This window comes from Grampus griseus (assembly GCF_964374135.1).
Source record: "Grampus griseus genome assembly, chromosome: 13".
NCBI classification, from domain to species: Eukaryota; Metazoa; Chordata; class Mammalia; order Artiodactyla; family Delphinidae; genus Grampus; species Grampus griseus.
Window position 1 is genome coordinate 62,590,842 of NC_139007.1, and position 72,089 is coordinate 62,662,930.

The 72,089-nt window shown below is 39.5% G+C and overlaps 1 protein-coding gene across 1 annotated transcript; it reads right to left on the reverse strand.

The window, feature by feature from the left end:
• Positions 1-248: 248 nt before the first annotated feature.
• IFNGR1 (interferon gamma receptor 1) lies at positions 249-20,409 on the reverse strand (the record flags this gene model as incomplete). Its single annotated transcript, XM_082669228.1, is given in 8 exon segments — positions 249-1,364; positions 3,457-3,584; positions 6,065-6,254; positions 8,187-8,359; positions 9,552-9,715; positions 10,407-10,521; positions 20,227-20,382; positions 20,385-20,409. Coding segments are annotated over 8 exon segments (1,506 nt in total). The 3' UTR covers positions 249-809.
• Between the last annotated feature and the right edge of the window lie 51,680 nt (positions 20,410-72,089).

The window sequence follows — 72,089 nt, forward strand, 5'->3', positions numbered from 1 at the left end:
CTCTACAGCTAAATCTCTGCTTCTCCCCCCAAACAGCTTGGGACACACAGCTTGTGTGTTCTGCACACTGATTGCTAAATATTAAGATACAGATATAAAAGGACCATTTTTAAAGACTAGGCTATTTTTAGGACTATTTTAAAGATCAGAGATGAATAATTAGAAAATGATTCTGTAACATTAATGGATGGAAACAAGCAAATGAATAAAAAATATTCTAGTTAACCCTGAATAAATGAATACCAAAATGAACTTTGAAGTTACTTTATTATAAAAAAATCCTTAAATGCAATGTTCCATAAAAAATATATACATGTTTTTATTTACACACTCTATTAACACTACTGATTTCAATTCAATTTTAAGGACAATTTTGAAAAGCATTCATGTTTTTTCTGAAAGTATTAGGAAAGACTATATACATAAACTTCCAAAAACAAATACCATGCTGAGGCACAGAAAGGAAAAAATCCATTTTATCTCTTGAAGTGGTTACAAAAGACCCTGGGCATAACACCTACCATTATAGGAAGCAGGGTTATTAGAGACCGTTCACTGTTACTGTTCACAAATCTAGATGGAAAGGTTCACATGTGACAGTGGTTTTTGTTTTTTATTAAAGACTCTGCAGTTTTCTGACCAAAAGTGACAGTGTCAAACAGGCTCTTTACACTTTTATCTAAACCATGACACTCCACTTGATTAATACCAAGAAGACACAATTTCTGAAATCATGATCTTTTCATGAAATCAAAGCAGAAAAACTTCAGGAAAAGCAGATCCTTCCAAGTTGGTGACCTTGGTTGATCTTATGAAAACTCTCTGGAATCTGCTGTAGGCCTATAACCAATCAAGGACTCTTTACCACCTTCATCTACAAGCAGATCCACTAACACATGGGGTTTGTCATAACCAAAGGAGGTGGTGGTGTTTCTCAGCGTTATGGACTCTCGTCCTTCTGTCTTTATTTCAGTTTTATTACTTGGGGGAAATTCTGAGTCAGAGCAGTTTTCTGATACCACAAGGCCACCATCAGAACCATTTCTGGAGTGATACACATTTAAAGTGATGTTGCAGGTTTCAGACTGGTTACTGCTTGCATGCATAGAATTTTCTCCCTTTACTGGGGTCAGAGAGCTACCAGGGGCCAAGTCAGAAATATTTTCTTCAGTCATCACCACTTCTGTTTCACTAGAAAGGTCTTCTCCATGCTCTGCTTTTCCTGGACTGTCCTCAGTATGCACGCTTGAAATTGTCCCTGGAGAGAGCTGCTCACTTCCTGCGGCAATTGGTTGGTAGGTGATGGGCGATATATATTTTGATTCAGATTTTGTCTCTGAAGAGGCACTTTTTACCACAGACAGCTAGGGGAAGAGAAATCAGTGATTAAAAATAATAAATTATTAAACTTAAGTGCTCATCCTCAAAAGAAAAATGGTCTAATGGTAATGGTTAACTAAATATACAACTGAATGGCATATTTAGGATAACAGTGTAATAGAATCTGATAGTTGCCTTTTCTTTCTTTTTAATGGAAATATATTAAGATCAAAAACAATATTTTAGAATTTTTAGAAAGTCACTATCTCACCAACCTATGTTGCTTTTTGTGTACTACCTTCGACACGTATGCATGTTACATTTGTAATAGGAGTACAGCTACTTATTTTATGTAGTATTTCATCATTTGTCTTCATAATTCTAATCTTCATGGGCTCAGTAATTTTACACTGATGGTTAAATAATTTCTCTAATACTAAGTATTAAGGTGTTCCAATTTTCACCATTTATAGAACATGCTGAAGTGAATATTTCTATACATCTTTATTATTTATGAAATTATCTTTTAAGAATTCTTAAGAGAGGAATTACTAAATCTAAGAGTGTGGCATGTTTAGGATGCTACTACTCTGTACACCCACTGTATGCTTACCCTCCCCTCAGGGCTATAATTACTTTTTGCCAGCATATACCAGTTTTATTACAAGGTACTAATGGATATTCAGGTTTATTTTTCCTTCTCTAGCGGGTGTAAAATAGCACGCTGCAAGGTTGGTTCGTGCTTAACTACTAGTAGTAAGAACATTATAATTCATAGGTGAATTGTCTACTAACTGTTGACAGTTCTTAACCCCGCTACTTAAAGATAATGTTTCCATAACACATTTAAATATGCCCTTTGCATATCACAGATATTTTGCCTGTCATATTTGATTTAAATAGTTATCATTCTGATACTTTTAAATGTTCTTTTCATCAGACAAAGACTTTTTTTTTTTTTTTTTTTTTTGCGGTACGCGGGCTTCTCACTGTTGTGGCCTCTCCCATTGTGGAGCACAGGCTCCGGACGCGCAGGCTCAGCGGCCATGGCTCACGGGCCCAGCCGCTCCATGGCATGTGGGATCTTCCCGGCGGCATGTGGGATCTTCCCGGATCGGGGCACGAACCCGTATCCCCTGCATCGGCAGGCAGATTCTCAACCACTGCGCCACCAGGGAAGCCCCAGACAAAGACTTTTAAATGTTAGGCATTAAAATGTCACACTTCTCGTTTAGACTCACTGTTGGGTCATCTTTCCTTCTACCCTCTAACCACCATGAAGAGTTTCTGTATTTACAGATTTTCAAAAGCCACGCTTTCCTGACACTGGGCCTTAGCACACACTGTCCCTTAGTACCTGGGTAAACTCCTATCTGTCCCTCAAGACTGTTCAGGCATCACTGTCTCTGGAAAAGCCATGACTAACCCTACCCTGCAGAAGTACAAGAAAAGAAGTCCTCACTGGCATGTACATAAACGTCTGTCTTTGAACCTATCACACTGGACAACCACTGAATACTTATCATTTTTCCCACTGGACTTTAAGCTCCTTAGCACTGTCTCACTGTGCCTTTGCCCCATGCATAAAAAAGCATAGTGCATAGTAAAAAATATGTGGCTTTGGATGTGTGGAAGACTCAGTTATTTATGATAGGTGACATGGTGAACATCATTCTACTTTAAAAAACAAATTTTAAGAATTATCGAAAATTTCAAATTAACATTTTAGTGTACATTTGACCCTTGAGCAATACAAGGGTTAAGGGCACTGAGCGCCTCTGGAGTCAAAAAATCCACATATGACTTTTGACTCTCCAAAAACTTTACTAATAGCCTGCTGTTGGCCAGAAGCCTTACCAATAACATAAATGGTCAATTCACACATATTCTGCATCTTATATTTATATCTACATCTATTTTATACATTCATAACATACCTAACTTTTTCTTAATTTTTTCAGTATTTCTCAACTACGTGGTTTGTCTGAGAGTTTTTTCAAATTCTCACAAATCTCAAAAAATTTCCAGCATATTCATTGAAAAAAATTCAAGTATAAGTGGACCCACACAGTTCAAATCTGTGTTGTTCAAGGGCCAACTGTATACAATTAAAGAAAAAATATTTAAATATATTACCAAGGACTTGGGTAACATGATGTTTTCTCTCTTAAATGGATTCATCTTCTTAACAAGACAACATACAACTACCAGGGCAAGTACTAGAAAGAGCAGTAAAGCAGCAACAATTGGAATCCAAACAGGATCTAAGAAAAGGGAAAAACCACAGATTAGAATTACAATGGAACACTGCTATATCCATCAGACAGTTATAGTCTTAGTGCTATTCTTCAACAGATTTACATAGCAGGTAATTAATATGGTCACAGTTTTAAAGAACACTGACACAGAAGTCAGGAGAGATGAGTAAAAAATTACATACCTGTCCTAGATATCAACATGATTCTTCCCAGCTTTGAGATCCTAAACTTTCTGCGACTACACTGTCATGATATGATGTGGCTAAAATAACTTTTTCATAACAATTTCCTTACAGCCCCAAATACAGAGTGTTTCTAGAGTTACGCTTTTCTCTCAGTTGAAGAGGCAAAAGAAAAAAATTTTAAATATATCTCTTTAGAAATAAATTCTGGCAATGTCTCTAACTCTTAAAATAATGTCGTCCCACCCTTCTGAATTCTTAAATTGTTATTCATTTAAAGATTACAAAAACTTATAAAAATACACAGGTGTGTACACACACACACACACACACACACACACACACACAGGAAAGTTGAACAGGAATAAAGTCCCCCGAATGAAAACCAGATACAACGAATAATATAAAATTGGGAAGATCTGTTTCAGAGCACAAACATCTATAATCACGGTTGTATATTTTTCTCTAATGCTGCTTTTTATTTTCACAGCACAATCTTCAAGATTTTTTTCCCCATAGTCTTCTCTTCCAAATTAACAGTACTTGGGACTTCCCTGGCGGTCCAGTGGTTAAGACTCCGCACTTCCACTGCAGAGGCGTGAGGCACGGGTTCGATCCCTGGTCGGGGAACTAAGATCCTATATGCCGTGTGGTACAGCCAAAAAAAAAAAAAACAACAAACAAACAAATCCAAAACCAAACAAACAAACCAAACAAACAAATTAACAGTACTCTACATATTGTGGTGGTGTTTGCCCTCCTTCATAGCATTTTATTACCTTTAATTTCTATTCTAATAATGACTCTGGAAGTCACTCAAATAAATGCCTCTATCAATCACACCTGTTACAGGAGGTGAAAAAAATTATTACAATAGGAAAAGATAAAATAACTCCATAAGAAACACTGGCACGTTGCTTAGAAGCACTGAGCAGGCAGGTAGGGGATGCTGCTTATGAGCCACGATGGTGCCATCGTGTGGACACAGTATCAGCCCAGTTTGTAACTCAGGATTTTTTTTTTTAAATAAATCTAGGGCATTTATATTATTTCAAATTTTATGCATTGATGAGGATTTTCTTCCTCCAAATAGTATAACACAAACTGGTATTAAATGCACTGCATTATTTTAAGTCACCTATTTGAAACCCTCATATAATGGCCTAAAAGTTTTTAGTATTAATTTTAGGTGTTTGGTCTGATTCTTCAGCCTAGATTTCCATTCTTCAAAAAGAAATTTGTACTGTGTCATTTTTTGTACACTTTTTTAACCTAGAAGGTATGTTCTAAAAACATCTGAACAATCAAAACAATTATATATACACCCAAAGACAATCACCAAAGCATGATTTATCAGCGAAAAATCTACAAGTAATCAAAAGTCCAAAAATTGAGGAACATTAAATAAATATGATCTTCATAATAAAATGTTCTAGAGATATTAAAAATAATATTAATAAAGTATGTAAAATAACATGGAAAAATATTTATAGCATATGCTTAGGGCAGTATACAAAGTTACATATACTACATAATATGATCAAGGTTACATAGCAAAAGAAAAAACAGGATGGAAAAAAACCACCAAACTGTGAGTAACTGAGTGTTTGTAACTTAGAACTACAGATAATTTTGTTTCCTTATAAATTATCTATAATGAACATTTAAATTTTGTACCATGAAAAAAAAGTCTAAATTTTTGTTAGGTACCTGCCAAATAAGAATGCCAGTTCTGAAGTTCTATCATATGCATCCCTCTCACACACACAGGAAATAATAAAATAAAAATAATGATTTTAAAATGTGTTATAAAATTGACGTACAATCCATCATTTAAACCAATCTACATTTATTTTTGGATGTTCATTTCCAATGCTTGTCCAGTTCACATATCACACAATTTTAGTCAATGAACATTGCGGCTTTTAGTTTTTAAACTTACTGTCCCCATAAAGAACATTTTAATGGATATATAACATCTTGTTATATTGGAGTAATAAACTAACTTATATTATTATGCATGATCCTGAAATGCAGACATTTATGCACATGGCTTTATGTTTTTGTTATATTTTTTCTTTCCTGGGTCAAAAGGTCATCACATGGCTTTCTAAATTGGTTGCTTTGTATCTCTTAATGCCTGAAAAATGGCCTTATTTTTAATTTAGAACTTCTCTGAAGAACGGAACTACTGAGTATTTTTTAAAAGAGCAGAGGTTTATTGAAATTACAAATTGCCTCTTTTTACATTACCCTATTTTAGTGATCACTCACTACATTTAGGAAAAAATGGCAAGAACTTACCTTCTGTGCTGTTATTATCAGAAACGGTAATACAAAGTTCTTCCGACTTCTCAGTTGTAACAGCCCACGTTTCTGAGACTCCTTCTGCTGAAACGCAGTACTCAGAATTCAGCGAGGACACAGGAATACTTAAGAAGCACTGAGTCTCATTACAATCATCTTCCTTCTTTATGTACATTTTATTTGTGGTCTGGAAAGAGGGAAAAAAACAATGAAAATGCATGACTCCTTTTAATTTGAAAAGAAAATATCATTCAATATGATGAATGTTGGGAACATGTCTGAAAATAGTGTTGATATCAAACAATAAGTCAATTTTTTACTTCAACATGGCATGGTGCTATATATCCATTAAAATGTTCTTTATAGAGATAATAAATTTAAAAATTAAAATAGAGATTATGAATTTAAAACTCAAATAGCAGTAATGTTCACTCTTAGTTGTCAAACCAACAAATGTTCATTAGTCCTATTCCTCTAGTGCTAGAAACTTAGCTGGTGAGAGAGAAAAGCATCTATCTCATGGTAAGAATAACACAGGTATTATACAAAGGCTGTAGGATCTCTTGGCAGTGACACAGAAGGGATTGAAGCAATCTCTGGGAGTTGATCATTCATTCAACCAGCCACACTGCATGGATCACTGTGCTAGGGCCTGAGAACACAAAGGTAGGGCAGTGGTGTCTGACCTCAAATAACTTATGATAGAGTGTGGAAGAGAGATAAGAAAGAAATGTAAGAGAGTCACAAGTACTCCTAGGGGACCACTCTATGGAACAAGGAACAACCAGACCACAGAAGAGGAAACAGTCCAGCTTGTCAGAAAAGATTTCGAAGGAGAGATGATATGCCAGCTGAATACTGAAGAACGGGCAGAAATTTTCCAAAGTAGAAAAGGTGGAGAAGGGCATTCTGTGAAAGAGCAGTGTACCTTCAGGCAACTAAGAACAGGAAGCAGTTCACCAAAGCACAAACGAAAATGAATTGGAAGGAACGGGAGACAGGTAGCTGGAAATGATGCAAGAGGCCAAATCATGAAGGCCTTGCAGGCCGTGCCATGGAAGAGGATCTAGATATTATTTTGTAGCCGATGGGGATTTGTTAAAGAGTTTTAAGCAGTGAAGTAATATGGTCAGATCTGCACTTTAGAAAGACAACTCAGCTAGCAACCAAAGTGATGTTTTAAAACCTAAATCAGATGTCATTTTTCTGCTTAAATCTTTCCAGAGGCACAATGTCTCACTGAGAATAAGAGTCCAATCCCTCCAAAGCCCTTAGAGAAGTGGCCCCCAGTGAACTCTCTGACCTCATCTGCCCCCACGCTCTAGCCAGCCTTGCTGCTCCCTTCACATGCCTGGTGCTATTGCCAGGCTCTGCCTGACACACTCTTCCCACATACATCCACAGAGTTCACCTCCTAACCTCCTCCAGCCCTGGCTCCAGTTAACACTTCCCAGTGAGGCCTGGCCGGCCTGCTGAAAACCACTACTGCCCAGCGCTCTTCTCTGCTGTGTTGTTCTCCACAGTACTTATCACTGGAGTTCTTTTGTCTGTACTGTTCACGGCTATCTCCTGGTGCCTAGAAGGCACCAGGCGTGTGCTTAACAAATATTGTTAAATAAAGGAATGGCAGTGCTGTGGAGAATGGATGGAACAGAAAAAGTCTAGTCAAAGTGTGGTCTGCACAGCAGTGCTAGAATGTAACCATGTCACACAGTAGTACTGCTGGTGTTTTCTTTCAAAAACAAAGATTCCAATTAGAGCTTCGTATTATTTCATATCACTACAAAACTACCAATGAGGAGGAAAAGATTAAAATTATCCTCATCTTACCAGTGGAGAAATGGAAAAACACACGTTAATATCCTAGATTAGGACCATGCTATTAAAAGAGGCAAAGAAAAACTTAAAATGTTTTCACATGGCCAGTGTTAAAGATCAATGCCAGTACTGATTCCCTGCAGCAGCATTCATATATTCCTTTTTTCTTAGTAAAACTTACGATCCATGAGTCTTGCCTGAATATTCATGAACATTCCACTTTCATTACACCACATATGGAAACAACTTATGCCAGCAACAGAAAAATTTCCATTTTGAAAAAGATGAAATAGAAACATACCTCACTTCCATTTATTCTCACAAACACATTGTACGTGAATGTATAACAAGTATTTTCATCATCGTATATGGCTTCGGGTTCGTTTTCATTTACAGTAATTAGAGGGTGAAATATATCAACAATGATTTGGTCTTCCTTCTTTGTGATAACCAGTTTAGGTGGTCCAATTTTCCCTGAGGGGACAAAAAAGAAGTAGAATTTGTACCAGCCTTGGAACTTCACAGTGTATTACATGTCACTACCAAAACTCAATCAACCTACTCTTTTTGTTCTTGTTGTTCTAAAGCAGGACCACATTTAAATCATTCCACAGATACCTAGAAGATATTTTAACTGTCCTTAGTGAATCTTGGTAAAAAGCCTTGACATAGTAGAAGCTCTATGAAGTTAGTTTTCCTTCATCTTTGCTTCTGTAGATTAAAAAACATTAAACAGAAAACAGAAAATGTTCTCTAAAAATCGTTTCAGAAAAGGCGTTTTAGTTATCTTTGAATCCTCACTGAAACTCTTTGTATTTCCAATGCCTATGGATACCTGGAATGAGGCTCTATAAAAGTTTGCTAAATACATTCAATTTTTATTATGAAAATCAGAACTAGATATTCACTGATTCCACAAATATTTACTATATGTCTTTGACGTCTGGAACCTTGTAGGTGAACCATTTACCTATTCTTCACGTATTTATTGCACACCTACTGTGCGCCAGGCAGGTCTGTCTTTACTCACCAATGTATCCTCAGGAACTAGCATACTTTCTGGCACATAGTATGCCCTTGAAAAATCTGTGTGGGAAAAGTCTGACATACAGATGGTATAATTGTCAGGTGACAAAAGCATGGACTCTGGGGAATAAAACTACTTCAAGGGCAAGTAGAGGAGGGGCCTGTAGAAGAGAAAAAAGTAGGCATGATCCAAAAAAGAAGGAGCAGAACCAAGGTGGGGGCTGAAGCTGAACTAGGATGAAGGCGATTATGGAACTCTAAAATTTTTAATGTATTAAATTGGTATTAAAATTCCCAAAGGCCTTGAGGAGTTAAGGTAGAGGGGAAGACAGAGAGCAGCTCTCACAGTCCTAGTGAACGCGACTAAGGGAGGAGTGACAGAGGACAGAGAGAGGAAGGGGTGCAGAGTCCAGACCCACACTTGCATGGGATGGAAGTGTCACAGCTTAGAAGGGGCAAAGTGAGGGGAGCCTCTTAACCCTATTTTGTGGGGCTTGGGAGAAGAGAAGACAGGAACTCCCTAAATTCCTCCAAATGTTTCTGGGGCATTCTGATAATTTTTAGCAACTGCTTATAAAAGCAAATATATACAGAAGACATGCATAAGATTGAAATTTAGACATGTATACATTCCACTCACCTTCTTTGCATAAAATAAATTCTCTTGACTGTGCATAGACTGATTCCTCTTGTCCAAGCCTGGCTTTAACTCTAGCCCAGAGAGGACTTGATGGGTCATCAATTATGGAAAAGATATTACAAGAATGATGGGAGGTATTGCAGGCATCAATCCATTGCCCATCCCTAAAATGAAGAAAAAGAAACACAAAGGTAATTTTTATTGTTAATACATAAACTTGAACCATCTCTGTCTGTGCTTTGCTTTCCATTCATAGCATGGAGCTGGTAGAAAGAGTTGAGTAAGAATAGGGTGGAGAAGCTAGACAAAGTAGGAAACCTTTACTCTTTGGTTAGAAGGTCTATAGTAAATTCATTTACAATAAAGAGGCTCAATTCAAAATAAGACCTGTACAAACCACATTCCACATGTAATTTTTAAAAATCTGTTCTTTAAACAAATCGATTTCATTGAGTCATTACTTAATTACAGAATCCAACATATTACAATCACTCCTAACACTTGTCAAAAAAATTTTTTAAATTTTTCTTTCTATTCAACAGTACATACACTATAGGAAGTAAGAGGACTTCACTGTTTTTAATACAGAACTGTCACCTTTATTTGTCATGCCATAAAATGTCAGAAGTTAGGGATACTCCTCTACTTCAATTCTGACAGGAAGAAGAACTAAATGGCAGGAAGTATTCTGAAAAGAACTAATTTGCATCCTTAATTTGCATTACTTCTGGAAGTCTATAAGCCGTTCAGGAAGTTGTGCCACATGGGAAGGAACAATGATGGAAGGAAACAGTCATGAAACGTGCAAGGACCTAGGCAAAAACAGAATGAAAAAGATAAAAGAGTGACACTCACCTATAGGTCATCACCTGTACAGTAAACACAGGGCTCCGTGGCATAACTGGGTAATCCCAAAACAGAACAGTATTCAAGTTATAGGCCTCAATTGTAAGATTGGTTGGTGTTGGCACTGTAAGATGGATGGATGTCAGAAACTAACATTAACATTAGAGAACCTCAATATAAGAAGCCAAATTAGCCAAATATGTACTTGAAGAAAAGAATTCACCAGAACAGATAATAAATGTATTTAAATTAAGGTATTTCTAAAAATTAATTTTATTAAAAAATGTATAGAAGTGTTTGAATTCATTTTAAATTACTGAAACAACATTGTAATGCAAGGGGAACACAAATATAGTATGAGCAATAAATTCCTAGAATGTTTGAGGAGTTTTTATAAATAACTGCACTGCCTGTTGCAATAATAATCCTCAACTCATTTAATCACTAGAATTTTCTATATTTGATACCACAGACTGTATTCAATGTCTAGAGAAGAACTGGCTACAAGAGGGATGGTCAATTTCACTCTAAAATACTACCTGGGCTCTCAACCCTCCACCCAGGACTATTACACACTTTTACTACCTTTTCTCTAGCACAGGAATAGATGCCTAACGATTGCTTGACGGAGCCATCAAGCATTCCAGTTTCATCAACATTTTGCTCTCTGAGGTGTGCATGGCTTTTTTCAAAACATAACCTATATTTCTTCCTGCTTTTGCTCTTCTAAACCAATTAAGAAAACGTTTGTTGAGAAGACATGAAAGTGTCACACAAGAGAACAGGCAGAAGTCATTTTACCATCTTATAATCAAACACTACCATGACCATAATCTAGTTACTAAAAGCAGCTATTTTTTCCCCTGCTCAGTGTAAAAGGTTATTGTCCAGCACCCCTTAAAAAATTGAACACACACACATCTCCTCCCTTCCTCTCTCTCTCCCTCTTTCTTTCCCTCCTTTCCTTCCCTTCTTCACGAATGAACATGAAGGTATAGACAGAGTTCGCAATATGACCTGGAATTTAAGCTTATTCAATTCGATCTATCTGGAAAACGCCACTAAACATGATGTGCTTATACAAATAAAATAAATAAATGAATAGCAATGTGGTCAGGTACAGTGGCTTCCAAACATAACTTATCATCCTAAAAAATTCAAAGAGAGCCAAAAGTTTATACTTTTTTAAAGTATCCCAGATGATAATGATGATCACTTATGTTTACACTTAGTAGACTGCTCTAATAAGAAAAATATTCCCTGGGTTGGCTATTAAGAAATCTGGGTTCTTTCCTTGCTATACTACTAAAGAGTTACTTCAGAATTCCTCACCTGTCACGTGAGGTGTTAATTTCACACACATAGGCTATTTGCTTACTGTTGAAGAAAACACCTACTATGTTTTTCCCAAAGTAAAAATTCCAATATTTGAACCCGAACTGGTACATTGTCTTAATTTACAACTATTTAGCACCTGTATTATCGTTTCAAAGCAGAACATGTATCAAGAGTTATATGGACTAAAGGACAATTCGATTCTACTACCATTTTTTTCCTTTTTTCTGATTATTTTTTCCTTTCTATCAGTGGTTCTCCACAAGGGGTGATTTTGTCCCCCATGGACATCTGGCACTGTTGGAGACATTTCTGGTTCTCCTAACTGGGTGTTAGTGGTGGGGTGCTACTGGCACCTAAAGGATAGAGACTAGGGATCCTGCTGATATCGGATAATGCACAGGATAGCTTTCCACATTCTGGCAGTCCAAAATGCCACGAGTGCCAAACACTGAGAAACGCTGCTTTATTATAATTTTAGGAATCTTTTTTATTTAGGAGGAAAAACTAATTTAAAAACAGAATGCAATAAGAAATCATCTCACACCAGTCAGAATGGCCATCACCAAAAAATCTACAAACAATAAATGCTGGAGAGGGTGTGGAGAAAGGGGAAGCTTCTTGCACTGTTGGTGGAAATGTAAATGGGTGCAGCCACTGTGGAGAACAGTAAGAAGATTCCTCAAAAAACTAAAAACAGAGCTACCATATGATCCAACAATTCCACTCCTTGGTATATATCTGAAGAAAATGAAAACACTAACTTGAAAAGATACATGCACCCCAATGTTCATAGCATCATTATTTACAATAGCCAAGATATGGAAGTAACTCATGTGCCCATCAGTGGATAAATGGATAAAGAAGATATGGTGTATATATACACAATGGAATACTACTCAGTCATAAAAAGAACGAATGAAATCTTGCCATTTGCAATAACATGGATGGACCTAGACGGTATTATACTTAGTGAAATGAGTCAGAGAAAGACAAATACTGTATGTTATCACTTATATGTGCAATCTAAAAACAAATGGCAGACTATAACAAAACAGAAACAGGCTCGTAGATATAGAGAACAAACCAGTGATTACCAGCGGGGGCGGGGGGAGGGGCAAGATAGGAGTAGGGGATTAAGAGGCATAAACTATGTCTAAAATAAGTAAGCTACAAGAATATACTGTACAACACAAGGAAGATAGCCAATATTCTATAATAACTTTAAATGGAGTAAAATCTATAAAAATACTGAATCACTATGTTATACACTTGACGCTAATATATTGTAAATTATACTCCAATAAAATAAATAAATAAATAGATAAATAAAACAGAATTTTTTTGATAAACCAGTACATTTTATGTTTCCCGCTCAGCGAATAGCTTTGGTTACTGTTGAAATGTCTAACTTCCGTATGACTCACCAAAGCAGCAAAACAATTTTTGCCTAAAGGTTGAGATTATGAAGTTGGAAGGATGTCTCAGATTCAAGTACTCAGTAAGCACAACATGCCCTTTGATCTGCAGCCAGTGATCAGATATCTACCATTTTCCTACTTACTCTTTCTTTCTGGAATACTGTTGATGGTTGCTGGTACTTATCATCTTTGGTTCTCTAAGCAATTTCCTTGCAGGTGAGTCAGGAAGCACTGGTCTTGCCAGATTCAGCCCTGGTTTTGGTGGAGTTCCCATGGTCATACACAGCAGGGTAGACTAAGGTCTCCCTAACAGGGTTCCTTTTTCTATGGTGTGTTCACACCTCAACTTCAGAACAACCATCTCAAACAGCTTACATTCTATGGTTGAGGAGGAAATTAAGGCACCCCTCTCCAGGTTCAATTCAACATTGATATCAAATAATAATCACACATACAAATATAATTTTGCAACAAGATAAGAAAGAGAGGTACCTGATGTTAAGCAAACTCATAATGAATCAGAACTTCCCTCAGAAGCCATTTCTTAATTTTAGCATCTTTTGCTTCTCTCATGGCTGAGAATTTACAAACCATCAGGCCCTGGTTTCTTTTTGTTTAACAGTCCTTCCCTCGATTACTCTCTCTAATCTTATATTTTACAAGAAACAAGAAGAAACCACGTGGCACCTGCAATCTGCTTGGAAACCTCCTTCACTAGGCCACTGGGCTCACCAGGTACATTTCCTACTTTCCCTGCTACTGAAGGTGATGGTGTTGCTAAGCTTCCTGCCACTGTGTAACAAGGATCCTCTTTCTCATTTCCAGTGAAGTTCTTCACTTCCTTTTAAGCCTCCTTTAAAAAAATTATTCCCAATAGGAATGACATTTTAACTGTATGTACTCAATCTGAGATTAATTTCTGCATTTGAGGAAAAGGCATATAGAAATCAATCTGTATTCTAGAATATCAAATAAAGTGCATTTAAATTTAAGAGGTTACTGAATCATACATTATAAAATACAAACAGCAATAGACTTGTGCTACATTAGATTAGTTTTTCGTGTGAGTCAGGTGATATTTCCCATAATTTAAGTAAAAGCTTGACATGGTTAGACTAGGATAAGGACTTAAACCATAGCTTCCAAAGCAATCAAGACAGGTGGTAGGAGAAGAGGTTTCAACGGAACTAGCAAACAGAAATTACTACTAGATTATAGGAGAAACTTTTGAATATTGACACCAAAGGATGTAACCTGTGGTTTTAACGCTACCAGAAGAGAAACCATGCGGTTATTAGACATCTGCCTTTGTCATCTTTGCTAAAATCTCATGATAAATTGACATGAGTAACTCGTTTTCTTAAGTTTCAGAATTTTATAACCTAAAGTTTACATGGCTTCATATTCAGATAAATAATTGAGGCTTACAGCAAACTTCTATTCATAAAAAATTTACCCTATGTCAATAAAAATATATGTAGAAATAGAGTGTGGGGTTAAAGGAAAGAGTCTACTAGAGGATTTCATTAAGTAGAATAATCTTGCAGATTTCCCTAGCTCTTAAAATGCCGACAGTTTTCTGTAACACGTGTTGTTTTTGGAAATGGTTCAGAGTTATTTGGAGCATTGTATCTGCATCCTATCCAGAGTGAACTTTAGCTCTTTTAAGATCTGCTTCCCAGAACTCCTCTAGGAACTAGCAGCTGAGGATTAAACAAAACCAAACAAAGGAGAGAAGAATCACTTTTCACAACATTCTAAGTACAATGCAGACAAAAAGGAGAGTTCTGGTTACAACTAACTGTTTCCTGGTGATAAATATGAAAAAAGACCAAGGCAGAGAACAGAAAAGACATATGAAGATCAGCAAGTGGTGAAGCAGTGCCGCTAGATGCGGCAGTGGAGATGTCACGGAAGCCCCCGAACCAGCAGCCAGAACAGCTCTGTAGTAATTACTGGGGAAGGCAGCAGAAGGGGAAGCAAACAGCTACAGACATCTCCAGGTTTCCTCTGCATGGACGGTGACAGAAGCATGGGCTGCCTCCTGTGCTCCATCCCATAATCACCAAAAGTATCTGTGCCTCTACTGGAAGAGGCACAGTCTCAGTAGTTCACCGATTTTTACATAATAGCATTCGAAGACTAAATAAAAGATGCATGCATCTAAGGCCAAACAGAGCTCTGTACTCTGTAGACACCATGTGACTATGTGCTCACCAACCTCTCTATGGGAAGGACAAACTGAGAAGCATGAAGAAGTAAGGATACACGGGCCAGTAATTAAATCGTTTTGGAGGATTCTAGGTCATCTGACACTACAACTCAAAAACAAACACTCTAAATTAAAGCACCCAGACCCTTTACTGAATGAACAACTCTCAGAGAAAAGAGCTAACAACTTCCTCATGTTAAAGATGAGGGGCCATGGACGTTTTCACAAAGGTCTCTTCTTATACTGCAAAATGAGAAATGGCATGAGAAATCCAGGCAGAAAAAGTGAAAAACATCAAATCCGGACTTTGGCATCTTTTTCAGATATATTTAGGATTATGATCTATCTACTGAATGGTTTTATAGTGCTGATAAAATAACTTTTTCTTAATGCTTTCCAACTTTTTCTCTTAGCAAGTAGCAGCGTCCTCTAGATTTAAGATGAATAAAGACATTTAAGAATTCTTGCACATGGTGTTTCAAGCATTCATAGAAGTTTTAAAACTGAAACATATCAATATTTGGGGGCTTTGAAATGAATCATATCCATCACTTTGTGAAACTAATGGAAAAACGGTCCTTTTTCTACTTCCTTCTGTTATTTCCTTGTACCTTCAGAAAAAGAGTACCAGAACTAAGGGTTCATGTGAGGACATCTAAAATATTTCAGGACCATTTCACCTTCCATATGATAGCTCCTTAGCCGGGTCAAGACCCCTAGTATCCCTGCAGTCTTCTCTTCCTCCTGTCTGTCTTCACGTTTTACCATTCACTCTCTCTTTCTTAAATGTGGGCCCAGAAGTAATGCACCTGATGTGAATGAAATACTTTTCCTCCTTTTTTTTTTTGAAGAGATGGGCATATCAAAGAGTGGCTTACGCTGAACCCGTAATTAACTAAAATCCCCCCAGATCTTTCACTCAAATCACCAAGTTAGGGCTTACCCAAAAAACTTCTCCCCAGCCACTTTCCTGATCTGAAATGCAGGGTTCTATTATTGTTCCTGTTTATTCAATTTCATCTAGTTGGGTTGCTTGGCATGCCAATAAATTCTAATTGAACCAGATCCACCCAGTCCCTGAGAGAAGTCATTTCTCAAGACTAACTCCCTTTTGGACTAATTCATTCTAAGTTGAGAAATAGTTTAGGAACTGAAAAAACTAAAGAGGCCTTTTCAGTCTATGAAGAACAGGAAATAGGTGGAAGGAGTCAGCTGCTGAGCTTACTTTAAATTTTTCATATTGATCTGGATGAGTTTTTTTTTTTTTTTGCGGTATGCGGGCCTCTCACTGTTGTGGCCTCTCCCGTTGTGGAGCACAGGCTCCGGACGCGCAGGCTCAGCAGCCATGGCTCACGGGCCGTGGGATCTTCCCAGACTGGGGCACAAACCCGTGTCCCCTGCATCGGCAGGCGGACTCTCAACCACTGCGCCACCAGGGAAGCCCTGGATGAGTTTTTTTAAAAGCTGACACAATTTCTCATTCATAACTAAATCAATTTAATATTTAAAAATATATTTGTGAAAATAATGATGCACATAATTGAACAATAGTCACCAACATATATTAAACATTTACTACATGACAAGCTACGAGCTCAACTTTGTTACGCATTATCTCAGTTAAGCACCAAAACCATCCTAGGAGGGAGGTAATATTTATCAAAAAGAGAAAAAAGGCTTAGAGAAGCTACTTAAAGACTTGACAGTGTGTAAAGTTTTGTTGTTTTTAATTAACAAAAGCTGCTTAAGCATCATTTCTATGATAGTTTAATAAAAGATGGGGAAAATAATCTCCATATATAAATAGGAACTGGAGATAACTGTTTCCTGATGACATCACAAGCATTTGCTTCAAGTAATTTTGCCTGATTTATCATACCATCACATCACATGACAGCACTGCAAAATCTGAACAATGTATTAAATTAAATTATTTATTTAGAATGGACATGATTGAAATGGATATCTATTGAATAGTATTGGGATAATCTGAAATACACTCCCTTAATAAGAAAATTACAAGTAAACTCATTCCTTCTTGTCAGGAACTCTCTTAATTCTGGTACGTCTTTCATTCTGATTCTTTGTCCAATTAAAATGGAAACATAAATTATCCATTTAGCTTATACAAAAATTGCGCTATTACTGTCAAATTGTATAAGACAGCTCTTTAAAGGGGTTATTTTTGTCTTCAATTCTTTAGGGTTTCTTTTATATAGAAGCAAAAGGTGGATCTTTCAAAAATCCATACAAACCATGAATCAGAATAAAATGAAAAAACTATTATTAATACCCTCTTCAATAAATATAATTGAAATGCACAGATTTAAGTATTTTGAATCTCTGAAAAACATACAGATTCCAAAGAAAATAATGAAAAATTTCAACACACCCAGAGCATTACCTAAAGTTAGAGAATGAAGAGTTGATAAGCAAGTGGAGAAGGCAAGTTAAGAGCCCCACTGCTGTGCTAAACCAGTATGCTCTTCAGATGATACCCAGAGTGGAAAAACAAACGGGAAGAAGGTGGCTGACACCTGTGTTTATAAAATGCTGAAGTACAGAAGCCACAGAAGATCTTCCTGTGGGGGGAAAGCAGGCAATCCTACTCCCAGGGCCGGCTTCAAGGACATACGAATTGTGTAGTCACGAGGGGCCCCATGCTCAGGAGGGCTCTGTACTCAGAAGGAAGGGCCGTGCACTTGGTTTAATGCTCTGCCCTAGCCAGGAACTTCGGTCACCCTCTTCCTCTCTTCCCACATCCAGTGAATCACCAAGTTATGCTGAGTCTGTCTTCTAATTTCTTCTTCTCCATTTAAACTGCCTCCTCCCAGACTTGAGCAGCAGTCTCCTAAGTGACCTCCCTCCTTTGAGTCTACCGCCAAACTATTTTGTAAGATGAATGGTCTTTCTAAGTGGCCTATCTGATCCTGCATGAAACCATTTATCTCCTTAAAATAACCCCACGGCTGTCCACTGACTTGAGCAAGGGAGAGCGAGCCTATTATTTTGTTGGCTCAGCACCTGTACTTCCTTCAGGAACATTATTGCTCTTCTTCTGGGAAGTCTCCTACTGTCACCACCTGTAACAATATCCTTCCCATGCAAGCTGGCGTCTGACCCAAGCTAGGCAAATCAGAGCCTTCTTCCAGGATCCTGTTATGGTGGAGGAAGCTGCAAGATGTCAAAACCCAAGAGTTGTCAACATCCATGATTTCTGCCAAATCGAGAAGACTGCCAACACTGAGTCAGCAGTAAGAAATGGAGGGTCTGGGCACTTTTGAGTTCCAGGTTCAACTTCCTGAGGCCCAGCTGGCATCTGTACCTTTCTGTTCAACTCTCACTTGGATTCTCTGAGCCAATAAATTCCTTTTTTTGTCTGTGAGAGCCAAAGCTGTGTTTCTGTCCTTTGCTGTTACACATGACAAGGCACTTCATTAACTGGTTCCTACCTCTCCACATATCCTTTCTCCCCTTATATCCTCACACACGTACTGTACAATAAAATGCTTAAATTATTCCACTAGTTCAACCTGCTGTTTCACAGCCCTTCCTCTGCACACACAAGTCTCTCTCCACCTCCAGTTCCAACTCTGGGGTCATCTTCTTTGTGAAGTCTTTCCTGATTCCCCTGCTCAGAGGCAGACACCCATATCTTGCTTTCCAGTAACCTATGTGTAAGTTCAATATCTTATCACAAAGGATTGCAACTGCCCTTGTGGATGACTAATGCCCTAGGTAATGGCAGAGTGCAGAGTCAAGAACTTGGACTCTGGAACCCAACTGCCAAGCCCCCCAGTGAATAGCAGCAACTTGGCTAGACCTCTCTGTGCCTCAGTTTCTCATCCATATTTGGAGATACAACAGCACCTACTTTATAGGACTTGTGGGAAATGGTGTGATAAGAACTTAAAATAGTGCCTGATAACTGTTAGCTATAAAATCACGATCCTTGAAGGCAGAAACTAAATAATTCCCATTTTTGTATTCCCAACACCTGGCACAATTTCTTTTTCAAGGAATGATATTTGTTTGCTTGAGTTCTAAACAGCAAGCCAAAGGAGAGCTGGATATGAATGGAGCACATCTAACAAGTTTCACTGAGGAAGTCATAACACAGAGGTGCAGACCCAGAGTTTGCCAAGGGTAAAGGAGGCTGGGTCTCCCTGACCCCTTCCAGGCAGCTGCTACCTGCCTGCACAGAGGAGACACTCAAGACTGTCCGGTTTTCTGAAAATCTAGGTTTATCCCTTTTGCAGAAAAACTACTGATTTCACTGGAGCTCTTAATTATCATTATACCTAGCTTTAGAAAAAACATGTTCTTATCATGTTTCCTGGGAAACATCAAAAAGCAGGCGGAGATAAACGAGGAACTAGGCTATGCGAGGAGACCTTACTGTCTGACAAATGGGCTCATGAGTGCACGCACTGGACCACCTCCAGACTTACACGTAAGAGGCGGTTACTGCCTTTTCACAATTCTCAGCTGGCGAAAGAACTTCTAAGGATTCGGGGCCTACCTTACGAATATGTAAGTCATGAGCTGTGGCCACAGTGTACAACTGCTGACCAGGGAACTCACTTATTTAAAAATTAAGAGAACGTGTTTTGTTGTTTTGGTAACCACGGAAGGGGCCGGAGAAAGCGAAGGGAAGGCTGCAAACCGCGGAAACCCTGCGTCGCCTTCCCGGTGGCCGCCCCCTTAGGACCCGAAGCCACCGGGCATCAAAGACAAATGCGAGAGTCGAGGACAAATGCGGACGCGGCTCCTCAGCGCGGGGGAGGGTTCCTGGCCGGTGGGGTTCCCTCTCTCCCCTCCCGTCCCCACCCGGTCGCGGCGCTGCCGCGAGCGACAATACCTGAGGACAGCTTCTGATCCGCGGCGCCCATCTCAGCCCAGCTTCCGGCCTGCACGGTAAGGACGAGGAGAAGGAAGAGAGCCATGCTGCTCCGGACCGACTCCGGTGCTGCCCAGAATTGCGGGAGGCCCCCGGCGCGGCCCTCGGGCCTAGGCTGGCGTCATTTCCTCCACCGCAGACCATCCCGCCAGCGGGAGGCGGAGCGTGGACGGGAAAGTGGGGCGCGGACAGCAAAGCCGCCACCAGGACTGGCAGGCCGGCCTGGACGGGAGGCGGGGCCAGAGTGGGGGAGGCGGGCCCGGGGCGTGAGGGCGGGGCCCGGGGCGCGGAGGCGGGGCCGGGGCGTGGAGTTAGGCCTGAGCGTGGTAGTTAGGACGTGCGGGGTGGCTGAGGTGCGCGGGGTGGTGGAGGTGCCCGGGGAAGCGGGGCCTGGGAGGGGAGGAGGACTACAACGCGAAGGCCGCCTCTGTGGTAGCTCGGCGTTAGGGGCACGACAGTCTGTGGTCGCGACCTTGGCTCGCAGGTTTGTGAGTAACTTGGGTCCAAAGGTCATGTTCTTTAAGCTTTGCATGACCTTCCGTGATGCATCTTCCTCTTTTTGCAGTGTTCTGGACTTGCAGAACTTTGCCCTAGGCCACAACCCAGCACAATGCTTACTTTATCTTATATAAGACTTCGGCATCAATGCGTCAGGGAACTTAGATTTTAGGGCAGAAATAGCCCTTACATGCCTTCTCTAATCCCTGCATTTGTAGCTGAGGAACCCGAAGCTTCGCGGGTGAAATGGTTTGTGCAAACTTGCATAGCCCAAATAGAATTGGCTCGGCCATGAACTACTTTATTCTTGGAGGAAAAATAACTTGCATTACCTTTTCAGCAATTAAATATCAAATAGCGATTTATTAAGCAGCCTCTCATCATGAGATCTTTCCTCTCTGACCACATCTCCTATTACTCTGCATCATCTCACCTATTCTACTCGAGGCGCATTGGCCTCTGCCCTTACTAGAACACTCCAGGCTTGTGCTCAGGTGTGCACATGGCTAACTACCGAACCTACTTCAAGTCTCTGCTTATTATGGCCTTCTGCAAAAATTTGAAATTGCAGCCCACCTTCCCGTCCTCTTTACACTGCCCTACTGTTTATTTCGTGGCACTTAACCTTCTCTCACACTCTATGATATGCATATTGATTTTATTTTTCTCCCCCTTCTAGAATGTAAGCTTTGTAGGGCTGAAATCTTTGGCACTCATTTAGTATTTGTTGGATGAAAGAAGGCATGATTACACTAGCATTAAGTAAAAATTTTAGAGAAAAACCTTATGAAGATGCTGTACAAAATAGAGGCTTTATTTATATTATTTATATGAAAAATATTCATTTATTTGTATGAATAAATATTAATTTTACTTATATGAATAAATCCCTTAGCTCAGTATTTCTGAAAATCAATGTGAACCACCTGGGTTCTTGTTAAAATGCAGTTTGGATTTCGTTGTTCTGATTCAGGTTGGGCCTTGAGGGTGCATTTGTAACAAAATTCACAAAGAGTGCCAATGCCACTGGCACTAAGGCCACACTTTGCATAGTAAGGCTTTAACTCAACTAGACTAAGTTTTGGGAAATATTTCATTTCATGTATTTGTGATGTCCGCTCTCTTAGTCTGTTTGGGTTGCTATAACAAAATACCACAAACTCAGTAGCTTATAGACAACGGAATTGTATTTCTCACAGTCTGGAGACTAGAAGTCCGAGAACAGAGAGCCAGCATGGTCGGGTGAGGGCTACTCTTCTGGCTAGCAAGCTTCTAGTTATTTCCTGGCATGACAGAAGAAGGAAGGATCTCTCTTTTATAAAGCACTAATCCCATTCATGAGGGTTCCACTCTCATGATTCAAGCATCTCCCAAAGGCCACACCACCTAATATCATCACCTTTGGGAGTTAGAATTTCAACATATGAATTTTGGAGGCACACAAACATTCAGATCATAGCACTCACTATATAAAAGTCACCTTCTAATCATTGCAAGGATACAAGGATAAGTAAGAAATGATCGTTGCTGTTTGGGAGTTTATGGAGCATAACATTCAAATCAATTGAATATAACATTCAGTTTAGTTCAGTAAATATCTTCGTAGCAGACATCACAGGTTGGATTACCCACGAAGTAGACTCTTGGGGGAGATTGATGTGCAAGACATGCTCTTGTATGCTCTTGGGATCGATTCCTGTCAAAGGGAGGTGGAAGGAACAGGATTGAGCAGAAGATGATCTATAATGCTATCCTAACAAAGGCCCCAGCTGACCCCTTGGAGCCAGGATGGCCTTCTAGAGGTATCTTTGAATTGGCACGAGTGGCTTTACCTTCAACTCCCAGCATTGATTAGTCATTGGATACAAACCACCCAGAGAGGGGACATGATTTGGGGTTGCCTGTTTCTTTAAGTAAGGCATTCTCCAACGAGTACTGGCAGCCTAGGGTGTCTGCCAGTAGCACTCCCAGCAGCAGGGCAAGGATGGAGCTAAATCTCCTAGTCCTGGGCAGAGCTTCACAATCAGCATCCGTTGGCGGCACTGTGCTAGTCGCTTGGAGACTAAAGATATTTATTAATTCACTAAATATTATTGAGTGCCACTGTGTGTATCCAACACTGCTCCACACTGAGGTGTAGACCTGAGCAAGACCGACATGGCCCCTGCCCTAATGGAGCTTACAGTCTACTGAGGGATTAAGCAGATGTTAATCAAGCTATTATAAGTACTGAACTTATAACTATTAACAGGGAGAGTCGTGGATTTACAGGAGCATAAACAGGAACTTAGTCTAAGTTTTAAGGCAATTCTTTCTTTAGGCGGTTACAATTACGTTAGGACCTGAAGGATAAAAGAGGATTAGCCTGAATAAAGCTGGGGGAAGGGAGAATCACAGAGAGGTAAGAGGAAGATGAGTAAAATAATTTAAAAATCCAATAAATAAATCTTATATAGTCACACAGAAGGCGAATGAACAGTGCCAGTTCCCTTGGTAAACATCTAATGCCTAATGGCCAGAGAGTATCCAAGTATACGTTGGTCCCCACTATATCCTCTGGTGAGTTTTTAAATCCAAAAAAACCCAGTGTGGGCTATGGGGTGGGTAAATCCAGGGCCAAGTGTAAAGAGTAGTGCTGCTCAGGAGCAAAGCTGCGTTTTGTAGGCCACGTTCAACATGGCCTAGAGGAAGTTAAATAAAGGCCAAATAAAATAATTTAAGAAATTAAAACTATGTTGTAATAGGAGCAGAGACTGGGTGTACAGCACAAACCACACTTTGACTCCTGGCCCCGAGCATTTCCTTCCCTTTTTCTCTAGAGCAGAAATGTCTGCCGCTTTCCCTGTAAAGGAAACAGATTGAAAAGTTTGTGGCTAAAGCATTTATTTTTTCTTTTTAAAATAAATTTATTTATTTTTTATTTTTATTTTTGGCTGTGTTGGGTCTTTGTTGCTGTGCGCGGGCTTTCTCTAGTTGCAGCGAGCGGGACTACTCTTCATCGTGGTGCGTGGGCTTCTCATTGCGGTGGCTTCTCCTGTTGCGGAGCGCGGGCTCTAGGCACGTGGGCTTCAGTAGTTGTGGCATGCGGGCTCAGTAGTTGTTGCATGCAAGCTCTAGAGCACAGGCTCAGTAGTTATGGCGCATGGGCTTAGTTGCTTCGCAGCATGTGGGATCTTCCCGGGCCAGGGCTCGAACCTGTGTCCCCTGCATTGGCAGGCGGATTCTTAACCACTGCTCCACCAGGGAAGCCCCTGTGGCTAAAGCATTTAGTTCTGAATTCTGATTGTTCTATAAATTAAAGCCGATACTCCCCTACCTTCTCACACTCTACCCTTGCCTCCACACTGCCCCTTACTTAACTACGTTTTAGCCATTATGTATCCACAAACACATACGCACTGAAATTGTGGTGATTATTACAAAGAGAAGAGCAGGATTATTGGAGCATACATTCTCTCTCTCTTCCACTAGAAAGTAAGCTCCTTATTTTCTTCACTGCCATATCCCCTGCACCAGGGTAAGTGCCTATAATTCCATTAATATTTATTGAATAAATGTATGAATGGACAAAGCAAGCTTGTGAACAAAGCAAGCTTGTGGGAATGTAGCAGGTATAGTTAAACTTATGGTCGATCAAGCTATAATTGATCACTGATGAGAATTCAGCCATGTTTGGATATCATACTGGTACCAAACCAAGTACTATCTGTTCTTGCCCTGCACACAGCCCCCTTTTGAGGAGAGCTCTCATGCTGACGTCTGATCATATCAGATCAAACCCCTGACTCAAAGGCAGTTATCCATAGACTGCAGAGTCTTCTAGTAGATGGCTTGTTTTGGAGCACTGCCTAAGATCAATGCCACATGCTAGATTATGACTGTGGCAGGCATTGTTCATTGACTGACTGCTAATAACCTTTCTCCTTGCTTCCTTCCCACTATAGAGTCTATAAAGGCTCAATAGTCACTTTCCCAAGCTTCATGGCAGCTGCATAGTCATATGACATAGTTCCGGTCAACAGGGCCTAAGCAGAAGTCTGTGAGCACGTGTGTGTGTGTGTGTGTGTGAGAGAGAGAGAGAGAGAGAGAGAGAGAGAGAGATGCAACAAGAGAGCTTGCTGGCTTTGACCCTTCTCTAATCTTCCTGCCTTAAAAGTAGGCACATGATGCCTGGATCTGCAGCTGCTATCTTGCAACCATGAGGAAACACGATTAAGGATGAAAAACCAACAGCTAAAAATGGAAGAATAGAAAAATAGAAAACCTGAGATACTGAAGTTAGCATTGAGCAGCTGAACCAATATCTGCAATCACCTACCTCTGGACTCTTTGTCATAGGAGGAAAAATAAAGCCCTATTGATTCAAGCCATTGCCAGTTTGGTTTTCTGTTAATTAAGTTGACATTTTTTCACACTCAATGTCAGACCAACCTAAACAAATTCTCTTTCAGAGAGCTGGGATGTAAACCTCAATGGAAGGAAGGTTGGCTGAGGGGGGCAGGGATGGGGAGGGAAGAAAGAAAAAAGAAGAAACAAGAAACTCAGGAACAGAACGTAGAACACTAGAATAGTAGGCAAAGAAGATCCCTTGTTGAGGGGAGAACAAGAGGCCCAAGTCTTGGAGCTGCAGCAGCAGCCAGAGGCTTCAGAGCACTGCTGTGTACCCTGAAGAGTGCTCCCCCAGTATGCTCCCTAAGGACCAGCTTCAATGGTGATTTTTTCCTCTTTTGACTTTCCCATACATTTGCACCAAAATTCCTTGTCACTAAAGGTAATCAGAGTGTCTCTGTCCCTTGCAACTAAAAGAACCCACCTAACATAATTTCCAGCCATGTGTGGTCAGTTCCATAAAGGACAGCTATCGTGTTCTTTTAGAAAACTTTTCTCAATATCACACAAAACACAGGGCTGGATAAACTGTTGCTGAGCAGGATCGAAGCAATGTAAAGAGGCATGCAACTTGTCTGCAGTGCTTCGCACTTCCTCTTTCAGAGCTTCTTCCTCTCAAAGTGCTTTCCCACATCACACCAATGCCCTCTTGCTGCTTTTCAGCGACTGGGAGTCCTCCTTTGAGAATACCTAGAACTGCCCTGGGTCACAAGGCTTCAGCTTAAGGTTTCTGTCCACCTTAATCTTTGATCAACATTTAGATAAATGGTTCTGTAATCTGCAGGCAGATGCTTTTAGCTGGCTCTGAGTAAAGATGAATAAACAGATTAATTTATAGATATCAGCATTTTGAAAGCCATTTTTGGGTTAATACTCCTACATATTTTAGCATTATAACTTTCTAACTAGCACAGCAATGAATTTACAACCATGACATCGGAGGTCTTGACAAAAACCGAGAGAGTAACGTATTTTGTTCTGAAAGAGGGGTCTTTTAGGTACCTTTAAAATTATATGACAACCCACTTTCCAAAAGACAGGGCACACCTAATACTAGTTACTGCAAACTAGCCGCTCATGGACTAAAGTCAGCCTGTAGACATGTTTTGTTTGGTCAGCAGAGATAATTTTATTTTCGTTGGTTCTAGGTAGAGTATAGATTCCTTTTAAGTTTTTGATATTTATATTTATTAATATTATCCTGTATACCAATACTGGGTTTCTAGAGCAGAGCAGATTATTATTATTTATTTATTTATTTTGCGGTACGCGGGCCTCTCACTGTTGTGGCCTCTCCCGCTGCGGAGCACAGGCTCCGGACGCGCAGGCTCAGCGGCCATGGCTCACGGTACCAGCCGCTCCGCGGCATGTGGGATCTTCCCGGACCGGGGCACCAACCCATGTCCCCTGCATCGGCAGCTGGACTCCCAACCACTGTGCCACCAGGGGAGCCCCAGAGCAGATTATTATTTACTTACAGCAAATAATCATCCCGTCTCCCCTCTGTCCCGATTCTTATCCCTGGGCCATACGATGTCATGTTGCTTGCAACAGCGTCTCCTTTAGGGGAGCAAATCACTCTCCCCCCAGTCAGCCTACACATTTATATATGTCTCCCTTTCTCAGAGAAAAAGTGAAATCTTTTGCTCCCTCTTGTGAACAAATTCTCCTTGAGGACACAAAGGAGACGGATCCTGGGTTCTTACCCTTTGGGATGTGAATCAATTTATCCACATACAAGATAAGACTAGAGGCTCCAGCTTTACATCACAGAAGACGTCTGCATGGTCCTGCGGGGGTGGGGATGAGGTGGGGTGGGTGCGTGAGGGGCTTTCATTGCTCTTTGACGCTAAAGAAAACAAAAAGCTCTAGGTAAATCTCTCTGGAATTCTCATTAGGCAATCACTCATAAATTCACATCCAGTCTTGTTCTTTTAGCTCAGATCCCGAATGTCAGTAAAATTTGCTCAGAAAATCATAGCATGAAACATAAACACATAAAACAAAAAATTTTTCTCTACAGCCTACCATTCCCCAGTTGAACCGCAGGCCCACTGTCTCATTCACTTCACACGCTGCTTATTTATGCTACCTTCTGGGTTCCTGTAGGCATTTGATTTGGGACCTCTACTTCATATCATTCTTTCATTTAAATTAACCTTTAATGAAAGCTTTCCACAAAGCTATCATGATCAATACTTTGATCAAAGAATGTATATGTCCTACCATCCAGACCTCTAGAAAGAGAATTGAAATACATTAAGTTTGTGTGAAAGAAGAATTCATAATATGATATTTTGGACTAGAAATCAAACCAAAATAAGAAGATAATTTCTTACTACTTGCTATAGACTGAATGTCTGTGTCCCCCTCAACCCCAACAATTCATATGTTAAAAATCCTAACTCCTAATGTGATGGCATTAGGAGGTGGGCCCTTTGGGGGGTGATTAGGTCATGAGGTGGAGCCCTCATGAATGGCATTAGTGCCCTTATAAGAGAAACCCCAGAGAACACATTTGTCCCAGAAGATGACAGTCTATGAGCCAGGAAGAGGACCCACACCAATTCTGCTGACACTTTGGTCTTGGACTTCCCAGCCTCCAAAACTGTGAGAAATAAATTTCTGTTGTTGATAAGCCACCCAGTCTATGGTATTCTGTTACAGCAGCCTGAACAGACTAAGATAGTCCTCCAAAGTATGTAGAGAACAATTTTATCTACGTGGAAATTTATCATGTGGAAGTGTGTTAATCTTGTTACAGAATCCAGGCTGCTGGTTAGCAGTGAGCAAGACAGTCTTTTCTTCAGTCAGTTCATCATCAGACATTTTATGAGAGAGACAGTACAGTGCAATGGTCAAGCATGAAGCCTCTGAGGCTGGTCTGCCCGGGTTCATCACCATTGAATAGCCCATGTGGTCTTGGTCAAGTTACTTAGCTTCTCTGTGCCTCAGTTTCATTACCTGTAAAGTGGAGATAGAATAATGTATACCACATAGGATCATTGTGAAGGTTAAATGAGATAGTTTTGAATATTGCTTAGCCCCAGGCCTGACAGGAAAGTAGATAAATGTTAGCTGTATTAGTATTTGCTCAATATCCCCCAACACAGTGATATAGATAAGAATAAGCTATCATTCCTTTTCTGAAGGAACTTATTTTATAAGAGAGAAGGGGGGGAGTTGTAAACTAAAAATGGTATCACAGATTTATTTGTCTTGTAATAGAAGTCTGTGTCAGCTCTAGGGAGAACACAGCAGGGAGTGGTCAGTTCTATTCAGAGTGGTGGAGAATAATCAGGAAATTCTTTACAAAGGCAGGAATTTTTGAACTAAATCTTGAAACCAGTTTTTACTCTTACCTTGGTCTCCTAGCAACCACCAAATAGTGGCAGACAAAATAAAATAGAAAATTTCAACAGTACGTTTTTTCCTATTGACTACTAAGAAATGACTATCTTTGACCAAGAAAAATGCTCACTGCCATAAATTTCAATGATACAAGTACCGAATCGGCTAGCATTTCCCGTTTTTGCCTTTTATAACTCCTGAACTAGAGACCCACAAACTCTGCACCTCGACCACGCTCCATTCCTTAGTCACTCATGTCAGATTTAAGAACGCTGGCAGTCAGGTAGAAGACGATAAGAACTTGTTTGGTTTTTTTCTGAGGTATAATTGACCTATAAAATTTTATTAGTTTCAGTTGTAAAACACGATTCAACATTTGTATACATTGTGAAATGATCACCACAATGTCTAGTTAACATCTAACATCACACATAATTACAACATTTTTTTCTTGTGATAAGAACTTTTAAGAGCTACTCTCTTAGCAACTTGCAAATATACAATACAGTATTAAATTTTTTTTTTTTGGCTGCACAGTGCGATGTGGAATCTTAGTTCCCCCACCAGGGATCGAACCTGCGCCCCGTGCATTGGGAGTCTTAACCACTGGACTACAAGGGAAGTCCCTTTGTAACTTTTTTTTTTTTTTTTACAATACAGTGCTATTAACTAGAGTCACCATGCTGTACATTACGTCTTCATGACTTACTTATTTTATAACTGGAAGTTTGAAGTTTGTACCTTTTGACACCCTTCACCCATTTCACCCACATCCACCTCCCTCCTCTGGCAACCCTTCAGTTTGTTCTCTATCTATGAAGGAGCTTGCTTATTAAAATCAAGATGCAATGAAGTTAACACTTATGTCTTAGGCCAAAAGAGCGAGGAACAATTTAATTGTGACCTAAGTGAAGATATTAGCATAATTAAAAAAAAAACTGCATCAGAAGAAGAGGAATGGTTATGCTGGAAACACAGAAAAAAAGTGGAGTTCAGGAAGGTAAAACTGTTTAGCATGCCCCCAGCAGAGTCCCAGAGAGAGATGTCATTTCCTGATTGTGCACGTATGTAGTCCCTTTATCAGAGAATACTGCAGTTAATTAAGAGTGTGGTAAACCAGGCTGTCTGGGCTCAGATCCCAGCCCCATTATTTAATAACTCTGTGCATTTGAGTAAGTTATTATATCTCTGTGTGCCTCAATTTTCTTGTCTGTGAGATGTGGATACTCACCTCAGTAGGGCAGATGTGAGGATTCAGTGAACGGGGGTAAAAGTATTAGTGTAATGCCTGGCACAGAGAAAGTGCTTGAGAAATCATAGCTAGTATTTCTCTTTTCTTAGCATCATCTGGTCACAGTTTCATCATCTTTCCTCTGTCCCCAAATCCCAGCACTCTATATACAAGCCCATTCCATTTTGACATTTCTGACATTAACTTTGGTTATTTAGTGGGGCTGAAGCTGAGACTTTGGCTGGTATGTTAGGTGTGATGGAAGAAATTTTCACCTACTAGCGTATGTGGAAGTCATTCTGGCTTATGCATAACTTGGCTTGAATTTTATGCTAACTAGAACAGCCTGTCTTATGGCCTGTCAAACATGCATTATACATCTGCATTAACCATTAAAGACAAGAATGTATTTAAAAATAAAAAATGGAGCGTGGTCCAGGCATCCAAAACAGAGCAAGGTGGCCATTGTGAATCTAGTTTCAGGCATGTTCCTGCATCACTGAGAACCTGAATTTTCTGAACTGTATCAAACTCAAGGACAACATCAGCCGTTCTCAAAACAATATCTGCTGTCAGCTTCCAGCTGCAGCCTTATGGTCTCAAGGTAACTATGCAACCAGTTCGGATCCCAACCAATCCTTGCACAACAATCACCCTTATTTCTTGCCAGCTCCAGTGATAATTCTTGACAAACGACTTATGTAGTTTTGCAGGTTTTGCCTTTATAAGACTCCCCCATTTTATGGTCCAGCAGAACACAATTCAAGTGCTTCTTGAATCTGTGTCTCCCAGGCTATATAGTTCTCAGTTTGGCTCAAATAAAACTCTTTTCTATTACTGTTATGGATTGTTTATTATTTCTGTCAACAGCTGAAATCCTGCTAAACTCCTCAGAGCACATGGAACAAACAAGCCGAGGACGGTCATGGAATATTGGGGATTTGCTGACTGTCATGAAATGTTCAGGAGCCTTAAACAGGTGCTAGGCCATATGCTCTGATTGGTTTTTTTTTAATTCATTTATTTTTGGCCGCCTTGGGTCTTCATTGCTGCGTGCAGGCTTGCCCTAGTTGTGGCGAGCGGGGGTTACTCCTCGTTGCAGTGCACGGGCTTCTCACTGCGGTGGCTTCTCTTGTTGCAGAGCATGGACCCTAGGCTCAGCAGCTGTGGTGCACGGGCTCAGTAGTTGCAACTCACAGTCTCTAGAGCACAGGTTCAGTAGTTGTGGCCCACGGGCTTAGCTGCTCCGCGGCATGTGGGATCTTCCCGGACCAGGGCTCGAACCTGTGTCCCCTGCGTTGGCAGGCGGATTCTTAACCACTGCGCCACCACGGAAGCCCGATTTTTTTTTTTAATATGTATGTTTTACTAAATCACTTTGCTATACACCTGAAACTAACACAATATTATATTCATGCATTTATTTATTTTTTGGCTGCGTCAGGTCTTAGCTGCGACACGTGGATTCTTTCATTGCTGTTGTCGGGCTTCTCTCTAGTTGTGGCGTGTGGGCTCCAGAGCGTGCAGGCTCTGTAGTTGTGGCACGTGGGCGTAGTTGCCCCGCGGCATGTGGGATCTTAGTTCCCCGAATAGGGATCGAACTGGCATCCCCTGCATTGCAAGACGGATTCTTAACCACTGGACCACCAGGGAAGTCCCTGTATCCTCTGATTTAAATGGGACTGGGAACCTCTTGAGATGACCTTGAACCCTGCCTGCAACTGGGACTTAGGAACATAGACCCTGATATGAAGGACAGAAGAGGTGAGAAGCAGGCCTCTGAGAGAAAATCACCATGAGAGAGAAGGCTGGCAGGGGGACCCATGATAGGCCACAGGGCCGGACAATTAGTGAGGGCCTCGTTCAGTGAGATGAACGTCTTAATAGAATAGTGACTGACCTCCCACTACAAGAAGGAATTCTGCCAGCGACAGCCTTCAGACTTGAACTGCAACATCGGCTCCTGGGTCTCCAGCTGCCAGCCCACCCTGCAGATGTTAGACTTGTCAGCCTCCATAATGATATGAGCTAATTGCTTAAAATACATCTCGCTTGGCTTATGCAATCATGCTTAGCGTTTCACACGTTTAGTTGGTTACTTATAGACTCTGCCGATAGCCTTTCTGACCAAGTCAGGGAGAGTGTGGGGATCTGCTCTGAACGCTGTGGTTGTCCTTGCAGCACCTCTTCCAGCCCTCCCCTGCTACGTAGCAGTCATGGGTTTTGGGTTGAGTTGCCCCAGCCGTACATTCTCGGCCCTCCTCAATTATGCAGGGCAATTTGCCTTCTCAAGGTCCATCAACTTAAATGTAAATCTCATCCAAAAACCCTCTCTCAGAAACATCCAGAATAATGTTTGACCAACTATCTCAGCACTGTGACCCAACCGAGCTGACCCATAACATTAACCATAGATACTAAATGTAAAGTTAGACTCTGAGCACTTTCTCAGGATAATACAATTCACTGGCTCATAGGTTTTTCCTACTCACGCAGGTATTGGTTTGTGATGTGGACAGAACTGGATCTTGCTATTGCAGTTTGGGGGGGGTCTTTGTCTCCAAGCCGGCCAAGGAAGAGGGTAGGGACTGGCATAAAACCAAATTCCCAGAAGCAGGCCTGGGAGAGTCAGAAAAGGCCTAACTTCCTAGCTACACTGTTGAACTTGGACCTGACTACCTGTGAGAAGCAAAACATCCAGAAAAAGGCAAATTAGTAGAATCTGCTTCAGGAAGAAGACAATTGGTGTCCGCTACAGTTTTCACATACGTGCTGGGCAAGGTACCTCAGGAAAATTGGAAATCTGAGACAGAGGCAAAATGAAGGAGGTGAATAGTATCCTGATCTTGACTTGCAGGACCTGGGCCGAATTTCTGACTGGGTGAGGTTGCAGGTAAAACCCCCAATCCTTAAAATTTTCAGCAATGTAATAGTTTCATTATAAAATGATTATTGTAATGATGACTGTATTACATTTAAGTTATTTTTTGTTATTTTAAGTAAAAAAAAAGAAAATAGAGAAATAACAATTTTTGATGGTAAAAATTGTTGTCATTTTCTCTGTCGAAAAAAATTAGAGCCTAGAAGTTTATATAGCTATAGCGAGGCGTTTCCTTTTTCGAAGGTGTTAGATTCTAATCATTACTTCATCATCACTTCAAAAGATTTGTTTTTTTCAACTCTGTGGTTGAAAATGCGTGTGTTAATGTGTCAGCAGTGAAGAGGAGCTGGGGACTTGGTTGAGCCCCACAACTGTAGTTTTTAACTAGATCACTCACTGTACACATTGCTTTAGTCCAGATTTACGTGAACGAACACTTCTATTTTACATGGAAGATTTTGGAACAGCAACAACAAAAAATGGACCGCGCATACAATGTATTTTTAAAAGGTGAAGATTTGGATTTAAAAATCTGTAAACCCAGTGTGGTTTGGAGGTTAGGAAATGAGAAAGAGTAAAACATCTAAAGATGTTTGAAGAGCCTAGACTTGCCACTAGCTACTGTGGCCGCTGAGCACTTTTAATGTGGTTTGTCCAAATAGAGATGTACAAAATGCTTACCGGATCTGGGAGACTTAGTACAAAAAAAAAAAGTAGGACATAACATTAATATTCTTTTAATTTTGATGATACATTGAGCAATCATAAATTTTGAATATATTGGGTTAAATAAAATATATTATCAAAATTAATTTCCTCTGTCTCTTTATACTTTTATATGCTTATTTAATATATCTATTAGAGAATTTCAAATCACATAGGTGGCTCGCATGAACATCTCCCAAGCTAGAAAATGATGTCCTTCATTTCTGCCATTTTCTTTACATACCTGTGGTCACCATGTTGGTCTCAGGCTCTTTTGCTTGGTTACTGTTGAGGTTTAAAAACAAGTAAGCAGAGAGAGGAGAAAAACAGCCTCCAAGTTTTCTTTTCCCTTCCCTCTTTTCATGAACAGTCTTACTATTACATTTCTTACTTGCCACAGACGTAACTAATTCTACCAACTTTTTGTTAAAAATTAATTTCATTTCCCAACATTGTAGTTGCTTTCCCTACCATGTTCTTAACTGACTCCCTCTGTATAGGTGCTGATATATATACTCCACAAGGTAGTTTTTCAAAAATCCTTTCCTGCTAGTGTTTGGGTGTGGCCTTAATTAAACAAACCTAACGTTCATCACTCTTTTCTTCCAGTTTTGCTTGGTTGTTCTCATCCTCCTCCAGCATTTTACCCATTTGCAAGGAAGTGTTATGAAAGGTGAACTTACTCCTTGCCAGGAAGGAAGAGCAATGCATTTTCTCGCCAGTAGTAACACATAGATGAATCATGTTCACAGCGTAATTCTTTCCTGTATATGTATGTTACTGAAACATTTTCTTGCCAGCCTTTAAATGCTTTTTTGTGTATTTAGTATTATCTGTGAGAATCTGGAGGACTAGTTAGCATTAAGATCTGAGCTGTTATTTTTCTTACTTTACTTGCTGTAGTGGGATGAATGAAGTCTCTACTGAGAAAATAGATGAATTGGACAACGTTATGTTTGGACATAGTTTTATGAAGACCCGGCTACTGTTACTCCTTAAGCTTGTTACTAATTGAAGCATCCTCTATACACTATGCCATGGGACCACACAGACTCTTACACTTGAACTTAATATAGTAGAAGTTTGACATAAAGCATACTGATTAATTAAAGGCAGTTCTCTTTAAGATTTTATTTCTGGCTACTAGAACTCACTAATGTTTACTTTGATGATTCTGTGCAGAGGAATCTAACTTTGAATGACTGATTTTGACTCCTAGCTTAGGCAATTTGAATAGAAAATTCTACAGTTATATGTAAAGGTAAATTTGTTCTATGTTCTTTCAGACTCCCAATCAATTTAAAAATGTACTATATTGTGAGTTTTCTTTTTTTGTTTTATATCTGTATTATCTCAACCAGAAATGTATATAGTTTCTTAATTCTTATATTGACCTTTACTCTCTGCTCTAGACTATAAATTTGAAATCAAATGTTTAATAAATTAAGGCTATAGAATGGGCTACTTACTGTTTCTAGAATTTTTGTATTAGAAAATCTAAAGAATGTTCAGCCTAAAATCTAGAATTAGATCTTCCTTTCCCCCTCCCTTTATCTCTTCCTGTCCTTTCTTTCTCTTCTCTTTCTTTCCTTTCTTCCTTTCTTCTTCCCTCCCTCCTTCCCTCTCTCCCTTCCTTTCCTTCCTCCCTTCCTTCCTTCCTTCCTTCCTTCCTCCTCTCATTCCTATATTCTTTCCTTTCTATAAATACTTACTATGTGCCAGTCACTGTTCTAGGTGCTAGGGATAAAGCAGTGAATATAACAAAGTACCTGCCCTTATGGAACTTCCTTTTGAAAATTAGGTTTATGGAGGTATTATTTACATGCAGTAAAATTCTCCACTTTTAGGTGTACAGTTCTATGATTTTTTTTTTTTTTTTTTTTTTTTTTTTTTTTTTTGCGGTACGCGGGCCTCTCACTGTTGTGGCCCCTCCCGTTGTGGAGCACAGGCTCCAGACGCGCAGGCTCAGCGGCCATGGCTCACGGGTCCAGCCGCTCCGCGGCATGTGGGATCTTCCCGGACCAGGACACGAACCCGTGTCCCCTGCATCGGCAGGCGGACTCTCAACCACTGCGCCACCAGGGAAGCCCTATGATTTTTGATAAACCTATACACTCATGTAACTAGCACAACAATCAAGTTACAGTAATTTTTCCATCACCGAAAAAGTTTCCTCAGGCTCCTTTGTAGTCAGACCCTCCAACCACCACCAGTCCCTGGTAAACAGGAATCTGTTTTCTCTCTCTTTAGTTTAACATTTTCCTGAATGTTATATAAATGGAATCATTTGGTATGTAGCCTTTTGTGTCTGGCTTTTTCTACTTAGCATAATGCCTTTGAGATTTGTTCTTTTTATTCCTGAGTTGAATTCCATTTTATGGATGTACAACAATTTGTTTATCTGTTCACCATTTGATGGTCATTTGGGTTGTTTCCAGTTTGGGGTGATTATGAATAAAGCTGCTGTAAATATTCACTTATGGGTTTTTTTTACCTACTTTCTGGGCGTATGTGAATATATGTTTTAGTTTCTTTTGGGTAAATACCTAGGAGTGGGACTGATGGGTCCTATTTTAAGTATTTAACTTTATAAGGAACTGCCAGACTACTTTCCAAAGCGGCCAAATGGTTTTGCATTCCCACAGGAAGCGAATGAGAGTCCCGGTTGCTTCTTGACTCTGCCAATATTTTTTGGCAGGTTGGCTTTGTTTTTGTTTCAATTTTACTTTAATCATTCTACTAGGTGTGTGAGCTTATTTTTTTATTGGAAAGCATCAGTCCTTTGCCCAGTTTAATCAGCGTTGGTATTTTTCAATGTCCCACATTTTCCTGGTAGATTTAAGAGAGTCCATCAAATTGTGGCAAAGGGAGGGGCCCAACCATTCTACTGGTGGTTCAAACTGGGGCTTCTTTTCTGTGGGGTCCAGGCAGACCTTTGCCATTCACAGGTTCATCAAGCTCTGCTGGGTATCTGGAAGGAATGTTCGTGCATTGGAGTGGGGAAGTGGGTGAGAAAAGCCTCTTATTAGTATGTTTCTGATAACAGACAAAGAGCTTGGGGAATCCCTGAGAAGACCTTTGTTCCAGGATGACTAATCAGCATGGGCTGCTGGTGAGGAGACTGGAAATCAGGAGGTAGTGTAGGAGGGGCCTCAGGAACCCAGTCCTGAGGTCACAGGGACCTGTATTAGGTTGTAGTATTAGTAAAGGCTGGATAGGATATTTTTTTTTTAAAAAAAGGATGGATAGGATAAAAGTATAATCTAAATTAAAAGCTGAATATTGGGGTGAGGATAATAAGGTGTTGATATGCTTGAAGTTTCACATTTAAAGAATAAGAAAAAGGATTCCAATATTAAAGAGAAACTGCGTTTTACAGAGTCCTCATCTTACTAAACCCAGTGATCAGGAAATCCTCCAGTTGCGTTTTACTTAACTTATCACCAGCATTGACGTAGGTCAATTGACGCACCAGATACCCCTTTCTTCTCTTAACCTTAAGATACTACTCCTTCCTGAATCCCCTTCTGCAGCACTGCCTGCTCTTTCTCCTTCTCCTTTGTTGATTCCTCCTTATCTCCTCCACCTCTGAATATTTATATCTCTGGCCTGAACCTTTTTCTTGAACCCAACTTGCATATCTAACTACCTACCTAACACTGCTGTCCTGGTGTCTAATAGGCATCTCAAATGTAACGTCTCCACAGCCAAACTTCTGGCCTCCATAATCCCAAACCTGTGTCCCCCTGCAGGCTTCCTCTTTTCTTCTAAACGCTCAGGCTCCAAACCTAGAGATCAGCCTCGACTTCTCTTTCTCTCACATGTGCATCACCTCCAGCAGCATTTGCTTTTGGCTTTACTTTCAAAACTTGCCCAGGATCTGACCATTTCTATCTGCCTCTGCTTACTACCACCCTAGGCCAAGTCGCCTACTCTTTAAGCCTATTTTCCTCACCTGTAAAACGGAGATAATAACAATAGCAATAACAACAACAACGTATTTTTCATAGAATTCCACAAAGAATAAATCAGTACAGTATCTTGCACATAGCACTAAATAACTGTTATTTATTATTTCTGAAACTTACAGAAAGAGGTATTCCCCATCAGAAAGCACATAAAGGTACATTTCAAAGAAATTGTCCCTTTTCCCTGGTCCCTACTTTGGATCTACAATTTTCAGTTGCTCTCTTGTAAGGATCTGACTGTTTACACCATGACAGTTTGTGGTTTGGTTGAGGGAAGTTGCACAACGTACTCTATTTATGCTGACCATTTAAAAAGTTTCTCTGTTGTTACAGGGAATTGAATAGTTCTGAATAACCTAAAACATGGCTTAAAACTGGGAATTTTGGGGTTACTGAGAAGAGCTCTAACCTTTCTAAATTGTTGTTCAGCAGTTCTTTCTGCTTAGAGTAGAATGGGAAAGGCTTTCCGTGGGCAGCCCATTCTTCAGATTGTAGAGAATAGAACATGTGATATTTCTTGTCTCCTTTATTTTGCCTCTAAAGTGAGGCTTCTAATCCTTACACTGGATGTTCCTTTATTAAAAACTGGAAGATAGGGGCTTCCCCGGTGGTGCAGTGGTTAAGAATCTGCCTGCCAATGCAGGGGACGTGGGTTCGTGTCCCGGTCCGGGAAGATCCCACATGCCGCGGAGCGGCTGGGCCCGTGAGCCATGGCCGCTGAGCCTGCGCGTCCGGAGCCTGTGCTCCGCAAGGGGAGAGGCCACAACAGTGAGAGGCCCGTGTACCACAAAACAAACAAACAAACAAACAAAAAACTGGAAGATGGTTTTATTATCTATTATTTGATATAGAAACTTATTTAGGGAGAACTCTTTTTTTTGTAATTAACCATAGTTATCGAGAAAGAGAAGCTATACATTCTCTTATTCAAACTCCCTTAACCTTTTCATCCCGAAGATATGAGGTTTAGATTTTGTAAAGATGTCCCACATAAATGTTCTGTTGGCCACTAAAAAAGTCTTTATTATTGATTCATTATCCTTAGGATATAGGTTGCTTTTCTGGTCATGATTTTTAAACATACAAAAAAAGGATGTTCACACAGACTTTCTCTCAGTTCTTCATGTGAAAACTGACCGCCTATTAGAAGAGGCTGACCAGCATGTGAGACACAAACTCTAGCCACTGAAAGGAAAGCTAACTGGAGATGAAAGCAGTCTGTACCTAGCTGGAGACAACAATGTAGGGCTGTGTTCACTCTAACAACATCTAATGTGTGGTAGTCAAATATTTGAGGGGACAAGCCATAGAACTATGTTGGCTTCTTGGAAGTTCTTTTTGCTTGTGGATTGTCCTGACCGGCTGTGACAATTGCTGTCACTGTGTATTTGCTAGAATTGTACCAGCTCAGTGCTGGGAATACGCATATATTAAAACGAGGATATGCCAGAATCCGCTGAGCCTTGGTTCATGGTCCAAATGAGGAGTCATCATATTAGAGCTAAGATTCAGATATGAACTTTACGTTTTTCCCATTAGGAATTTCTAAGGAAATCATAAAGCTTTAAGCCTGAACATGATTATTTTTCTTTCTTTCTTTTTCTTTTTAGGGATTGAACCTGGGCCCTCGGCAGTGAGGGTACAGAGTCCTAACCACTGGACTGCCAGGGAATTCCAGCATGGTTATTTTTCTGATTGAAAAATATAATTAGAACAAGAATCAAAGAAATATAGATGCTTAAATGTAATGAACATTCTTTTCTCTGTTTCATAAACACTGGTTCTTCATTCATTCTTCACTGAAAAAAAAATTCTTTAGTTTCTCTCCAGACCTCAGTGCTTCACGCCACAAACTCTCTCATGCTATGCATGTTTCAGAGCTTTGAGAGTTTGACTTAATTTGTGAGTCAGAATACCTAACATTCTTCTTGCAACTTTCTGACTGAGTATTAAAATTCTTGCCAGTTTTTCCAGCCTTTCCTCAGGGTCATTCTCAGAGGTTCTCATTCCCTTTCACTGAGATTTCCTTTTTCCTTCCTTCCATAGCGATTGCATCTTCCTATGAAGGGCTTTACTGTTGCCTGGATGAACCCTATAGATATGGTTTAACTAATCAGGAAATACTTTCTATCTTCTCTCAACCTCAGCTCCAGCTTTATTGTTTTCCTAGTGTATATTCAACAGTCTCTTCACAGCCACCCTTCTCAGATGTTGGAGCTACAAAAAACACAGTTATAACAAGTCCTAACTTTACAAAGTATATTTAAACACTTCTTTTTAAACAGCAAGATTTGAAAACATATGTAAGTCATATCCCCATGCAGGCTTGTTTTACCATAAGTCCCATAAAGGCAGATACAGTTCTATATATTTTACTTATGTATTTATAATCCTCCCCCAGTTTTGTCTGTTTTGATTTGATTGACTTCTGTACTTTCTTCTTTCTTCTTAGCATGTAGAAAGTTTCCTGGCATAAAAGATATTAAAATATTTCTTGAGTGAATGAATTAAGGTCTTTTGCTTCCTTTATGGCTCCTATAGATGTTAAGGGTCTTACCATATTATATTATGTTGAAAAGATCGGTTTGAATGAGAGGTAAGAGGTTCCAAACAAGAAACCCATATATTTTGGTTATTAGTCACAAAAAGATATAATTATATGATAGACGCATCTTATCTTCTGAGAATTCTGCATAGGAAAATTGAATAAGGTGTATTTATTTTAAATCTCATACAAATATAACATTTAGACACATAAAAGAAATTGGTGCAATAGTTAGAAGTTCTATATTCTGGTCTCAACTCTCTCCTTAATTATATCTGGGACCATGAGCAAATTCACTTTTACTTTTCTGGACTTCGTTCTGTTAACAGTGTCCACCAGATTGGATTAAATATCTCCATTATCTTCACTTGGCCATGTTCTCATTGCACCCTGGTCATCAAACATACATGTTTCTTCCTACTTCCCACCTTACATTGAACATATCTACTTATGTGTGTTTCCCCCACTAGGTTTAAGGAACTTGCGCTCTACCTCGTAAAAATAATTGCTTCTATTTTTTAGTACTTTCAAGTGTCATCCTCTACCTAATTGAATATTTTCAAGAAAACCGCTAAATAGGTGTATCTAACTCCATTTTGCAGAAGAGGAAATTTAAGACTTTGAGAACTTAACCATCATGCCCCGGGTCTATAAATATTTGGGATTACAACCTCTACTCTGACCCCAAAGTCTCGGCTCTTAACCACTTTCTACTAGATCCTAGTGTCTCTCTAAAAGATGATTTTCATGTCCTGAACACCTACTAAGTGTCAAATGCATAGATATTGATTATAATCCTGTAAGCCTTGCACAGTAGATATGATTATCTTCAGCTCAGGATAGACCTATAGACCAGGAAACTGATGCTCAGAGATGACATGCGAGTAGTATAGCTGTGCAGTTAGTACATGCTGATTAGCCTAGAACTTCTTTCTGCAAATAATCACAAGATTAGTTGATATTTATGCTAGTTGATATTTATAATATTTATTCATCCTCTATCCATTCGTATTCTCTTTTCCCTTAGCCAGCAGCTTAGCTGGTTGGAATTCTTTACAAGGTTGGATGATTTTTTTACTTGGTTGAGTTTTTGAAACCTTCATTCCTGAAAGGCCTGAGCCCTTAGTGGTCCTATCCTTATTGAGTTGTTCTGGTCTTCCACAAAATTGACCACTTAATATGAAAATCATGACAGATAGTCCCTGACCCCAATGATTTACTGGGACTGAATTGGGTTGATTTGCTCCAGGAAAGAGACCAGACTTGTAAAAATACCTTAATTGGAGTTGTCCCACTTGCGATTTACATTTATGATAATTAACAGGCATTCTCAGGACATATGTCTCCTTCACAGGCCAGACAAGTGAATTAAGTGAGGATGTCATAAGAGTCACCCTTCAATCTCCACATTTTCCACGTTTCATGGTGGGTGGCACTGATCTCTGTGATTCCCTTAGGATGTGCTGTTGTTTTGATTGATATTTTAGGAGGAAGAGGCAGTCAGAGGGATTCCCACTTTGTCATTTCTACCATAATATATCTTACTCCATGGCTCAAAGATTTTTATTACAACTGTTTCCACTGTACACCCAGGGACTGGAGAAACAGTCACAAGTTGAGTTTGCAGACTACTTGAGACCAATTCAGGCCAACACTTCCCTTTCATCTGCCCCTTTGACAAATGGACCCAAGCAGGATACAGGTTCCATGGTGATTAGGGTCAGCTCAGATCCAGTGTCTAATTATATCCCCAAAGTCTGGGAGTGTTCTTTTCCCCAGTGCTTAGTCACCCTGGAAAAGGACCTCATGCTTATTTATTAGAGATTTAGGAAAAGATTTATGGTACATAATTATGGCAGTAATGAAGGGTCCTTCCTCAAGGGAGCTCTATCGGCTCTTCATTCAAGTGACTCTGCCTCTATAACTGGCCCATACCTGGGAGCTGGATGAGAGACCGTGATTCCTCATTGTAGTGACTCAAGTTAGGCTCCTATTCACTGGTCCCAAAGGGTTTTTTAAAAATACGATGTATAAATACATATATTCTGCAAGAGTTACCTTGCTGATTGTATATAAACGTGTCTTTAATTTATTTAGATAGTATCGTGCTGTGATCTTTTACCTTACTTTTAAAACTCAACACTGTTTTTAAGACTGTATTCGTATTCCTTCCGACTGCTGTGTAACAGTTCCATACCAGATTTTACTCATCTGTTCCTCTAGTATTGGACACCTGTAATGCCTTTAGCTTCCTGCTTTGTGAAGTTCCTGTGTGCAGACCCAAGTCTGTAGACTTCCGTGGAGATCGCTCTAGGAATATAGCCAGGGGTAGGAATGCCTGTTCATGGGACCTGCTGAGGACAACCTGTGTGCTCTCCTGAATTGCTAAAACACTACAGTCCCACCTGCAGTACATAATCGTTCCCATTTCCCTCTGTTTTTACTAAAACTTAACATTTTTTTGATTACCTAATTGTTATCTATCTAATGTCTAGTTTATCTACCTAAATTTATCTAAAGTTCAATCTTTTTAGTTTGCATTTCTCCAATTAATAGTAGGGTTGAACATCTATTTATAGACTTGTTAGCCTTTGTATTTCCTTTTCTTTAAATTGTATCATATCCTTTGTCCATTTTTCTATTGTTTCCTGTCTTTTGTTGACATGTCTCTGTTCTAGAAATAAATCCCTTTTAGATTTTAGGTATCACAAATATTTTCTCCCAATCTTTCACCAATGAGGTTATCTCATCTGTGTGATTTTTGTTGGAAAAAAAATCCTTAATGTCAACATAAGTCTATCTATCAGTTATTTTTAAACCTTATGACTTGTAGTATTGGGGTCTTATTTAAAATACTCCTTCTCACCTTAAGTCTGCAAAAATATTCTCCTACATTTTTCTCTGTTACCTTATCGTTTTCATATTCAGTTCCTTAAAACATGTAGCGCTAACCTTAATGTATGTTGGGAAGCAGAAATCTATTTTTCTCTTTATAATAAGCTAATCACCGACTAAACAATCCATCGTTTCCTTACTGATTACATGTGAATTTATACAAAGGACTGTCTCTGAACTATTCTGTTCCTATGCTATTTTTATTTGTTTAATTTTTTTTAAATTTTATTTTATTTTTTGGCAGTACGCGGGCCTCTCACTGTTCTGGCCTCTCCCGTTGCGGAGCACAGGCTCCGGACGCGTAGGCTCAGCGGCCATGGCTCACGGGCCCAGCCGCTCCGCGGCATGTGGGATCTTCGCAAACTGGGGCACGAACCCGTGTCCCCTGCATTGGCAGGCGGACTCTCAATCACTGCGCCACCAGGGAAGCCCAGGGACTACTCTTCATTGTGGTGCGCAGGCTTCTTACTGCGATGGCTTTTCTTGTTACAGAGCACGGGCTCTAGGCATGCGGGCTAAAGTAGTTGTGGCTCGCGGGCTCTAGAGTGCAGGCTCGGTAGTTGTGGCGCACGGGCTTAGTTGCTCCGCGGCATGTGGGATCTTCCCGGACCAGGGCTCGAACCCGTGTCCCCTGCCTTGGCAGGAGGATTCTTAACCACTGCGCCACCAGGAAAGCCCTTCCGTATCTTTATACTTGCAAAAAGTAGTCATTTTTGGCATTATTATTCTAGGTAATCAGTGAGTCTCCAGTTTTAGTCATGCATTTATTATTTTCTTCATTCACCGTTCCATCTTGCATCTGAGACCTTCCTTCTGGGATCATTTTCCTTCTTCCAGAAAAACATACAGTCGTCCTTCAATATCCATAGGAGATTGGACCAAGGCCTCCATGGACACAAAAATCCCTGGATGCTCAAGCCCCTTATATAAAACCGTGTAGTATTTGCATATAACCCACACACATCCTCCTGTATAATTAAAGTCATCTCTAGATTAGTTATAATACCTAATACAATATAAATGCCACATAAATCGTTGTAAATACAATGTAAGTGCTATGTAAGTAGTTCATGGCTAATGCAAGTTTTGCTTTTGGAAACTTTCTGGAATATTCTTTTTCTGAATATTTTTGATCTGTGGTTAGTTGAATCCACAGACGCAAAATCTGTGGATACAGAGTGCTGATTATACTTCAGAAGTTCTTTAGTGAGTTTCTTTGCTTGTAACCTTTGTCTTTGTCTGCAAATGTCTTTATTTTACCCTTGTTCTCGAAAGACAGTTTCACTGAATATAAAAATCTCTTAGCACTTTGAAGATGGAGGTAAATACCTGTTCTTTTTTGGCAACTTTGGAATCTTTTGGGTGTTCTTTTGTTTCAGTACATTTTCAATAGGTATAGATTTTTTTTTGTTTATCTTGCTTGAGGTTCCTTGGATTCACTGAATCTGAAAATTGTTATTCTCTATAAATTCCAAAAGTTTCTTCACCAATATCTCTTCAAAATTTTTTCTCCCATTCTGTTGGCTCATTCTGGAAAACTGATTAGCTATACTTCACATTTTCTCATTCTATGACCTGAAACTTTCAGCCTCTTTCCTAATTTCCATCTCATCACTTTCTGACTGTGTTTTTGGCAATCTTTTCTTCAGTTGTGTCTAATCTGCTGTGCAACTGTCAGGTAAAAGAAAAATGCACAATGTGAGAGTTATGAATTTCAGTCTTATTCAGGGGCTGTATTGAGGACTATAGCCCTGGAAACAGCCTCTCAGTAGCTCTGAGGGAACTGCTCCACAGAGGTAGGGGAGAAGTCAGTATATATATGATTTTTGGTTAGGGAATCTGTGTAGTCAAGCACACATCTCTGTTAAAGTTTACTGCTAGTCACAAGGAACTGATATCTCAGTTAATGATTTTAGTGCTTTTCCGTGTATGGGAAGATGCAAGAGTCTTCCTGAGACATACAACTAACTATAAGAGGTCTGGTTTTCCAAAGCACAGAGTGCCCCATCCTGCTTCTCATCCTACATCCTTTTCAGGGTGCAGGTCAGTTAGCGTCTGCAGTGGCTAATGACTCAGTCTTTGTAGAACTGGTGGACGAGCAAGTTTTCTACACCCATTGTGTTTCTAATTTCAAGTATTACTTTTTTCATTTTCTGTCTTCTATTTGGCTATTTTCAGTTCTGACTGGTCATTTTTGATAACCTCTTACTTCTTCATCTTATCTTCAGTTCCTTCGATTATTTCTTTAAAACACAGTAAACATATTTATTTGATAACGTGTATCTGATAACTCCATATTAGCAGACATGGTGTGTCTCATTCTGCATTTTGTTATTCCTGATGACTCTTGCTGATGGTGGCTTGATTTCTTGATAGCTTGAGGTCATGACTGTCAAATCATGCTCCTTGGAAAAGGTTTTTTTTTAATGGGAATTCCTTGATGTCTGGATTTAAAGTGCATTCTTCTAGAGCATAGTTACACTTAGTTCTGCTAAGCACCTTAGTATACTACCAACCTAGAGATTTTAAACTAAATTTTTAGCTTGGTTTACTGAGAACACAGATTAATTCAATTTTAATTCTCAAGCTCACGTAAGTTTCAGTTTAGGATAGAAATTCTCTGAAAAGACCCTTTCCTCTTCCCCTTCACCTCTCTCCCTTCATTTCTTCTCCTTCTCTCCCTACGTTCTATTTTCCCCTATATCTTTAAGCTCTCTCTCTCTTTTCTTTCCTTCTTTCCTCCCTTCCTTCTTCCTTCCCTCCCTCCCTCCCTCCCTCCCTCCCTCCATTCCTTCCTTCCTTCCTTCCTTCCTTCCTTCCCTCCTTCCTTCTTTCCTCCTTCCCTCCTTCCCTCCCTTCCTTCCTTATTTTTTCTTCCTGCTGCATGGCTATGATTGGCAACTAGCCCCAGCACCTACCTCTGCAGAATGCATTTTTATTTCTCAAGTTAGTCTCCTTTTATGTTTTATTCAGGGAGCTTCCATCTGACTGGTTTGAACCCCAGACTACATGCCCTGGGCCACCAGAATTAGGAATATACTCTCAGCATAAACATCACTTTAGCCCTGTTGTATGGGGCCTCCAAGAACTGCCTTACTGTCCCAGAAGCTCAATCATGCATTTCAAAATACTTTTAATGTAATTTTAATGTAAGTGTTTTGTACTGGGAGGATTTCTCAATACAGTGAAGGGGAGCAGAATACCCCACTCCAAAATATGCCTCTTTGGCATAAAGATTATCTTGAGCTGGTTATTTTCAAGAAACAGACACAGGAGAAGCTCTGAAAACCAAAGTTACCCTTTTGTAAGAGAAATTTACATTTGTAAGGGAAACCTCCATTTGTAATCATGTTTTCGTCTCTGTACCAAGAAGAGGAAGCTGTCTAAAATTCTGGAAACTTGTGTTAGTGGGGAGAGACAGGACTTAAATCTGCAGAACCTTGCCCCTGTTTACTGTGCTTTTCCTGGCAACCCCCCGTAACTGGCTCTCCACACCCTCACCCCCGACACCTTTTATGTTTAGCTGGTGATGGTATTTAAGGTGGTGGCTTGGGTCATTTTGGGGAGTTAGTTTTCTTGGGTATCTCCCATGGATACAGGAGATATACATGTTATTAAACTTCTGTCTGTTTTTTTCCTGTTAATCTCTCTTTTATTGGCGGGGGGGGTCAGCCAAGAAACTGGAGGTGTAGAGGAAAAATTATTTTTCCTCTCCTTCAGTAGACAATGTTCCATCTGATGAAAATGGAAGTGGAATAAATAACGTGATATTTCTAAAACTTTAGTAAAAGAGATGATGTAAAAGAAATGAACATTTTTGGTTTAAATATTTTGATTTAAACTTTTGAAATAATTGTAACCATTTTTCTGTGGTGGAATGAAGAATGTGTCTTCAAAAATCTAATTTTACCTGTCACAGAAGCACATAGCACCGTTCACGTCGGTTATTCAGAGAAGAGAGAGGATTTATGCTTGCTGGGATTTCGGGTCCAGGGCCTATGTAGGTAAGACATTAGGGAAAATTATTTCTCATAAGATTTTCCTAAAACTGCACTGAATTAATAGCACGATTCTCTGCGGTGAGCATTCTCATAGCCTGTCATACTGATGGGTTCACTTCCCACATTTTGTTCCCTAAATACTGAGGACAATGCCTCTTAGAATGAAAGCTGAAACCAACAAAAATTGTTAGATTGTAGATGCAAATTCCCTATTGATAGAGAATAGGGAATAGAGAATCCCTATTACTTGATGAGAAAAAGGCCTTTCACGTTCTCAAATTCAATGATCTTTTCAGCAAAAGGGCAAATGCTTAGTAAATGTAATTTTCTACTTATCAGGGTGTGTCTAAGTTAGTGGCGATAGCGAATAATAACACCCTGCATCTATCGAGGAAAAATGATTACACTCTTTGGAAAACTCTGAAAAAGATTCATTTTTCTTAAAACTACTGTGTATTGTTTTACAATTTCCTTTGAAAAGGAGGTCATAGAATCCTTCAGAGTACTAAAATAGTGTATTTCAGTTGTAATAACTTCTGTGAGTCAACTACTTTATATATTTTTTTCTTATAACTCTGCAGGGTAGACATTATTATAGTCAGAAACTGTGGATCAGAAAGGTTAAGTCATTTGCCTAAGATAACACAGCTATGGAGTAACAGATCAGAGATGAGAAACATGTCATACTTTGCTTTATTTATTTATTTATTTTATTATACCATGCCAATGCCTCTTTAAACCTTAAATACCTAAACCCACATAAATATAGAAGACTTAGAGCAGAGATGAACTTCTACAGTAGTCTATGGTCTACCCTCCTAATTTTACAAATCAAGAAATCAAGGGAGGACTTCCCTGGTGGTGCAGTGGTTAAGAATCTGCCTGCCAGTGCAGGGGACATGTGTTCGAGCCCTGGTCCGGGAAGATCCCACATGCCACGGAGCAACTAAGCCTGTGCACCACAACTACTGAGCCTGCGCTCTAGAGCCCATGAGCCACAACTACTGAGCCCACATGCCACAACTACTGAAGCCCACGTGCCTAGAGCCCATGCTCCACAACAAGAGAAGCCACCGCAATGAGAAGGCCACACACTGCAATGAAGAGTAGCCCCCGCTCACCACAACTAGAGAAAGCCCGCATGCAGCAATGAAGACCCAACACAGCCAAAAAAAAAACAAAACAAAAAAGAAAACAAGACCCAGAGAAGTTAAGCAAATAACCAAGATTACACAGTAATTAGAACCTAAATTCTTTTGATTCTTGTGCCACTGAGTGTTTCTCCATACAAATCTGCAATTTAGAATTCATGAACTGTGTTGGGACTTCCCTTGCGGTCCAGTGGTTAAGACTCCGAGCTCGCAATACAGGGGGCCCAGGTTCGATCCCTGGTCAGGGAACTTGACCCTGCATGCCTCAACTAAAGATCCTGCATGCCGCAACTAAGACCCTGTGCAGCCAAATAAATAAATATTAAAAATAAAATAAAATAAAATTCATGAACTGTGAATGAAAAAATTTTAATGCATTTAAAAATCCAAACTTTGGATGCTGTTTTAATGTAGGGTTATTTGCCACCTAATATTGATACTGATATTATGAAGGGGTGGGGAGAGGGCAAGGGAGAGTGAGACGTGATCTTCTTCCCTGGTGGCCGACCTGCTCTAGGAGAGGATGTCAATCCATTCCTTCTTTCCTTTTCCATCTTGGCTCAGGGACTTTGCAAGTGCTGTTCCTTCTGTCTTGTATACTTCCCCAATCCCTTACTTGGTTAACCCCCATTCTTCCTTCAGAACTCAGCTCAAAACATCAGTTCCTCAGAGATATCTCCCTGGACCTCCCTGGTTTGGAAATGCCTTTACTAGGCAGTCACAACACCACATCTTGCCTTTGGATTGCAAATCACAACTGAAATCACACTTGCATCTGTGAGGTTTTGATTAATGTCTGTGTGGCCAGTAACCTGGGAGTTCCGTGAAGCAGGATTTGTGCATAATGGGCCTCCTGTTGTATCCTCACTGTCTCACACAGTGCCCTGCATAGCGGGGCAACTTAACATCTACTTATTGATGAAAGGGATAAAGGAACTCAACAAATATTCATTGAGCATTTTTTAAATAAATCTTTATTGGAGTAAAATTGCTTCACAATACTGTGTTAGTTTCTGTTTTACACCAAAGTGAGTCAGCCATATGCATACGTATGTCCCCATATCCCCTCCCTCTTGCACCTCCCTCCCACCCTCCCTATCCCACCCCTCTAGTTGGTCGCAAAGCACCAAGCTGACCTCCCTGTGCTATGCTGCTGCTTCCCACTAGCTAGCTATTTTACATTCAGTAATGTATGTATGTCGATGCTACTCTCACTTCTCCCCAGCTTCCCCCTCCCACCCCGTGTCCTCAAGTCCATTCTCTATGTCTATGTCTTTATTCCTGCCCTGCAACTAGGTTCATCAGTACCAATTCTTTTTAGATTCCATATATATGCATTAGCATACGGTATTTGTTTTTCTCTTTCTGACTTACTTCACTCTGTATGACAGACTCTAGGTCCATCCACCGCATTACAAATAACTCAATTTCATTTCTTTTTATGGATGAATGATATTCCATTGCATATATGTTCCACACCTACTTTATCCATTCAACTGTTGATGGACATTTAGGTTGGTTCCATGTCTTGACTATTGCAAATAGTGCTGCAGTGAACATTGAGCATTTACTAGGTGCCTTGTGATAGACACTATAGCAAGCTACAAGGACCTATGAAGAAGACACTTTGCTTAAGTAGATAACTGTACAGTGAGGGAAAAAAAAGAAATACAAGGCACAGCTGGAAGTTACACATACAGTTTTGGGGAGTTCAGGAATTGCCTAGGGGAGAACTGGCTTTTAGATGGTGGGATTAGAGAAAATTTATAAATTTTTGAACTGGGTGTGGTGGATGCATTTCAAAATCTGCCTTTGAAAATTCTCCTGTCAATTACCTAAGATGGCATTTACATTAAGTGCAAGATCAGTTTTTAAAAATTGAGAAATAATTGACATATAACCTTACATTAATTTCAGGTGTACTACACAATAATTCAATATTTGTATCTACAAGTTTCCCCACCATCTGAAAGTAGAGCTTTCCCATGACAGCTTTAGCAAGCCGGAAAGGCCCAAAGCGAAGAAGCAATTACCTTAGGACATATCTTGCTGTTGGATGCACAAAATAAACTGAGATAAAGCACAGATGCTCACAGACATAGTTCACAGCTATGGCAGCTTGATGCTTAGATGCCGAGGGTCGGGCCCAGGGAATGTCATTTGGTCATTTTCTGTGTTCTCAAAGAGGATAAAATGTAGACTAGGTGTTAGCACTGTTGGGCCTTTCAAGAGAAACCCTCTTCCTGCCTGGACTAAAATCCCCAGCTCCAGGGTCTGGTGAAACCCTCTCACACCTGACTGTGATTCTCAGACTAAAGCCAGAACCCAGGACACATCCTTTTGGGGTCAGTGATGATGTCCTCACTCTACAGCAGTGAGGCTTTCTCCCCGCTTTGGACTCCAGGACCCCAGGGCTGAGAAGTTCCCCAGTTAAATATACTTTCTTTCTGTACCAACACCCTTTCCTTCCTAATTCCACTGTATTCATTTCCTTCTGCTGTTCTAACAAATTATTACAAATATAGCAGTTTAAAACAACATAAATGAAAACGCAAAATGTAAGAAAACACAAAAATGATGTGTTTTCTTACAGTTCTGGAGGTCAGAAGTCGGAAATGGATCTCAATGGATTAAAAGCAAGGGGTAGGCAGGCTATGTTCCTTTCTGGAGGCTCTAGGGCACCATCTGTTTTCCTGACTTTCCAGTTGCTAGAGGCCACACACATTCCTCGGCTCCTGACCTCCTTCCTTCTCGTCAAAGCCAGCAACTGCTGACTGAATCCTTCTCACATTGCATTACTCTGATCTTCTCTCCTGCCTCCTTTTCCACTTTTAAGGATTCCATTGTGATTAACTTGACCCACCTGAATAATGCCTAATAATCTCCCTGTCTCAAACAATTTAACTTGACCAACATCTGCAAAGTCCCTTTTGCCACGTCAGGTGACATATTCACAGGTTCTGAGCAACAGGACATTCACATCTTTGGAGGCGGGGTCATTCTGCTGCCTAACACATCCACCATTTCCATGATGATTATCATGTTCACCCAAATGTATTTAGCAATCTGATTTTTCTCCATCCTTTACCAATTAATTTATTAATTTAATAGATATTTATCGATTGCTTTGATTACAAAGATGAGTTAAAATATCTCTGCTCCCAGTCCAATATGCTATATACACAGCCAAGCAAATAGAAAACAGGTGAAAAGGGCCGTACCTCCCCACCTTTCCTGCCAGCCTTGGCAAGAGTGTAGAAGGATTTTAGAGTAAAAAGCGTTCAGGGAGGAAACGGTGCTCAAGTCGTTCCTGAAAGAGACAGGAGATTGGAAAGTTAGGGGAAGGCTCCTAAGGGCAGTTTTCTCCAGACAGACTCTTGGAGAATGTGTGGAATTTACCAAATAGACAACAGAGAGGAAAAGATGTTAGACAGAGAGGACAGCATGTGTGAAGGCTCTAGACTGTGAGAAAGTGGGTGGGGTTTGGAGAACTGCAGTTAGTTTCATATCACTAGAGCAGTGCAGGCCAACAGAACTTTCTGCAAAGGTGGAAATACTTTGTATCTGTGATGGCCATCATGGCTGCCACCAGCCACAGGTGGCTCTTGGTCACTTGAGATGTGGCTAGTTGACAGCGGTACCGGATTTTTAATTTAATTTAATTTTAATTACTTTAAATTTAAAGAGTTGCATGTAACTAGTGACTGCCATATTGTCAGCACAGCTACAGAGCACAGGGTATCTCTAGGGAATGATGGGAGGGGATGAAGCTGGAGAATTAAGTGGGGCTTAGATTACAGGAGGCTTTTTTTTGCTTAACAGGGAATTATGAATTTATCTTTTAGAGATGTGGTTTTCAAACGGCATTTCATGGACACCACTGGTTTTGTGGAGGTGGTTACTCAGAGCTGCTGCAGCGGCTGGCAGGAAAGGTGGGGGAGGTCCAGGAAGGCTGAGTGGGTGCCTGCAGGACTATTCTTCCTTCTCCCATCAACCCATTTCAGGAGTCTCCTTCAGCTGGGCAGCTCGTTTTATCAGTTTAATGTATTGGGGTTTTGTGTACAATATTATGGAGGGAAATGACTGATTTGGGGGATGGTGAGAAGTGGGATGACGGATTTTCCTTTCTGAGAAATCATTCGGCTAGAGGTTAGATTTCAACGTAAGGAAGGAACTGGATGTAGAGAGAAGAATTGGGAGTTGGTCTTAATAGTCTGGGTGAGAGATGGTGCTGCCTAAACTCAGTGGCTGCGGCCCAGTGGAGAGTAGGGGCAGATTTAAAGGGGGCCCAGGAGGGAGATTAGACAGGGCTTGGTGAGTGATTGTATACTGGGAATAAGAAAGAGGAAAGAATCCATGATCACTGCTAGGTGTCAGCTACGGGGAAATGAGTGAATAGATGTGCCCAGGGAACACAGGAAGATAAAAAAGTTAGGAGAAAAAAATGATGATAATCTAGGACGCTGTCCATTTACACCTCAGACTACTCTCTACCCAGGACATTTTTATCATGGCTAATCACCTGAGAGCTAAAGCCAGGTGAGCTCCCGATTACACACTGGCCCTTCCCAGGCCGCGCTGGATTGTGGGTGGCACCCTGCTATAGGAGGGAAGGTCTGGAAATGACAGAGGTCAAGTCGTGGACGCTTCAGACAGGCTGACACCATCCCAATCAGCAATACACCAGACACGTGTTTTCCAGGTGGCCCATGGAACTTTGACACCAGAAATTCAGTTTAGAAACCTGCATGGAGCTCAGGAGGCTGCATTTTCAACAACTCACTAGGTGATCCTCATGCACCTTGTGGTTGGAAACCCACATCTTTAAAGATGGTTTGCATAGACTTCCTGCCCTTAGAAAACCAGATAGAAGCTCAGGTTAGGGGAGAGATGGGTAGAGATTTTGAGAATTAAGTACCAAGGTCATTTCAGGTATCTGGCCCAAGGTGGTGGGCAATCCTCTATTCCAAGGAACAGGAGAACAGATTGGAGCTCTCAGTGTGATGGGGAGGAGGGACAGTGCCCTTGATGGTGTGAGTGGAACTAACTTATCTTCAAGTAAGCACTTGTGAGGCACACCTGGAGGCACATTGGGGAAGTGAACTTACGGAACCAGAAATCCTGCCTGAGCTGGAGGGGACAATTGTCAAGGAAGTATGAGTCATTATGGTTAATGTGACCTCATCTGCATGTCTGGCTGGTGAGGCCAGGATGAAATCAGATTACAGTATAGGTGAGGAGGCTGAAGTTCACAGATTTTATGTCCGTTTGTTTGTTTCTGGTTTTGTTTTGTTTGTCTTTTGTTTTTTTTAATTGTCTAAGATAACATAACTGCTTAATGAAATCCAACCCAGGTCTGCCTAACTTCAAAGCTCAAGATTATTCTACTATGCTTCCAGGCGATGAAGGGGTTCAAAGCTCTCCTGATGATTTTGAAAATAATGGGAGAGTAGGACTGTCTCCAAGTTTGAACTCATTGTTTTGTTTGTTCTTAGAAAAGCTTCCTCTGACGTAACTCAGGGACCTTCTACAGGTGAGTTCAACGTAATGTTTTCCAATGGGCTGGGCAAGAAACTTATTCATTATTGATATAGAATTGAGTACCAATACACTGTGCTTAAATTATTTTCACTAATTTTTCTCACAATACTCTTGGAAATCATTTATTAATGCAATTGCTGTGTAAAAGGAAGAGACAGACAAAAAGGATATAGCCAGGAAGTCAATTTTTTTTTCTCGACACTTCATAAAATTTAAATGCTCAAATATACAGCTACAGTATGGGTTTGAAATGCAGCCTGAATAATCTTAAAAGAAAGGAAAGCCTTGTGCTTTAAGTGATGAGAAGCAAAATCTTTTCAATTCTATGTCAATAATTGACCACGTCCCCGAAAAAGTTTTAAGATTTCTCTAGAGAAAGGTGAATCATAACAAGTACCCTGAGTATACCTTAGTTTTGAATAAGTGACTAGCTCAAGGCAAAGTGGTAGTTTTATTAAAGTAAAAAAAAGAATAAGTTGTCAAGAAAAAGGCTTGTCAAGAATTTGCCAAGAACTAATGGGTACAGACTTCCTTTTGGTGGTTATGAAAATGTTCTCAAATTAGACATTATGGAATTAGGTGAACTGTGAATATACTAAAAACCACTGAGTTTTACATTTTACCAGGATGAATTTATGTTATGTGAATTATATCTCAGTAAAGCTGTTATTAAATAAAATAGTAATAAGAGGACATAAGATTTAGTCATAATACACACACACACGCACACACACACCACCCTAAAATTTCTGGAACTAAAATGTTTGCAATTAAAAATTAAAAGATAAGGTGATCACTGTTGAAACCCAAATTAGTTACCTGGGAGAGTGTTTTTTAATCTCAAGAGACAGAGTAAATATAAAAAGAATAAGAAATCATGACAGAAAGAAATTAAAAGCTTAGAAGACATAACTAAAAATAACATATAAATAACAAATTTCTAGAAGAACAAAATGTATGGGTTTTAAAATTCATATGGAAATGCAAGGGACCCAGAATAGCCAAAACAATCTTGAAAAAGAAGAACAAAGTTGGAAAACTCACACTTACTTCAAACCTTACTAAAAAGCTACAGTAATCAAGACAATGTACTTGTCTAAGGAAAGACACGTAGATCAATGCATTACAATTGAGAAAACAGTTTGACAGTTCCTCATAAAGTTAAACATAGAGTTACCCAAGTTATCCAGAAATTCCACTCTTAGCTATATATATCTAAGAGACATGGAAACACATGTCCACACAAAAATTTGTATATCCATGTTCACAGCAGCATTATTTATAATAGCCAAAAATTGGAAACCACTATGGTAGAGCGATACAATGGAATAGTATTTGACAGTAAAAGGAATTCAGTACTGATACACACTAAAATGTGGATTAGCCTTGAAAATACTATGCTAAAAGAAAAACGTCAATCACAAAAGACCATCTACAGTATGATTTCATTTATGTGGATGTCCAGAATAGGCGAATCTATAGAGACAGAAAACAGATGAGTGTGTGCCTAGGGCCAAGGTCAGGGAGGATAGAGAGTGATTGCTAATGAGTATAGGTTTTTGTGGGCGGAGGATGAGGCAAACGTTCTAAAATTAGATTGTAAAGATGATTGAGAAAATCTGTGAATATATTAAAAAATACTGAATCATGAACTTCATGTAATTATAAATTGAAAAATACTTTTGAATTTTATGGTGTGTGATGTCTCTCAGTGAAGATATTTTAAAAAAAGTCAAGAAAACTGACAATAATATAAATTATGCTGTTATTTCACTTTCCAGAAACCGATTAATTAAAACTCCTATGTCTTGGGACTTCCCTGGCAGTCCAGTGGTTAAGACTCCGCTAGGGGAACGAAGATCCCATGTGCCGCAGCGTGGCCAAAAGAAACAATAACTTCCTATGTCTTGCTAATTCTCTAGGTTTCTAGGCCAGATGATAATAAACTTGTGTTTAAGTAGGAATTTCTTGGACACACTCCAGATGAGAACTCCTTAGCTGGATGGGGACCCTTAGAAATTCTGACAGGCAAGTACTGTCTTTTGATCAACAAAGTTGGTTAAGGGAATTATTACTTCAGAAATACTGGTTTTCTGCTAGATGGAATCTTTCAAAACTTAATATTAGTAAGGGAAGTTAATAACAGGGATTTTTGGTAGTGGGAGCAATGTAAAACTTAGCAAGGCCTGCAGGAAATAGTACCATAGCACACATGATTTGGCAGGCACTAACTGAGCACCTACTATTTCCCAGAAGTTGTTAGGCACTGGAAAGAAAGGCCTACAGGCTGGGTCCCTACCCTACAGAAGCTTACAGTCTAGGAAGAGAAACAAACACATATAAGATTATATGTCCGGTGCTGTAGGGAGAGTATGCAAGGAAACTACCAATGGAGAGAGCCAGGAAGGGTCTTCAGAGTTGTTTCTAGGAAGGACTCTGGGTTGGGGTGAGAGTAGGCTGCGAGGCACAGGCATCGGAGGCACAGGCATCTGCCACGTGCATCCAGGGAGAGGAAGGTCACGTGGAAAGGGAGAGCCAATGTCTGAAAAGCCACACAGAAGATTGTTCTCTCTTGTGATACTGTGTTTAAGTTTCTTTGAGGAAAGATTTTTTTTTTTTTTTTTGCGGTACGCAGGCCTCTCACTGTTGCGGCCTCTCCCGTTGCGGGACGCGCAGGCTCAGTGGCCATGGCTCACGGGCCCAGCTGCTCCGCGGCATGTGGGATCTTCCCGGACCGGGGCACGAGCCCGTGTCCCCTGAATCGGCAGGCGGACTCTCAACCACTGCGCCACCAGGGAAGCCCCTGAGGAAGGATTTTAAGAGGCAAAGTATTTGAGCTTGAGAAGGAAATGCCTTGATTCATTATTTCCTCCTTAAGAAGTATCACCTCAGAGGACTGCTAAAATACACAGAGAGCAGAAGCAACGTTAGTCCTCATTTTCTCTTCTTGTCTCATCTCTTTTCACATTCGGGTAAATTAAAAAGCCAAAGTACTTTATCATAGTAGCAGAAATACATATATATATTTTACTTCACAAAAAATTTTACAGTTTTACATTTTCTTTGAAAATCTCTTTATTTCAAACACACGCAGAGAGAGCAGTGTAATGAAACCCCATCTTCCTGCCAAAAAGGTGAAAATACTTTATATATACTTTATAACTATATATATATTCTATGTCAGTATTTGTTTTCTGCTTCATAAATTGAATTTCTATTTACCATGGCCAATGCTATATTTATTTAATGTATTTTCAACGTTCTTCAAATATTTCTGACAAATTTACTTTCTCTTTGCCTCAGTTTCATAACTGAAAAATTACTGGCTTAGACTAGAGATGATCTTTACATGTCTTTCCGCTTTAACGTCGTTAAATTCAGAGCTATCGCCAACCTTGTAATAACTGCTTGAATCCACCAGATGTCAATGCAACATAGCAACCTATTTTTTTTGTCATTTAAGCCTCTTGGATCCTTAGACCTAAAATCAGAAGAATAAGAGCAATAGTAATTTTCATTCGTGTTATTCAGTTTCGTTAAAAGTTAAATGTAAAATAATCTTGTTTAAAAAAGACCATAAATAAACCTTCAAAGGCTATAAGCTTAACTCTACTAGAGGTAATATTTTTTCAGAGGTTTCCTCTTCCCGTTTAAGTTTAAACATTCAGTTCCTCTTCTACAAATCAACACTGGCAGACTATTTCCTATCAGATAAGCAAGTGGCATGAACATTTGAAAATCAATTATTCGTTCGCTAAATAACGGTTTAACATTTGGTCTGTTTGGGAGAAATCTTGTTCGATATAATCAGAGTTAATGGTCTTGCCAACAAAGTATAATGTTTAGAGTTACATTATATAAAGGTGAAATTACTTATTAAATTATTAATTTAGTAACTGGCTCCATGACAGATTTTAATTCCCTTATGATAAATTGATATTTATCCTGCAGATAAAAATAAACATAGTATTATTTCCCTCCGCTTGAAAAAAAGGGATGATAATAAAAATAATTTTAAATATAGAAGGTTATCATGTTTAAATCAGAATGTGAAATAGTGGTTAATATTTTTCATTAAAACTTCAAGTGTAGTAGTGTGAGACAATTATTGATGTTAGAATTTAGTTTTTAAGATTTTCCCTTTTGCTTGTGTACCATTACAGATAATATACTCAATATGTTTGAACATCAAGCAAATACACGCAAACACACACACACACACACACGCACACACACACACACACACACACACTCAAGGCATGTAGTTTTTCCTAACCAGGAACTGTGTGAACTAGTAAAAGCACAACACTAGAAAGAATAATACTAATTATTTCTCAATTCCCTAAACCAGCGATGATCAGGGTTGCAACAGAAGGCAAGGCTAATAACTTGAGGTAACTATTGATAATTCAAATAAAAGATTCACTTTGCATTAATTACCTGAATTATTTAAGTTTATGTTGTAATCTCAATTGTAAACTACTGATAAGAAAATCTTCAATTTAGAATTACGGATTTCCAGTTAAGGTCAGAATAGTAATGTATACTCACTAAGATAACTTTCTGCTTCAAGAAATCTAAATCTCTATTTTACATTCTTTTCTTGGTGAATTCATTACTAAAATAGTCACCGTTTTAACAAAATGACATATTCTATTTACAATTACATTGTTGCTTGAACTTTAATACAGAGACTCCATTTTAACCCAGAAACTATGCTGCGGAAAGCTTCGTTCTTCCTGATAAAGGACATAATGCATAACACTCCTGGAACTTTGCATCATTTTCTTGCACTTATGTGGGATTTCTAGGAAGTCACTGATAGATTCAGAAGTCTAGGTTTTCCTTAAAAACTATATAGTTCTATTTCGTATTTATTTTATTTAGTTATTTATTAATACATTTATTTATTTATTTTTGGCTGTGTTGGGTCTCATTGCTGTGCGTGGGCTTTCTCTAGTTGCGGCGAGCGGGGGCTGCTCTTCATCGTGGTGCGTGGGCTTCTCATTGCGGTGGCTTGTCTTATTGTGGAGCGTGGGCTCTAGGCGCATGGGCTCAGTAGTTGTGGCTCACGAGCTTAGTTGCTCCGTGGCATGTGGGATCTTCCTGGACCAGGGCTCAAACCCGTGTTCCCTGCATTGACAGGCGGATTCTTAACCACTGCGCCACCAGGGAAATCCCTCGTATTTATTTTAGATACACTTGGAACAGTGAAAATGTGATATTGACACTCTCCAGCCCTAATGCAAGAAGGAAAGACACGTATGCTTTAGTGATTTCCTTCTGCGGGGAATTCCTCCTGCCGGAAATGGTTTGCAAAGGCTTTTTTGTGGTTGTGAATATTTACATTTTGGGGAATAAACAGCTGGAGAGGCAGGCCTGGAGAGCTGCAGTCTCTGGCAGAATTGAGTTCCAGGTCCAGACATTGGCATCTCCATGCAGAAGCCATTCCTGAGGGCCAATCAGCTGTCTAATGAAGGTTTAAAATAAAAATTACAGGGAAGCCCAGGCAATAGTATCAGGTCTATGTGAAAATGACAGTCGTATTTGTATTTATTTATATCTTACTTGTTTGAAAAGAATTTGAGTTATCAGAAAAGTGAAGAAAAAAAAACAGAATAGAATAGTGGTTACCAGGGGCTGCAGGGTGAGGGAACTGGGGAGATGTTGGTCAAAGGGTCCAAACACGCAGTTAGAAGATAAGTTCTGGAGATCTCACGTACAGCATTGTGATTATAGTTGACAACACTGTACCATACACCTCAAAGTTGCTAAGAGACTTGATCATAAATGTTTTCACCCCCAAAAGTAAATGATAATTATGTGACATGATAGAGGTGTTAGCTAATGCTAGTGCAATAATCATATTGCAATATATAAAGGTAAGAAATCAACATATTGTACTCCTTAAACTTACACAATATTATATGTCAATTAAATCTTAATTTTAAAAAATGAAGACAAAAAGGAAAAGTAGGGAGGAAGTCAGTAGAGAACTAAACTAGTTTTAAGCTTTATGAAAACTTTTAATACAAAGGGGAAAAGCAAAGGCCATCCTCTGCTAGTAAATTACCTTGTGACAGAAAATTAATGTAAACACATGAGTGAATGCTACTTAAACCTGATTTAAGGTAACTGTTTATTATGATATTGTGATATATATGTATATACATATGGAATTTTATAATTATAAAAGGAAAATATTTCACTGTAAGACATTTGGAAAGTATAAAGAAGAAAATAAAAATATACTTAAACTTACCAATATTTTGTTTTATGTTTATTTTTAAATGATTGTTTATTTTAATAGTTATAAAAATATAAGTTTTAGTCTTGAATTTTCATTTCACACTGTATCATGAAAATTTTCCAAGTCTTATGCTTTGGAAGCATCATTATAATGGCTGAATAATATTCTACCAAATTCCTGAATTATAAGTCATAGTTTACTTTTCTTAAATTATTTAAGAAATATGTATACTTATTTAGGCTGCACAGGGTCTTAGTTGCAGCACGTGGGATCTTCGTTGCTGCGTGCAGGATCTTTAGATGCGGCATGCGGTAATCTCTTAGCTGTGGCATGAAAACTCAGCTGCGGCATGTGTATGGGATCTAGTTCTCCGACCAGGGATTGAACTTGGGCCCCCTGCATTGGGAGCATGGAGTCTTACCCACTGGACCAACAGGGAAGTCCCCAGGTCATAGTTTATTTTGCTATTTACCTACTGTTGGACATTTTGACTATTGCTAATGTTTCTCTACTATAAATAACACTGCAATGAACATCTGCATATACATCTGTGAACCTATCTATGATTATTTCTTTAGAAGTAGAATTACTGTTTTAAGGACTATGAATATATGACAGTTTTCAGATAATTGTCAGTTTGTTTTCTTAAAATTAATAATCAATTTACATTCTTACAAATACTGTATGAGTTACTTAAATTAACATTTAAAGTATATTTTGTCGATTGTATAGATTATAAATAATATATTACTGTGGCTTAATTGCATGTTTCTCTAGTAATGAGTATGGTAATTTTTGATATACTTGTTGTAATTAATGTGTTTCCAATCAAGAATTATCTGTACATGTTCTTCCTTATAAGAGTATTAGTGATTTTTAGAGCCTTTTATTATGTGCTGAGGATAGCCACCTCTTGTCAAAATTATTTCTACTCAATTAGATGTTTACTTTTATATTTTGTTTATGTTTTTGTGCTTTTTTTTAAAGTACAAAAGTCTTATTAATTTTATTACATCGTTTTTCCTTTATCTCTTTCATTGCCTTTATTTTAGAAAATTCTTTTGTATCTTCATACGAGTTTAAAAAAATCTGTTTTCACCTAGTATTTTATAGTTTCATTGTTCACACTAAAATCTGTAATAGAACCATTAGTATGACATAAGTTAAGTACTTATCTTAATTATTCTTCAAATAGATAAATTTCCAAGTCTTTGCTGAATAAATATTCCATCTCTTTTGCATTTGTTCATGATGCTTTTTTACAATACACCTATTTCTTATGTATTAGGATTTTTGAACTGCTTTGCTCTATTAATCTGTCTTAATGCTTTTATCAATACAGTATCACTTACATTGAAATCTTACAATACTTATAAACATAACACTCTTTTCTTGTTTTGGTTTAAATATTCCTGGGCTATTCTTTTTTTGTGTGTGGTACGCGGGCCTCTCACTGTTGTGGCCTCTCCTGTTGCGGAGCACAGGCTCCGGACGCGCAGGCTCAGCGGCCATGGCTCACAGGCCCAGCCGCTCCGCGGCATGTGGGATCTTCCCGCACCGGGGCACGAACATGTGTCCCCTGCATCGGCAGGCAGACTCTCAACCACTGTGCCACCAGGGAAGCCCTGGGCTATTCTTTCTTGTTAATTTTTCCCTAATCATTTTGGAAAGTGTCTCCCATCTCAGATAAAACCTCATTGCCATGTTATTTTTATTTGGTTTTCATTAACATATAAAATTAATTTAGGAGGAATTACACTCATGCATTGTGCTATCCATAAATATGAAGTGTTTCTAATATTTTCAGCTTACCTTTTATTATTCCTCCATGAAAGTTTACAGTTTTCTGTAAATAGGTCCTGCTCATATCTTGTAGGGTTATTTCTAGGCATTGTATGTCAGACTGTGGCTATTGATTTTTGTATGCACTCACTTCACTGAACTCTATGGGTTGCTATTTGATTTTTTTTTTTTTTGGATGATCCAGGTATATAATCATATCATAGGCAAAGAATGATAAGTGCCTATATAGATTATTAAAGCCTGTTAAGGTAGACTTTGATAATATAATCAAAACATGATATAAATTTCTTTATTAAGAAAGTAATTCTCACTAGTTTTTCACTTTACATTTTAGAGTCAAATCTAAGAGTTAATAAAATAATTTTATTCTTATACAGTACTTTTTCCTTGAATATCATTAAAGTAGAATAAGAATCTGAAATTTTTTAAAAGTAAAATGTAGCTACATTGGTTTTTTTGATGTCTTAGTACCCAAAGCACTAGAAATGTTATTCTAAACATTATATTTGCACTAGAAATGTTATTCTAAACATTATATTTAACACAATAAAATAAACTTACAAATAAAATAAATTGTGAGTGTATTCAGCATTATTATGGTCGTCTATAAATAAAATATAAATCAATTCTGCATCTCGTTAAGAATATCTTTGTTAACTAGCTAATTTTTTAAGATAAGAAACATTTTCTTCATATAAATCTTGGGCGACATATTCCATGCATACTACATGGGCAGAAAGGGTCTTAATAGTGAAAACATAAACTTAATCCTGCCCACAATGTAGACATTACTAATGCATTTTGAGCTAAAATGATCTAAGAAAAAAACACAATATGAAATAAAATAAACCACCTCTGTTTTATATAGCATAGTTATGTTTATTGTAGAAGTAGGTTGGAAAAATCTGTGCTGATAAATTTATAAATAAAACAAACTTCAAGGTGACTTTTGCAATAATTTTGCTTTTTAAAAAATAGAAGTTTGATATATTTAATCATAGACCTTTTACTAGGTCCATTTCAACTTTTCTTTTTCATACTTGAAAGAAATTTGTATTGTGCAAAACTGATTTTTTCTGCCAAAAATGATATAATACTAAGGGCTACATTTAATTACTATTATCCTAAGGGCAGATTATTGGAATTTACTGACTGAGAATAAATTTGTAAGCACTTAAAGAAAACTCTGGATGAACAATATGCAGAGAAATTCTTAAGTAAATCTCTGCAAAAGGATGTATGTTAGTAAATCATTTTGTATTATTTCTTGATGAATTATGTAAGGTAGACATCTCTAATAAAATAGTAAAATAAAAATAATTCTAAAGGCACTTATACAAAAATACATCTGAATTGATTCATGAATGTAATTTCAGGTTAAGATTTCTGCATACTTCAACATGTAAAAATGATAACATCCTTATTCTTCCGATTGCTTAATCATCAAACTTTACGTAGCAAAAATGTTTCATGTACATAATCATATTTTTTGTCTGATACCTTGTGTCAGTAAAAGGTATTGTTGTTTACTTAAAATATGTAAACATTTCTATATTGGTGTATTCTTTGGTGTAAAATATATTCTTTACATTTCTGATAAAGTATTGAAGGGATTTCCAGTCTTTTTGTCATTGGGGGTTTTAGACACTGAGATCATTATAATTTACTAGGGCTAAAAATAAAATTAAAAAAATAACCCAAAAGTTTCATTTGTCATCCTTTCGATAAAACAGTTATGTGTTTATTTGCACAAAGACACAGAGTCAGTTAATTTGAGTTCAGTTTGAGACAGTTCACAAAACTGTAAATTCTCTTAGAGAAAACCATAATGGTGCTACATTTCACACAAAATAGTTTTAACAATTATTATCAGCATGTAATAGGTAATTTTAAGTGATTTTCATTTTGGATAGTGTCTGTATGTTAATATATATTTTATGTATAACATGTTAAATATAATAATAGTAACGTTTATTGAGATACAGTGAGATAAAATTTATCTTAAAATATGAATAACTAGAGCAAACACTTACTCCAATTAGGTGAACAGCCAAAGTTCTTATTTTAATTAAAATACATTCAATGAGTGAGACCAAATATCAGATTCCTTCCATTACATTTGAATATATACCATGCGTTTTAAAATCATACCATGGAACTTAAATTCACACCCATGGATTTAAATGCATGCCACTATATTTAAGATTTATTTTCAAGAGCTTTAAATAACTATGAAAAGTTTTTATATCTAATTATATTCATAATGAGTTGTGAATAAACTAAAAACTTAAGTAAATTATTTTTAAAGCAACATGTTCTTAATCTAATCTATGGCTCAAGAATTTAAAAATAATTCCTAAAATTTAATTTTTGTGTATTCTATTTAAACTCATCTTACAAGGCTTTGTCTGTTTGCTTGCTTTTCTTGTTTGTGCTTTTTGTCATCGATTTGTAAGCAGTTTTTATTCAAGGGGTTGTTAGAAATGTAGTGATCTCAACTTACCACTTAATTTATAGCAATACATGATATTTAACAAATTAAATAAAAAACATCAGATGCAGAGTAGTGCTGTAGAAAGAGCTCAACCTTCAAAACAGAGATCTGAGTTCTAGATTGGCTGAGAGACTGGATAAATCACTTAATCTGAGTCTTGGTATTATATATGTGTATATATATGATGGTAGACAATTACTAAGATAACTTCTATAGACACCTCTATAAATTTTAGAAGACTTATTGACTTTTTGTCCTTGAAAAAAATCAGAGCACTGAGCTAATGTTCTTTCTTTTTTTATAGAGAATTTTGAAATGTGTCCAATTCAGGAGCATGCCTTTAGCTGAAGGTCTGTATTTATTCTTAGAAGAAATTTGAGGGAATTACCAGTTTGAAGACCTGCCAGTGTACCAACCTATTCTTTAAAGGATCCTGGAATTATCCATGGTTGGAGGGTTTTCGGGGTGCTTGAAAGTTACTGTGAAAGGAAGGTAGAGAGTAAAGGGTTGATAGTACTAGGTTAGCCCCAGGACTAAATAGCTTTGGTTAGTGTCCGTATGCACAAAGATTGATTGAAAAGACATTATAGAATTTTGTGGGGAAAATAAAACGAATTGCATATGAAAAGCTGATCTGAGCCTGTTAGTGTAGGTGGGTAGCAATCTAAAAAAACAAAGTGTATGAAACTCAAATATCTGTCTCTATTGAAAAATATGTTTATTTTGTAACTTTGTATCATTTGATAACTTTCTGGCTGGGCTTGTTTTCATCTGCTGAAGAGGTACTATTTGGAGCTATTAAATGAATTGTTCTACCTATAGTATCCATAGTCTTCCAAATCTAACAAACTGTGAGTAGAATAGATCATGTTTTCCCATAAAATCAGCCATGAATTTTAACCTAATTAACCCTTAAGCCTCCCCAACCTCCAAAAGTCCATTGTGAGCACCCAGGAGTGCTGTCCACCCCTGCTTCTGTGACACACACAGTTCCTTTGGGGAAAATTCTACATTTGGATTCTTACAGAACTTTTACACCATTTTTGTTTTAATGAAGAGGCATCAACTTTTAGAAATATTATACTGTATAATTTCTTTCTCTCTTAAAAACAACTTTATCAAATTGATTTAGAGAATAGCTGATTTGGTTTTAGCTCTTTTCCCTGCTGTGATTTCCCTCTCAAGTACAAATCACATCGCCTGTCGTGTTTGTTTTACAAGGGTCAAGGATGCCAGCCTTCCAGAATGTGTTTTAGAAAGTGTCTAAATGGAGTTCTTCTTGTATAGACTTAAAATGCATGTTCAGGACATGCAAATGAATTGTGGTCCAATTAACCACTGGAAAAAAAAAAAAAACAACAGCCTTAAATATCCTGTTAATGAACAGCATTTAGGCGCTAAAAAGACATTCCATCCTGATGGGATTATAAAGATCCTGCCCTTAATTATGAGTTGTAAAAGCCACTTTCAGGTAGAAATAAAGAGGGTAGCAGTTGTTCAATTAGAGGTGAACATTCATCTAGGAGGGGAAAAAAGCCTTTCTGTGATAAGACCCAGAAATCTTGTTTTTCTGCTAATGCGATTTCATACATTTTTGTTGCACGGTGGGCCGAGCAGCATTCCTGCTCTGTTGCCCCGGATGGGAATTGTTCAGCGCTGTGTCACACATAGACGAGCCCCGAGTCCTCATGCTGAGCGGGGAACTGATCCCAGGGTTGTAAGTGACAGTTGCTGGCGAAAGCAGGGCATGCTGATTCATTCTCAGCCTCCTCTTCCCATCTCTGTCTCCAGCCTAGCATCCTTTTCAAGTTTATTCATGAGCTCATTGCTTGGGAAGAAAAAACTTTATTTGCATTATACCATTACATTTAAAAGCTATAAATTACACAGAGCTATAAATACTGCCCTCGGTAAACACCAGCCCTCATAAAATCTGTGCGTGTTTGTGCCGGCACATGTGTGAATATGTTCTTTGGATTTTTCTCCCTGCTCACTGCATCTTACAACTCTATTTCGTCATTAACATTCTGAAACCTAGCAGTTAAAACAGTGATCATTTTGCTTTGCTTTCTTTAAATGGACAGGAGAGAATTTGGACTTATTAAAACAAGGTGTGCTTCTGTATGAAGCATGCCACCAGGCTCACTCCAACTTTAATTAGACTGTCATCATTGTACAAAAGTGTTGCGATGTAATATATCTGGAGAGTTAAAAAATAGAAGACCATTTTTGTTCCATGCAGTCCAACAGAGGCATAGGCAACTGAACTGATAAAAATTTTCACCGGCCTTGCCACCCTGGAATATTTGTATAAGTACTTACACCCTGGTAAGACTTTTAAACATCAAAATAATAATTACTATTGGTCACATATTTTTAAGAATTGAAGAGTTTAAAATCTGAGAAAAGCCTAAACTCTTAGCTTGAATACAAGAACAGTCCTGACTCCCTGTCTCCTCTCTCACTGTGAGAAAGAAAGTCCCATACATCAAGTCTGTTACTCAGATGCGTATACAAACTTGAACTTGCAGAAAACCCTTGTGTCCTCTGCGTCCAGTGACTCGGCAACTGGGGGTGTTGCTGTGTACAAGTCAGGGGTTGGTCGTTAGATTATTCTGCCTTGAGCAGCCTGATGAGTCAGGGGTGTGTGTGGCGACGACCCAAGGTGGGGTTGGCCCAAACTGCTTTCTCCTGGGTGAAGTACATGTTGCGAACTGGCTTGATTTATTTATTTTAACTCCTCACAAGCCAAAATCTGAATGACTATTTCAGAAGGTTTACAGGCCAATCTTCTCTTTTAAAAATGACATAATCATACCCTTTTTCTGGTGGTGTCCTTATATTCCAGAAAATCTCCCTCAAGTCCAACTGAAATCCTTCCTACCTCCTTTTAAACCCATTTCTTCTTGCCTGATCTCAAGTGAAAATCAATGAACAATTCAGATTACTCATATTTTGTCCCTCCCAAACCCCAAAGTGTGTAATAAAGTGCTCCTCGGTTTATACTGGAGGAGGGGGAGGTGTAAGTATGAACCTCAGTCTACAACAAGCATGTAAGAAGCTTATCTGTAACTGAAACAGATTTCACTGAAAATGCCCCATTCCTTCGAGTGGCAGAAGGTAAGTTCAGTCAATTTAGTCCCCATCTTCCTTCAGTGTTATCCACATCTTGCTTTTCTTCAGCGCACAAAGAAAACATTCCGCACTCACACAGCGTACTGGAAACAGGAAGTCCTTTCTTACCTTTCCTAAGCCCCTGCTCATGCCATCCTGGACCTGGGGGAACGCGGCAGTTTCAGGGCTCTTCCCTAGACTCACTATTCAGACCTTTCTTCTGATTCTGCAGCTTTCTGGTCACGGGAACCCTAGGGGCTGATGTTCCAGCCCCTGGGCTTCACTGAGGGAAGGCAAAGGTCTTCCCGATCTTGAAATTTCCAAACCTACCCACGGGTGGAGTGCGCAGGGCTCACCACCATCTAAGATCACGCCTGCTCTCTGGCGCTGCTCCCCTTCCTAGGCCCTGGGATCTTACTAGAGTCTCTTCAGGACCTGAATATGTGAGGCTCAAAAGCCACACATAGGCTATGTCTTCCCATCCAGGAAGCAGTATGAAAAGTGGGCACGGGCTTCCCTGGTGGCGCAGTGGTTGAGAGTCCGCCTGCCGATGCAGGGGGGACACGGGTTCGTGCCCCGGTCCGGGAAGATCCCACATGCCGCGGAGCGGCTGGGTCCGTGAGCCACAGCCGCTGAGCCTGCGCGTCCAGAGCCTGTGCTCCGCAATAGGAGAGGCCACAACAGTGAGAGGCCCGCGTACCGCAAAAAAAAAAAAAAAAAGTGGGCATCTTTAAGCTAAGGAAATGGAGAAGCGCTGGGAAGAAAATGAAGTGCAGCAAACAATTATTATTATGCCACTTTTTTGTGGACTAAAGAAAACCAGTTCCCTTTGTCGTTTCTCTGGAAAGCTGCTTTAGAAAACGTCACCATTTGATTGTTCTTAGTGCCTTCTCTACTGAGTTCAAAATGAAGCAGGGGTAATGGGGTGGTGAGGCCGGTGGTGAAGAGTGGATTTGCACTTACCGAGAAGAAGGAACGGAACGTGAAAAATACAGAGAGGATGCGAGGTTAGAAACCCTACTGGAAGCAGCTGTGCGCCGGAGGCAGAGTGTGAGGGAGCTGAGGTCCATGTGTACACACAAGCAGCCACTGAAGAGCCTTCTGTGATACGCTGAAGAATTCCAAAATTGTGCTCAAGGTGATGGGGCCAGTGATGGATTTAAGCAGGGAGGGGACATGGTGAGATTTGTGGTGGAAATTCTGGTTTGGTCATTGCGCAGGATGGGGAGGTCAGGGGCAAGAGGGGAGACAGTTAGAAATCCATCTTGGCAGATTAGTTGATCTAAGACTGTGGCCGTTGGGATGGAAGTGAAGGGATAATTTGAGAGATGAAGTGAAGGAGGAAAGGTATGAGTGAAGTAGAGGAGGAGTTAAGGATACTTCTTGGAAGATTCCTAGTCAAGAGGAGCATGAGATAGCAGGACTGGTCTTTGGACGAAGAGCTGAGAGCTCCTGGAATCATGCTCAGAGAGACATTAGAGGTGGTTTTATTCCCTGCTTTTCTCCTTCCCTGTACACACACGTCGCCCTTCCTCCATTGTTAGAGGCATCGTAGTCTCAGGAGAAGAATGCCACAGCTGAAATAAGGTCTTTGAACTCTGAAAGCTCTTGACAATCAACAGTTTAAATCTAGAATGTCCAGGACATGGAGCTGATTCGCAAACATTAGCTTCAGACCAATGTGTGATGACTAAAGCAGTCTTCTGACACAGGTGTGGTTAAGAGTACTTGGGCTGAAAAAAAAGAAAAAAAAAAAAGAGTACTTGGTCTGGGAAAGAGAGTTGGAAGGATATTAGGTATCTCCAGAGGGAGCTGTGCTCTCTGACCTCTTCTGCCCTGCCCTGTCCCAGGCTGAGTCCTCAGGGTGGGATGGATACATGACTGTGGCCCTGGAGAGGCAGGAACAACCCACGGGCCCAAGGCACTTGAGGCTTGCTTTCAGAGGAGCCCAGAGAGGGAGCGAGCCACATAGATTTTCCATCGATTTTGCATGTGTGCAGTGGGGACGCTAGAGGTGGCTGCCTGAGTAGATAGGTAGGATAGTGGCAAGAATTTCTCCACATCCTGCTTGGTATAGGGAGAGATCACATGTTCCCAATGTTCCCTGGGGTGGTCAGTCCCTTCTGCATACCCTTCTTCTCTTATGGAAAGTTGGGAATGGGGGCAGGGACAGGAGGGCTGAAAAAATTGAGGCTACCTGGAATTGACATGGATTGAAATTGTTTAGTTATAGACGATGAGTGAAATGACATATCTTGAACACTTGAATTTGTGTTACACAGGGATAAGAACAAGCATAGTTCATCAGAAATGACAAGAAACAAAGTAACTGGCGATGGTGGGACAGAGCTACCAGATTGACAGGAAGGAAGATGGTGGAGGCCAGAGAGATTCCCTGAGGTGCTGTAGCACGAGTTCTCCAGCAAGTATCGAGCAATGAGGCAGCTCAGACAGCTTCTGCTTCTGGTTGGGGTGAGCGGGGAGGATGGTGGTGGCCCTCACCAACGTGGATAAGTACAAGACGTAGAGCAGATATGCAGGGGAGAAGATAAGTCCATTTTGAACATGCTGAATTTGAAGAGCTCAGGTGGGTCTGGTCTGTGGTGTATGCAGGTCAGGATAGTACGGGTATAGGGCTTCCCTGGTGGCGCAGTGGTTGAGAGTCCGCCTGCCGATGCGGGGGACACAGGTTCGTGCCCCGGTCCGGGAGGATCCCACATGCCGCGGAGCAGCTGGGCCCGTGAGCCATGGCCGCTGAGCCTGCGCGTCAGGAGCCTGTGCTCTGCAACGGGAGAGGCCGCAACAGTGAGAGGCCCGCGTACCGTGAAAAAAAAAAAAAGATAGTACGGGTATGGTGTTGAGTCTCTAAAATGGAAGCATCGATGAGCATAAGATGATCTGGGCAAAGTGCAGGGACTGATAGGAGGGCCAAGGATGGAAACTGGAGGCCACCAGAGGGCTGCTGGAAAAAGAGAAGCCTGCAAAAGAGACTGAAAAATGATCACAATTTGACCAACTGTGATGGGAAAGAGAGAGTGATGTTGATAGGTAAAGAAGGGTTTTTTAAAATACAGGAAGAGACACGATTCTGCGGGTTGAGGGACAAGAGCTCATGCCGGGTGGGTAGGCAGTGGGTAGTAAAGGAGACACAGGGGAGAGATCTTCAAGGGGCTGGAGTGTTGGGGGAAGGTTAACCTCATCCAGCACAGGGCACCCTTTTTCCTGAAACCAGAAAGGAAGGAGAGTAGAAATGGAGATATTCCAGGGGGAAATATGGAGTCGTTCTGGCTGGATGTGCTGTCATTTTATTTGTGTGTGTGTGTGTGTGTGTGTGTGAAGTAGCTGCAAGTGGGACAGGAAGGAGGAGGACCCTCGGGAAGCATCAAAGGCCACGACTGGATCTCCTAGTGGCCCGATTTTGAGATTTCCCTCAGCTACACATGCAGCCTGGGTGTGGGCACTGAGAAGCCAGATACCAAGTTTGATTCAGGGTTGAAGCTTTGTCAGGAGGGTGTGTCCAATGGAAAGAACGGCACTGGGGAAGGGAAACTGAGACTTTTGGCAAGCTCATGATTTCCTAGCTCAGCTGAAAATAGCCATAGATTTCTATTCTTTCCAAAGGGTAAGCAGAGCTCGTGGATGACTTATCACACAATCCCAGCTCAGAGAAACCAGTGGTGATCATGGAATCCTTTTTCCCTTTTTCTGGGGGAGGAACCTCTTTACTCTTTTAAAGGCAAAAATGGGAAACCAAAAGCAAGGACTCTATGTAAACATTTTTATTAGAGGAGAGAAAACATTAGTTCAACCTTAATACTGGTTGGTGAGAATTGTGTTCTAAGTTCAGGTCATCTTTCAATATGGGTACCAGTTGCAAGTCGTTTCATGAAGAATTACGGTGGGACAATGTGAAGCCACAAGAGCATCTGCTGACTGTTACAAAGTGATGGAAGAAGTGAGACGGATCATGTTACCAAATGCCAGTGTGAGGCAGGTGATGGAGTTTCAGCCAGAGGAATGTTGGCCTGTAACTGGCTCTGGTTTACAGCAGATCATCCCAAATCAAAAAACAAGCTAAACGTTGCAGTTAGTGAAATTAGGGTATAACTAAAAACATTCAGAATGCTGCACACACAGTTTAGGTGATCTTGGTATAGTGGTGGGACAGCAGTGATTATAAAATGAAAGTAATTAACATGTGCATGCCCTGTTGGGGGAGACTAAAGGGAAAGAGGTGTTCAGCCTAGAAAAACACATCTCAGTGGATTTCCTAAAAAGTCAATGTGTCTTGGGTTTAACTTTGAAACAAATTAAAAAATTTTTAAACTGAAAAAAAAAAGAATGAAAGAAGAAATACATTATGATTTTCATTTCTAAAATTTGCCACCAGACTCCATTGGACCATAATATGCTTCTCCATCTGCACTGATACTCTATAACCTAAACGAGCAGAAAACTTACTATGAGCTTCCTGTATAGGCTCAGACTGGGTACTTCTCTTTTTATTTATTTGTCTATCTATTTCTATTTATCCATCGATTTTATTTAGTTAAAATTCCAGCCACAATTTCAAAAACAACTGTCAAAAGAAAAAAAAAGAGGATACAATTGGTTAAAAGAAGCAAATATATAGAAGGCACTTAATTAACATCAGGGATGTGGCATTTGCCGCTGTTGGAAACTTAACATAGCTCTACGTTTTCTAGAAGTCACATATTTACATTTCTTACTGTCTCACAGGAAGTATCAGACCAGCAGATTAGCCAGTTCATTTTCTTCTCAGATAAGGGCTGAAGCACAAGCATATAAGGTATATTCATGAAAAACATTTCAAACCCTTAGTCTCACCTCAGTCCTCATACCATTGTCCAAAGAAGCTACCTGACCAAGTCCAAGTCAAGGGGTGAGCAAGTACATCCCATCTAAGGAGGAGATGTGTGAATGTTTATTAACAATAATCTAACCCCACAAATTAATTACTATTAAAAAGTTATTCCCAAAATTCTA